The following is a 72,089-nucleotide window of genomic DNA, read 5'->3' as shown; positions in this document are numbered from 1 at the left end:
TATGCCACACTCCAGAACCAGGACGACCTGCATCTTGTTCGCCGCCTCGGAATGTCGTCTTACCCAACACAAGGCGCGACGTGTCGACACTGGGGACGATGACGAACCACCTCAAGAGAATCCCCTCAAGGACAGTCAAGGCACATCGGATATCTACATCTACATCTACTTAATACCCCGCAAGCCGCCGCAAGGGCGTGTGGCGGGGGGTGTTAGGACACCACCCGTAATTTAGAAAAGAAAAAGAAAAAAAAACCGCACGCAATAACCACAAAATCATATATCAAAAAAAAAACATGGCATACATTCATGCATGAACACTTACACGCCACACACATGCAGACACTCAATCTACATCTTACATACACATGCACCTGAAAGTATACCTAACAGCTTTGCAGTGTTTAACGTTGCTCCGACTTGTACATTCAATGTTTTCAATATTTCTAAAGTGACTTCGGTTCCTTACTATTATGATTTCTGATTGTTCGGGGAAAGAATGAGTATTTGTACCTATCTGTCCTGGAATTTATCTCCCTTAGTTTATCTTTGTGGTCTGATCTACCTAAGTAGTGTGGGGCCATTATAATTCTTTCAGTGTCATAGTTAAACTCGTTTGCTCTGAACCTTTCTAAAAGTATATCCAAGTAACACAATCTTTTTACCAAAAAATACCAAACATTAAGCCTGCCACCATTTTTGCCTGAACTCTTCACAACTAGTCAGTTCATTTACTTGCAGTTCTGTTCCTGAACGACTATGTTAACCTAATTTTAAAGCATTCCGTCCATATACATGCATAGTTAATACACATAGGTATATTTTTGTGTGTACATATATAATAGTATGTACATAATTAGGTGCGTTCAATTTTTTATAATAAATATACATATAATATATATATAAAGATTAATGTGATTTTTCGGGTGCCAGGTCTTCCTGGGAAACCATAACCGGCACAGGGAAAGGAACTGGCCCCCCTACCCTGATGTGTGAATTTCACACGCCGTATAGGGCTTAGTACTGGGTGATCTCTACCATCACCTACTAAGCCTACCTTCGGGTTTATTACTGTGTTTATGGTTTTATGATTATATAAATATTACGAGTGAATTTCATTTGTATGTGTACGTAACCATAAACACAGAAATCAACCAGAAGGTCGGTTTGGTAGGTGATGGTAGTTCATCCAGTACTAATCCCGACGGCGAGTGAAATTCATATTTCAGGGTAGGGGGCCCAGTGCCTTTCCCTGCGTTATTATGGTATCTCGGCAAGATTTGGTACCCGAAAAATCTCATAGCTTGGGTGGAGCTGCAGGCGCCCAGCGAGACTTTACATAATGTACACCAAGATAGCACTATCAAACAAAAACGCAGAGACACACAAAAAAGAAACTCACACGTATTGCAAATTTTCGGTGGTGATAAATGGTGGTGATACCTGATACCACCTTTCTGAAGGGAGAGAAGGAACTGAGGAGAAGGCTTTAACAATAGAGGACGAAGGCACTAAGGGAAGGGAAGGTGGGGATAGGTTTGGGAGTGGAAGAGTCGGGAAGGGAAGGTGGGATTGATATGACAGGTTTGGGGGATGAAAATATCTGGAGATTGGGGTAATTAGTGTCTGATATTAATACCTGGCTAATTCCAGAAATTATAGAGCCAGATATACGCCTGTTATATTGCTATGAGTTTGAGTGGAGGGTGTTAGGGATACCAGAAATTGAGAAACTATAGCATTTAGCAAACAAGAGTGTTGTGTTCGGAGCTGTGTTTTGGGATTGGAAGCATCCCAATCAGGGAAGAATTCTTGCGTGAGGCCCGATGGTTATTAGTTCTAATATTGAGGGGTGTGGTACACTGTCCAATGTAAAAGGCAGGGCAAAGTTGGCACTTCAGAAGGTAAACTACATTGCTGGAGGCGCACGAGGAGTAGGGAATGGGAGGGAGAGAATTAAAATCGGGTGAGAGAGAGATGGGATTCGGGTTTTAAAAATTGGACATGTTTGGCATCTAGATTTATTACAGGGCATGGGAGTGGCTTTGGTGTGAGGCGGGGATTTAAGGAGTGGTTTGATTGATTTGAGGAGCTCTGGTAAGTTGGCTGAAAGTTGGTTTGAAGCAACTAAGGGACATTTGAGGAAAATTTTAGTGGTGGAGTCGTGGTTCTTGAGGATAGGGCGGAGATTTTTTACGATTGATCTCAGAGAATCTAGGCCGGGGAAGTATGTGGTACAAATTGAAAGAGGGTGGGTTTCTGCAGTAGAGGAAGGTTTGGGAGTGTAAGCTCTATGTCTTCGGAATCTTTTGTTAAGGAGGGATTCAGGGTAGCCTCTTTGGAGGAGGGAATAGTGTAGGTTTGAGAGGAATTTATCAAGGGAGTCGGGATGAATGCAGATTCTGTTTCCTCTTATTGAAAGAGAATAAGGAATGGAGCGTTTGGTGTGATGTGGGTTTTACCAGCTATCCTTTCCTCTTGTGTGTCGTCCATTTCTCCTTTGGTGGGTGAAAGAGCGATATACTATATATCATGCTTTTTTGTTCGCTAGCGCCATTTCTTATTCACATCCGTGAGGCTTGAGACTTTCCTTCACTATATATAAAATCAAACTAAATCATTGAAAAACGGTCAATGCATATTTTTAAATTTAGCAGAATAAATTTTTAAAAATTTTAAAATACTATGTAAATAATGAAAGATACACAGACACTAGGATCTGTGCCTCAATAGGCTTCTTCTATGAAGTCCGTAAAATTTTAATCGGATATTTACTTTTTGGACTTCACTTACCAATAACATCACTTGTAATAAGTTTGAAAAATATAAACACAATTAGAATAACCTCACAACGATTCCAACCAACTTTTTGGACACCAGGGAATTCGTGCAGCTCAAAACCTTTTATATCACAAAAGTCAACGATATTAGGAAGTAAATCCAAAACTATGATATGCGACTCAAAAAAGTTATCTGATGAAAGTATCCCTGACATTATTTTTTCCCAAGGCACAAAATCTTGCGATAGACAGGTAGCAGGTGTGGGAAAGACCATCTGTGGGCCTGCTAGTTCCAACAGTAAATACTGCTTGAAGGGAAGAAAGGAACCAGGAAGGAAAATATCAGACCACAACCACCATGGATGAAAAAGCCATGGCTATTCAGAATAGCAGAATGATAACTCTCAAAGAAGTTACATTACAAGTCATACTTATTATTTCAGAATTTGGTCTATCCGCCTGCTTATTGCCTATATTCCAAGACACTGTTTCTCCAAGTGGAATGGACATTCTAGTCAAAAAATAATTACCAACTACAACAATTGTATCGATAATGTAAGCTGGCTATGATCTCCATTCGAACAGGGATTATTATAAAAGATTAAACACAATAAATGCTTCAATAAATTACGCTTAATAGACGAGATATCACAGCAGCAACAGATCAGGAAGTAAGACATGGCTTCAGCCGAACAAGCAGCCATAGAGGAGCATCTGGAATCCACGTAAACCTGTTTTAATGAATTTTTGAAATTTTCCTCCCACCAGAATGCATCACGTCATTCGATTTGACAACAGAAAAACCTCTTTTAACTGTATCAACATAAATCAATGCATTCCGATAATTGATCAAAGCAATTTTTAATAATAGAGGTTGTGGAAAAACCAATTTCCTCGATCCTTCGGTAAAATGGGCTTTGTAATTATGGAAGGGCTGGGAGGAAAACAAAGATATTCCCTAAATCCATTACCATGGGTAGCAATGCCGACGTGGCGGAGAGTTTATTCCGGTTATCCTAATTCGTACGTTCCGATAACCCTTAGGATCATCCCCCATGAGGAAGCGATGGCGACCAGCACAAGGTCACCCCACCCACAGGTCGAAGAACGGGAGAGTTACGGACCAAGGGCCAAGTCACCGGCACGTGTAACATGCGTAAAACATATAAACGGAGAGGTGACTACAAGGGTATTTGACCCCAGTGGGGCAGCCATTTAAAGTGATGGTGTCCCGCTGAAAACACGATTGAGGAGACAAGGTAAACCACCTCAAGAACATTCATTCACGGTTTTGGTGAGCACAGCACAGAGAAAAATGAGTCATGGAAACTATTGGATCCAATCCATTACAGTACAGTTACAGTAATTAAGTTAAAATAAACTTTTGTGTGAACACACACATAAATACACAAAAGTTTGTTAACTATAGTCACTGGAGCGGGAAAGAATGCCGTGGCACTCACGGACGGTGTCCATCATTGGGTCCAGCAAAAGAAGATTGACATCAAGAACACATCCATTGATAATAATAAACTAATTGATCTCTGCAGTTGTAAACATTTATTTATGTCTGTGCTGAAGACAGAGCTACTTGCTACTGTTAGCTCTATTTTTCGTGTACCGTCGTATTTTCGCTGCCAAATCCTCGTGCCATTGATCATAAAATAATGATTACGTAGTTTGATGGCTTGCTTTCAAGAATTTTATTTGTATTCACAAAGCACATATAAAACTTGAAAAGCTGATATTTAAGCATCAAGCGGGAAAATTTCAGTCGATAAAAATGCTATATTCTGAATATGTGATTTATTCGAAACTTGTTCATGAATCAGACGGCACAGGTAAGATCCAAGTAACAAAGAGAATATCGGGATGAGCAGTGATACGCATTATGGCGAAACAGGGTTTTGCCCGCATATCTCTGTTACTTTTGAAAATATAAGTCCAAGAAAATTGTGGGGAACATGGGAAAGGCTGGAGCTGAGAATAAAGGAGGGCGGTGAAATGATTAAGCCGGCCAGGCGATCAAGTAATACTGAGTCAGATAGACATTTATTTGCAGTAATTATTAAGTGTTTTACAGGAAAAATACTAGTGGCATTAGATGAAGATTAATCATAAAAATATAAAAGTAATGAGATTTTCGAGAAGTAGGAAACCTATTTTAAATACTTAAATATGACGGGCTGACTATATTAAATAATATTTTCTTTAGCCGTAAAGGGCTTACGTATTGAGGGAAGAATATTTGATACAGTCAGTCTAAAAAGAGGCCGCAGGAAGCTCAACTTGTCCTTTACATAAATATGAGAGAATAAACTATGGCAGGTGGAGCAGTTAATGTACTATGGGCAGTATTTTAGTGGACAAAGTAGTGGGGGCATTAGAATTGCGTGGTCGAAAGAGGCGTTTGTAAGGAGAAGAGAATTTATAACGGGCACACTGATAACAGATGCGAAGAAAATATTAATAAAGACTTTAATATGGAGCGTATTCCTTATTAGATGTGAGACTTGGTATTTGCGGCAAGAGAGTGGGCGTGGACGGATGCTTTCGAAATGTGGATATGGCCAGGGTATTAAATAGGGTGGGAGAAGAGAGGAAGTTACTGCGGTAAATCCGAAAAAGCAGAGAAAGTGGATGGAGAAAATATTGAACGGTAGGGAGACGTTGAAGCCCGAGATAGAAGGAAGAACCTTTGGTAAGTGGGATTGAGAGAGAGAGACATTGGACTTACTATACAACACGAAGACTGAAGAATGTTCGAATAAATGTAGAAGGAAAGAACGTAGGACAAAGGAAGACAAAAGAGGAAGTTTCACAATTCCACGTTACCACGTGAAAAGGAATTCAAGGACTCGGCCATCGGATGTTCTATACTGTGGAGCTAACCTGAGGAGCCTATGAGATATATATTCAGAGTAGACAAATGCCGACGTCCAGTTTTTTTCCACCCCCCTCCATTCCCTGGAAATCTTTCTTCTATCAAATTACGAACCTAATTGTGATTAATAGCAGCACGGTGGGACACGAAACGCAAATCGAGAGAAAATATAAGATGATTAATACTTTGCTACCCCTAAAATATGAAATTCCTCGGGATTTATTTCTCAGTACATTGAGAAACACACATCTATTAATTCCAAAACATATGATCCTAATTCGAGGGTATTTGAGGATTTATTTTTAAAAATAATATAAAATGTTAATTTGAATGAAGATATTTAAAAAATCAATATTTTTATAACTTTTTTCAACTTAAACAGTCCGAGCTTTCAAAAGAGTCCAAATGCGTGGTTCTACGTCAACTAGTGAAGGATTGATTAACGAAAACGCGTATGACGCACCAATTTTCGGCAAAATATAAATACCTGCATGAATCAAGTAACATTTTTTCTCAAAACAGTTTAATATATATCGCGTGTGAGGTAAAAGTAAGGTCTTGAGGCTGCCCGCATTGCAATTTTGAGCTAAATCGGACGGGTTTGTTATATTGAGGTGATATGACCCATATATTAAAGCATATACACGCATGGATAAAATGCATTCATGAATGGGTTTTCGTGGAATTAGAAATCAGAGGAAGAGTCGATAATGGTTATCTAAACCTTAGGGGAAAGTAGGGCGGCCAACCTGGGAGGGACATTGAACATGAAAGAGGGTAAAGGGAAGTAATTACAGGGCAAGTTTATCATAAAATACGCCAAAAATATTTGCCACTGTAGGATTATTCGGAAAACTCGTTTTCGTTACACACAAGTGATTTTACCACCAGGTACTCCGCATGGGTCCTCATGCCACTGCTCCTATGCACACGTAAGCCGTTCGTCACTCTGTCCTCTGTCGCGCTCCTTCCAGAAATCGACCAAACCGAGGCATTCTAACTGTACTCCTAGCCCATTGCTCTTATCGTGCTCGTTGCTGCTGCAGTGACCCGCGTTCTCCACCTCTTTCCAAACTGGTTTTCATTTTAGGGACGGTAAGATTTGTTTTCATTCTAATGGTGCTCATTCATAGCAGGGCCCTAAAGAGTTCCTAGGAACGGTATCGGAAAGGTATTTTTGGAATTTTTAGTACTGGCAATTTTGCCTTTATTTTTATGGATTCCAAATTCTTATACTTAAAAGAATTTAAATATATGCTGTCAATTTAAATTGAATTTTACGCTTAAATCCGTTCGAGGTTTGATTTTCTTATGCTCCTAAATTGTTTTGAATGTGAATTACCGTGAAACTTTTTCCTGTTTCAGCATTTCCAAAAAACGCCCCATTTTTATAAATTCTCTCCACCTAATAAAATGAAAGTGAAATGTAAGTTCACAAATACTTCGGAATTTCAAAGTCTACATAGGTGCTTCTTTTTCTCTGAAACACCCAAATAGTCTATCGGCAATCCACATCTAGCGGGGAATCCATAAAATTTGACAAATTCGGTCATTCAATTTATGAACAGATGATCGGAGTTGTCTACTTGCCTTTCTGGTGTTCGAGAGTTGAGTGATGGTAGGGGTAGCTAGTCAGCAGGTATACAATGCATTAGCTCAATCGATAGACTCTTAAAATGAGAGGTCATACATTATCCACTGGAATATCTTCCTTATGGCACGACAGAAAAAGTAAATAAGACATAGTAATTTCATGGTTGTACATACATAATAATACTGCATGGTTGTTAAACGATTGAAGAATCAGTAGGAGCATTTACACACGTAGTCCGTCATCTTCCATTGATTTAAACTTAGCAGACGTGAAAATGGAATGGGAAGGAAGGGCTTGATAATTGAATGAATGTTGGCGAGGAGTTGATCCAATCGAGTGAGTGGGGAGCAGACAGCATAGTATTACATGAAAATACCTTAGTTTCTTTCTATTTAGGCGGGAGTAGAATTTTCCATGGTGTAGATTGGCTCTTTCCATCTAATCTTTCCCAATTCTCCGTTCCTTTCTAATTACCATCGCTTCCATACTTCCCATCATACCCTGCTCCCGTTACCCTAGATACTAGAAAAGATTGTTCCGATATAAGTTTCAAGCTATTTAGCGGCTTTATAGGTGCAATGCTGAATCAAGTAATGAGTTTTAATGGGTTTTGAATTAATAACACCCCACAATATTACGTGACATAGATAATAGAAGAAATAATTATTCAACATTACCATGCTCTTTTTGTTAGAGGAATTCTTGCTTAAACATAGGAATACCACTATTTATGTTAAAAATTCTTCAAGGAAATCCACACACCAAGATATTGATGAAATTCAATCAAACCCAAAAACGCATGAGTCTCGATATTTTAATACCTTGGTAATGAGCACAAAATTTGAAAAATGCACTCTATGTCATTTATTTAAGGGTTTCGTGGCCAAATCCAACATCATAGCCAGAAATGAGATTTGGCGCAAACATTTTCAAAAGAGGTTAGTTATGTAAATTTAATTCACGATTGCATTGAGTAAATTTTATGCACTCTAAATTAGCATATGTATGTAACGCAAGAGTTAGTAAGTTGCGGGAAAGGCAATCTATTGCACAACTTACTCTCAAAAAGTAAGCCTATGAGGGAATACAGTAAGCACCATGGTGTGCTTTCTTTCTGGCCTTCATTGTTCACATTATATGACCTACAGAAAAAAATAAACGGCACATAATTTATTTTCATTTCTCAAAAAGGAGACTACTGTATAGTTAAACATCTGAGTCAATGAATTTCTACAGGCAATTCCGAAATTATCTTTGGGGCTCGGGGTCAGTTCATTGAAATATCTTCCGGGAAAAACTTGAGGGAAGGTGTTCCGGGGTGGCCCGAGTATGCCCTCGTCGAAAAAAAATTTTTTAAGCTATAAATTACCACACGCAGAATTTCACCTTCAAATTAAGTTATAAAAAGCCTCAAACAATAGGGCGTACACCGAAACTCCGCAGAAATTTTGTGAGCAGTCGACGGTGAAAGGGGGCGTGATGATTAATGGGGGAACATGGCCGGAAGAACGAGGGCCGAAAGGCGGTGACAAGGATGGAGCCGATGCATCGGATGCGACCGTCACGTCGGGGAGAGCATTTAACCATTCATCCAAGGGTGTGCGCGCGGTAGCCTAGGCTGCGACTCCAGCAAAGGCAACAAGCTCTCCGCCAGTAAAATGGTTTGCTGCGTGAATGCAGAGAGCACCCACTTTTCAAAATTCCCTCAGATCATCCCCGAGCACATTCGGTGAAACCTGCAGGCCTGGAAACTTTCAAGGAAAAAAACTAAAGTTATTTGAAGCGTAAACGCGTCAGTTCACTTGATATTATAATAAAAAAATTAAGGAAAAAAGGGAAACCACAAAGGGCGAATGAGGGCGTTATTTGAAATCCAGAGAAATCACTCCAAGGATGAACTTCAATTGGCCCTCTCACTTCCGCCGCGTGATTTGCGTGCCGTGCGAGCTAAGATCGGTTAGCTCTGAATATATAGTAAGACGGCGTACTCGAGAAATTTTAGCATAACTCGGTTAATAGTAACACATTTATGGCCCGTAAAAATATTTATTATTTATTTACACAATTACGTTGCAATTAGGCAAATTTCCTGGTGGCAACGGTCAGGTTAGGTCAAAGATAACTACTAACAAAGAAAATTACATACGAACACATAAAAACAGATAAGAGACAAAATATTTTTACATAATGACACTTCCACATCACATACAAACAAACTTCCACATCACATACAAAATGCCGTCCACATCACATGCAAACAATAAATTCATAACTACAATGAAGTTTATTACTCAGTGGCTGCTTTACATTTCAACTTAAAACTTCTAAAATTGGGTATATATCGGGTTGTTACCCTTCACGTTTGGTGTAATTATCCAGTGCATTAGCCACTGCACCATGCCGATCCACAAAACAAGTTCAAAACCACGGTTGAAACTCACAAAATCGTAGTACCTAGTAGTCTAGTACCATGATAAAATAGTATTATTATTATTAATTGAAACGGGTAACGGGGTGTATGCCATGCACAAAAGTAAAGTTAACTGCGCACAATCTACAGAAAGAAATTGCCATTTTTTAGCAAAGTCGCTCGATTTCCCTGAAAATATTAACGAAGATAACTTGAAATAATAAAACAATAACCTTCCACCACCAAGCTTATTGAAATGTGCCTCACGCGCACGTGATCTTTCATGGAATCATGTAACTTGTACTTCTGGAATCATACTTGTACACTCGCAAGTTGAGGGAGCTCTACATTTTGACTGCATCTATGCGCATGGATATTAGTTCACGGAACTTCCTGCACTGCAAGAGACGTCTGGCAATCGTGGACAAGGCATTGTCTCAAGAAAAATGACCTCAATTAAAGGTCGAAGCAGTCCCTTAACGTAAGAGAATTGCACTTCAAGTCCGAATTTCCATAATGAATAGGAGAGGCATGACCTTACTTCGCCATGTTGCGGACATGAAGGTCCTCAAGAATAAGGAACAAAATTGAAGAAAAGCACTTAATGAATTAATCAAGGCGAAATGTAAACTAGTAAAAAAACACAAGAATAAAAAATGAGAATTTGGCTAAAATATAACTATATGAAGTAAGCCCGAAGTTAATTTAATTAAGCAAGCTTGGAGCTTTCCAGCCGCGTACACTACGCGGAGATTAAATGCAAATCGTCGCTATAATAAGTATTCTGATTCTTCCAATGCTCAGTTTCCTTTCATAGAGGTTTCTTTGTTTGTAGGCAACCTCCGGGGTCATCAGATAAGCTTGAAATTGAGTGTGCAAAAGGTGCTACTCGGGCTTTTACAAGCCAGATTCACCAAACCCTAGATATAATCGCGATAATAGACTATGCCTATCTATACATATTTACAAATCGCCTTACCTAAAGATATTTTCCAGTTTTGGAATAAGCGACCAATGAGTAGTTTCCTTGTGATCTACTCCAAAGATCAAGTTACTTTACCGCCGAGTGAAAAGTTTATGATTGCTTGTTTTTGAATTACAGGCAGATAATAAAGAAAAGAAAGTAACAATATTTCACTAGATAAAGATTATTTAGAGGAAAATCGTTACCATATTTTCTTTATTAGGTTCGACTTCCAAAACAATACGCCTGAAACTACTTAATTTGTACAGGGAGATAGATTACTATATGAATACACCAACAGTCATACGATTTTCTTATAATGAACGGTTATATTGAGTGGTAAGGCTTAGATTGCAAACATGTAAACTGAAAAATATTCCAATGAAACAAGATTGCTCGGACCTCGGGAATTTAAATGTTAATTTGAAATCATAGGAACCAGGCCCGACGGATAACGTTTTCCAGGTATAGAAAGTAGACATACAACCAAAAGCCACTCCCCAGCTTCGATCAAGTTAGGGGACATTCCGGTATTCATTCAATTCATCCGTTCACATTAAGTAATCCGGACATTCCATTACGCAGTTGCGAAAAACTAAATCTTCGCTGAATGAATTTCTCAACGTGGACGCGCACCGCAGGAATCTTTCCGAAAAAGCAACGCGTTACAGTTTCCAGGGCAGACACTTAAATGGGCGCGAAGGAGGCGAAGGACAATGAGCTGCAATTATTACGGGGCCGACGCTATCGAGAGCCCGCATTGGAGACGCTTGGATTTCCGGGCCCAGCGGACTTCACCGCCCGTACCTAAGGCACTTCTATGCTTCCAACGACTAGTTCTTTTTAATGTTATAATAATTTAAACTCGCTGTCAAGAACTGCTCCTTCCTTATAGCTCGAAAGTGGCATCACGCTCAATGTGCAATGGATGGTTATCGGAAAATTTCAGAGATTTAATTCAAATGTTTCCTAAGCTGTAAATTTAATTTTAAATCAGACTTTCGTACGTATTACTCCATAAGACGCGGACACTGGTCAAACAACTGTCTTTTTATAGCCATCAAACCCATCGCGAAAAATGCAATGCAAGCCACATTGTATATCTCGATCGTACATTTACATAAATTACTTAATTTGCAAATACATAAAAAACTCGACATACTGTTTCACAATAAAATGCTAATATACCTTTCAAAGATAAGATTTTGTGGCTGGTAAGAAATAAATGAATATGTGGCAATTATGGGGGGGGGGGGGAAGAATTAGAGACTGTAGAAATGGAAATGACAATAATTGAAGCCTCGATGCTATAATTGACACTTAAGGAAATGTTTGAAAAAATCAAGGTCGGTGGGAAAGGGGAAGACGCAGACGTTAGGATGAGTTGGTTGTAAGGGGAAAAACGACATTTTAGAAAACAAGTTTCTTCACGAGGCAAAGAAAGCACACAAATGACAGGAGGAAACGAAAAAGAGGCCCGGGTATTAAAATTTCGTGCTTGTGATGGCACTTCCGTAATGTATCCACATAAACTAATTAGTGTGTTTGTTTAAAATATATTTACATTATCTAATGAATACCTATTACAATTATGAGCCAAAAATATACAATAATACAAAAGAAAATCTCTGCACTGATTTTTCCCAATCAAATGCGATAATTTTCACTAAAATAATAATAAAGGAAGGGTATGCAATATACCGTGCTTTTCGATCCATAATCCGTGGCATTTCATATTAATTCTAAAGCTTCCGTCACAACGGTGGATGAGAAATGATAATATACAAAGAGAATAAAATGATGAACATTTCTGAACAACTATTAGACCCCGTCCCGTCCTCTCTTCTTACATCAGCAGACTACGGGCACCAAACTTTGCGTAATTAACTCGATAATATTTGTATCCTTACGTATTCGCAACCCAATAAACACAATAAGGTCACCTAAACGGTTCAATCGAGATATACGAGGGTCATCCGGAAAGTAGTACCCGTTCGTGCCGCATGAAGTGCTGACGACGCGAGTAGCCGCTGGACGAGGTCAGATAGCTTCAGTGGCTTGTCTGCCTTCTCTGAGCCAAGTTGCGTGACGCTAGCATTGCCTGTGTTGTTTCTGTGATTGTTTACAATGTTTAAAAAAATTGAGAACGCCGCCAGTTGTGAAGTGAGGGCAGTGATTAAATTCCTCAATGCAAGAAACGTTCGCCCATGTGATATTCATCGCCAATTAAAGGAGGTGTATGGAGACAATGTAATGGACGAGTCGTCTGTTCGGCGGTGGTGTCGCAACTTCAACATGGGGAGGGGGAACACACACGACGATGAGCGTTCGGGGAGACCGTCTGTCATTACAGACCAACTGGTGAGCTCACTTGACGAATTCGTGAGGAACGATCGGCGCGTCACAATTGATGACATCTGTGAGCATTTTCCCAATGTTTCTCGAACAATTGTTCATGAAATTGTTAAACACCATCTGCATTATGCAAAAATTTGTGCAAGATGGGTCCCTCGCGTATCTCAATGAGCTGGCGGCGAAGGACTATGCAGCAGGAATACAGAAACTTGTCACACGTTATGACAAATGCCTTAATTTGCTTGGAGATTATGTTGAGAAGTAGTTTAAAGTATCCTCTTTCAAATAAAATTTTTTATGTTTGTTAATATTTACTTTTGTGTCTTTATTTCACGAACGGGTACTACTTTCCGGATGACCCTCGTACTACTTTTCAATGAAGTGTCCCTGCGCCTAGGAAGGAGTGAACTACTTCCTAAGTCGCGGCAAGCTTCGCTCCCACCCGCGTGACGAGCGGTAGCGCTCCGTGAAGAGGAAAACGAAAACAAATCTCCCTAATTAAGCTTTCATTTTTACGACACCGCTTTTTTCCAGATTTGCGGGAACCAAGGAACCGGAGCGTCCGTCTCCCACCACCCACTGACACCACTCAAACGCGATCCCTCGACCGATGGCCAAAGTTTATCCAAACTCTCATCAAAAACACTCGATTATCTTGGCACGGTTTCCCATACTTTTCTCGACTATGAAAATCCCAGCCGCTGGCTTAACGTTTCCTCTTTGCGCGCAAAGGGACGGAAGATTGGTCTCTACTCAAACAGTGTAGCTGCAAGCGCATGCAATTGGATTTTTGTAAAAGTCTCCTTCATAAAAATGGTAAATCTCAACAACCTAAATGGGAAAACAGCCGATTTCTCAGTACGCAACATTGAAGAAAGTGAAGGACTCTGCAACATCATTCCTCGAATGAACGAATGCCGACCGCCTTAATCCTCATTTCCAAATAACCAAGTAAATTAACAAAAAAAACCCTAGAAACGAAAAAAGAAAGAGTTTTTTAAATTGCTCGATGGCACGACATGTTATTATAAATGGAATGAGCTTATCTTTAGAGATATATCAAGAAAATTGTACCAAATTTAATTCTGGGAATTATTTGACCGTCGCTGAATGCCACAAGATGAGAGTGCGTGCGGGAACAACAGTCAAAGGAAAAACTTTAAAAAAGTGGACACTACCACTCATTTCTCGCATTTTCCACACGTAACTAGTCAAGGACATTTAAACACTTGCATTCATAAATAAATAAAGACATGATTCAATTTTGTTTTTCTTCACACTTTACTCAGAAATAAAGTTACTCGAGAATGTTTTTACGAGACATAAACGCGCTGCCATTTGTAACGTAATAAAATACACGTTGAATTTCAGCTGTCTACCTTAAGCACAAATGAGGCAGTTAAGTGACCTTTGGAAGTGAAATTAAAATTCGGTGGCAACTTTCGATTAAAAATACATTATATATATATATATATATATATATATATATATATATATATATATATATATATATATACATACACATACATATTCATATATATATACATACACATATATACATATATATATATATATATATACATATTCATATATATGCATACACATATATATACATATATACATACATATATATACATATATATATATACGCATATAAATAAACGAGTGTATATCGGATGCGTGTGTTTATGTATATGTGTGTAAACACACAATCTCCCTCTTTAAATATATAAGAAAATAAGCTTACGTAAATTAAAAAAATCGCTGCAGGAAAACCATAATATTAAAAGACTAAGCCAGATGGAGTATCTCAAAATAAGAGCATTTAAAAGTGGGGAAAACACAGGATAAATTACTTAACACACTCATTACTGAGTGACGTGTTTTAAAACCCCTTAGCCTTTTTCCGAGTTGGCGACCCCGGTAGTGGCGGCGTAGCGTCCTCGTCTGCCATTACAAGGGTCGCCACTTCGATTCCCACCTTGGTGAATTATCCTCCACCTACGGCTTAGCTGTTTGCAATTGTGACCATTGTTTTCAGTCCAAAGTAACGGCTAATGTGTGCTGTTTCCGGACAAATGCTTCATAATTAAATAAATGATTGCATTACACTTTCTTTTTATCGGCCATTCGATTTACGTTAATACACATGAGTTTTACGATTTTTTATTAATTTTTAATCACTTTTATAAACTCTCATCGGTAACTAACCATCCGTAGTCAGATAATAGATTTTCATGAGGAGATTGCGGTAAAGTATTTATTTAGAATCCTGATCACTTTCAAAACTGAAAAACTAAAATAATTCTTCTATGCATAAACTAATATTTCAGGATTATACAAGCTCCCAAATGGCATTAAATTACTCCTAGAAGGCACTTCTGTCCTAGAAGAAAAAACTCAACGTAGCGTTACACAACTGGCATTAAGACTACTCTCGGAGACCACAGCAATTATTCGGCCCTCTCCAGATAACGTCGCAGTGAAATATTTTTTGAAGTTCGTGTAGTTCCGAAATCGCTCTTCTACATTAATACAAACGAAATTAATCATTAAATTGAAACACAGCATCCGCTTAAATATTTAAAAATCTACGACTGATCATCGCCTGTATATCCTATGAGCATACCTAACGCATAAAAGACGAAATATATCCCGGGAAGATTTGTTAGGTAGTTCCTTCCAATTACCCTTAATTTTTAAAAATTATTTTTTGATTCTGTTTTCCCTAAACTTTTATTTCTGTGTTCCCGGTTAACAATTGCGAGAGACCGAAAAACCCGTCTGTCTTCCAGACGACCATGAATTCCCACCACTACCGAAAGGACAAACCGGGCAACGAGATCGGAAAATCCAGCACTACCACGGATGGAGGGAGGAGAGGGGTGGGGAGCGTGATGATTTCGATTGGTCTGCGCACCTCTCGAGCATGGGCGTGAGCGGAGCGAGGGGAACGGGGGGGCAGGGGGTGAGGTACGGGAGGGGATCCCCTAGAGAGCGCTCTGCACGCGCCCTCCTGAGACAGTGACGGGCACCGTGAGGGGAGGACGCGTCGGGGGGAATGGGTCGCCGGGGGGGGTTCCGCGGGGAGAAAAATGGCGTCGTCGTCCTCAGGGGGAGAAGGGGTGGGGAAGGTTTGTTTTTACTCGTATAAATACGCAATCAAATGCCTATGGCAGAGGGGAAATAAAGAGGAAATACTTTCCCGAGCCACCTTGGTCTCCGACATTACTAAGGAGAGTGGAGAACAGGCAGGAGATTTGCTCCAACAAAGAGAATATTTGAAGACGCCTTCGCGCCGGATGCATGTTTGAAAAGAGACCGTCGGACATCCTTTGAAAAGCGGATTGAAAAATTACCGGCGGACCACCTCTGGACTCCTCGAAAACCACGAGCGCATCTCATACGGCCAATCTCGGAACTTAAAGGACTTCAGCTCGACAAAAATATGCCGTAATCCCATCGAGAGGCGACCCGGACACTTCAAATTCCACATTGTGTGATTGGAGTAAACAACCATAGAGAGGACCTTGTGAAAGGGTACCGGAAAAACCCAGGAGGAGACTTCAACGGTCGGGGAGACTTCAATACACGGAGAACTTCATCGAGGGCATAGATAAGGAGGCACCGCGGGGACACACCGGGGGCGGCGTGCGGGCGGGCGGACGGGAGCCGGGGCATTGCACCTGCGGAAGAACCCACGAGATCCGGATCCACACCACGAGGTAAGGCAGACGTGCGTCCACACGCGTACGCATCGCGGCCGAGCCCAAAGGAGGCCGAAACCACCTCCCCGCCCCCAAAACCTGCATCATCCCGTGGCTGTGACACAACCACCACTTCTTTTTGTGGCTCCGAAGAGAGGGAGGCGACCTAAAGGGAATGCATAAGGAGGGAGAGAGGGGCAACCACTTAAAATTCTCCCTCTATAGTGGCCTTAACACCTGACGAGAACTTCCTAACCTTGCGCGGACCCGAGATGGGGAGGGAATCGGAAAGCTATTCGATTCACCTATGGTGACGGAAAGGTGGAGGGGGAGACGAGGGAATGGGGAGGGGCAGGAGTCCGAAAAAGGGGAGGATGGGGAATAGAGCTAAAAGAGCCTGCTCTTCCGATCTCCACCCTCAGTCTTTGGTACCCAGCGGTTTCTCTCTTTGCGTTGGGCACATATATAGCGGCCGTTTCTTGAGTTATTAGAGGCAGTACCTGAGACCCACCAAGGGACTGAGTTTTACATCCCGAGCGTGTGACACCTTACGAGACAACGCGCGGACTCCTTCGGAGTTTGGGACACATTCAGAGAAGGAGAGAGAGCATAACAAAGAATAACTCCCACTCAACTGCCGCACTTGGTTCGGATGAGTTCAACGTCAATCAGGTGGACTTATTAAGGTGAGGAATTGCCCACTGTAGAATAAGGGTTCGGAAATCAAGCGCGATAAACTAAGGAAGGGTTTACGCACGTTTCTACGCCTGCCAGCGTGAAAATTTTGTATTTTTTAAGAATTTGTTTTTATTGCAATTTTAAAAATTCATGCAATCTATTGAAAACAGTGCAAAACTAAATGCAATTCGAAATTGGAAACTTCGAAAAATATATTGTGAGATTTTGCATTATTTTGACGTTTTGTTTTGGATGCAAGTGTTACTCATGCGAAAGGGGAGAGGAACACAAACGAAAGTCATCGGAACCACTTATTGAAAGAGAGATCAGTAGGAGTGCAAACAAGTGATCAAAAGTGAACATTACTTTGATGAATGTGAGTGTTACGTACATTTGGATTTAAATATTTGGTTCCAAATTTTTCCACGGTGAAAATCAGGGAATCGACATATTTAAGTTCGACATCGATGAGCAATGTGCGCTTGCTATAATGGTGGGTCAAATGTGCTAATTAATACGTGATAATACCAAGTGGCCTTAATTTGTGATCGCTTTACTGTAACTACCAAGTGTAACAACAAATTGCACTTTAAAGACAGTGACTCGACAAAATGATGGACAGCGATGCGCTGATATAGGAATGGTTAGATAATTCAATATACATAACAGTTTCAGGTGTAAATATGTGGTAGTGATTGATGTCCATTGAAGAAATGCACTTCCTCCGTACTTCTCCACGACTGCACCCATACACAATCCTACCGGTTTCCCTTCCACAATTCCAGTTGTTTGCTTTATTCCCTGTTACAGATAATGCCTTTTTAAAAGAACTGGTGGAAGCGTGAGTTTATAACGCAGTTGAGAAGTACGAAAGCACTTAAGGCAATGGAGATATTTCAAGGCTGACGGTGCTCTTAACTAATGATAATGTGCAACTTAATGACATAAAAATAGTCTACGTTGGAATACTTCATACTTATAATCTTTAAACTTGAATTTAAAAATGTTTGCTTTTTAAAGAATTTAATAATAAGTCTTGCGGTAAATGATAATCGCTGTGCGCTCGTAAACAAACTCAAAATTCCTATAATTTGAGCGTGACATGGAAAATGTACGATTAGATTCCAGTTTATGTGGGAACTGTCCGTGGTGATTAGTGCAACTTCCTTATCTCCGACCACAATCCCAGTGGCTGCGTTTGTTTACAAGAGGTGCAAAACAGATGACCATTAATTAAGACGGTGCATGTCATAATTTAAATGAAGTGATTGGTGAAAAAATATTGTTTCCCCGCGTTCATGTAGAGAAATGATTCCCTGTTAACGCTTTGTTTCGAAGTCATGTCTAATTTTTGTTTCCCTATTTCAAATCTGGTGATTCCAAAGGCGTACTGTAAACTAGCCCAAACTACCAATTATTTCCGTGTTACCCTGAACGTATTTCAAGGTCTTAATTAATGGATTACGTTGAATCTACGACCAAAGAACTGAAACTCTCACCACATTCATGCAGTTTTTTACCTTAATTTAATATCAGTACGCACAAGATCTCAAGCTCTCCAAAGATATTTTTTATACTTGAGTATAATTTTTTTGAACAAGCAACACGAAAGAGCCCCCCTCTCTTTGGGCACTTCGACCAGTTCAACCGCGCCGACAAGTCTGCAAACCAGACGAGGAGCCTTGACACCCAACTGGCATTCTGGTCGCTGGGTCATCTTAGTCCCAAAGATGCAAGTGGGCGCGCGCGTCTATAAATAGCCCAAGACTCGCTCTCAAAGTAACTGTTCCCGATGAATAGTTCACTTGGATACAGAATGCACGCCGCCGGTGAAAGTGGTGCAAGGCACCAGGCTTATCTGTCCGCCGTGAGGGAATTCTTTAAGGGAAGGATTCTGAGGGAAAAATTAAATTGCCCAAGTTTCCATTCAATCAAAGCATACCCCGCAAATGAAAAGAAAAGTACCTAGTGCTAAACAGCTACAAGGACGATAAATTAACAGCTCTTAGATAGCACAATCAAATGCTCAAATCGAGGATAAGTTGCTCTTCGGCTTAATCTGCGACAGTTCGAGATTTCGAAAAAAAGGCAAATCTATGTTATTTTTTCTCTCACCTGCTTGCTCTAATTTCCTCTACGAAGAGGGTTTTTAACAACGAACTGAACTTGAAGGACAGAATATTCTCGAATGTTACTACAGTTGTAAAATTTTCCGACAATAGCTTATGGACATAGGGCCATTTACTATGCGTGGAATATGAACTTCAGGTGCCCATAGTGAAAGCATTTCACGTCAATTACACACCACGACAAGGTGCTCTTTTTCATTTTAATTTGTAAGTAACACAGATTTCGACAGAAGCATGAATTTTAGTTTGTTTAATTCAATATATACTTAATTAATAATTCAAGCGTAAGGTTACCAGCCACACGAACGATCAGGCCAAAATAATACCGAGTCTGATGTCCACGTTTAAGACCGAGAAAGATAAAATTAATTGGGTAAATTTTGTTTAACAATATTTTATTTATCTCCTTCTTTTCTCCCAGAAGCCATGGCACGTATGAACCTGAAGCTTCTCGAGATTTCCCCTCCCTAGTTGAAGTTGTTTCTAAACTGATCGTGGGAATATGATTCATTATGACACCAGATCTGAAGCCTTACGAGAGGGAGACTCGTATGGGAATAGTAATTCCAATATTAGCTCTTCATAACATTGCCCAACATTGTTCTTGCGCATATGAGAAACATAATGCTCACTATATAACTAAATCAACAAAATTATTGGTGCTAAGGATACTCAAAACAAGCTAAAAATGTCTGTTTATCTGAATTTTCGATATGTTATCCCCTACCTGCATGGATACTAGGTACACACTAGGCATTTCTCGAGTAACTTCTGATACTTGCATTTAAATGGACAAAAATCTTCCTCTCCGTACCGAATATGCGTTGGAAAATAATACTCAAAGAAGAAATAAAAAACACAACGATATATCACTACTTTCATTGCCTAAGAAGTACGTCTTATAACTACAGATATGCTATTGATCAAAATTTTGTCAAACAGAATATCAAAAACACGTAACTTTGCCTTCAATTTAATATTCCCAGTATTTTGGCGCAACACGTATTGCGCACTTTTCTCTTGATTAAGATATCATACGACACCCTTCGGCATCCGAGGGTGAAAGTCTTAAGAAAAACGATCAATGTCGTTACTCAGTTAACACTCGTCCCTATCATACGTAAGTTATTCATAATTGTAAACTATTTACAAAGGTAACAATTATATCAACTATTGAAGTAATTATTTCTGGATTCAAAGTTTAATACTTGACGCTTGTCTTCACTCTTTATTAGAGAAGAAACAGTTTCACGGGAATAAGAAACAGTGAGAACGTACGACGCAGAAAAAGGATTGCCCACAAATGAGTCAACTTCGCTGGTCACAGTCTGGTGCGGCAAATAATTCTAATGTTCAAGATCAATTATAACTCAAAACGCTAATAATACGTTGAATAAATGCCAAAGAAACTGCGGGAGATGCCGCAACAGTAACTTTTAACTGAGTCATCCCTTAATGTGCATTTCAATGCAACAATTTCAGAGTGTAAAAATCATTGACTGGGATTCGAATCGAAATTCGATTCGAATCCCAGTCAAGGCGAATGATTTTTACACTCTGAAATTGTTGCATTGAAATACGTTGAATCCCTATTCATACCACAGTTAGAGAATTTAATGAAGGGTAAGGAATTTGAACGACGAAAAATTAATATAACCAAGTCACGATGTAGGCCACGTTTAGTGGTCATGTTTTTTGGTCAGATATCTTTTCATAGCAATTATGTTAATGGTTCTTTTTAGCCGTTATCTACGCCAGATATAATTTTATGGTTTTTAAAACGAAAAATATTATTTTCTATGGTCACATTAAAGGTATCCCAAATTATGGATAAAAGAGAAATTAGAATAACATAAACACAGCGATAAAATGTAATAGAAATCGGGTGACATCAGCATGATAAAATCAAATATAAATATGTTTACAAGAAATAAGAAAACTAGGAGTTTCATTGTTTTTTATGAGCAACGAGTGCACCAAAGTGTACCAATGTTCTCGGGAAAATAAGTGGTCTGCTTCAGAAGGGACATTCCATATTTACTATATCAGCGAGAGTGCACCATTTGCCTTCCTCGGGCTGCGAGAAATACCAACGGTCGCCGTATCCACAATATCCATTATAATTTAAATAAATTAGTTACGCATACAAAAATAGTTCACTGTATTTTTCTAGGAAAAAATCAATTTAAGGCATACATAGCGTCAAATAAAGAGAAGAAAATGTAATGTGATGACCTTGAAGGTATGATTGTAGAAGAAAATCAAAATGCAACGTTTTTTGAGGAATTGTTGAAGGAAAAATCCAATTCGAGATCCATTTTAAAAATGTGCACCAAGAAAGTAAAAAACAAACCACGATTGAAAAATTCAGCACCATAACTTGCAAGGTACGAATAAAAGTCATTTTTATTTACAACGGCCCAGGAAATATTTTTATCCCAAAACATTTTGAGTCGGTTTATTTGAAAGTAAACAGAACGGGAATTCCTGCAAATTTTTAGACGTCCTGCTGACTCTGTAGTTACATACGAAAAGGAAAAATGATTTGTAAGCAATATTGAAATCTCGAACCCCATATTTCTTCGTTTTTCAACGGAATAACTAAGCAATTAATCCAGCAAGCTAACTTGTAAATGAAGCACTCATGCGTCCAAGAGAAAGGAAAACTGAGCATGAAAAATTTAAATGAAGCAAGACGGAAAAAATGCTGACACGCTGGGCCAACTGCTTTCTACCGTTTTTGACCTCATTGATACATACATTCCTCATTTTTCATTTTGTATGCGTATTTTCAATCTCAGTGGTTACAGGCAGAATTGTGTCACATGAAGTGTCAAATGACTGCATAAATTGATGTCAGTAAATTAAACAAAAAACACTGAATCCGGTATACCCAAATCGCCCTTTGCCATTGCTGCTGCCGGGAGGGGCAAATTTAATAATTTAATCGCAAATTGCACCGCTAAATAAATAACATATTTTATTTTGTCATCAATACTTTTTCGGAAAATGGCAAAAATGCCAGTAACAATAGCTGTAAAACTGTTATCTTAGTTACTAATAGTGAATTCAATCGTTATTTTCATTCTAACCCCTTCGTTTAAGGATTTTAGTAAAATGTCTTTTAAAGGCAGTACAATCTAACCAGAGGATGCAATGAAGACGGAGCCTAAATACGGATATAAAACGGCCTAAGTATCTCGTGGCAAAAAGAAGAACTTAGACTTTACAAAATAACACACAACACATTACATGTACATCTGGTCTTACGCGATATTCCTTCTCAGCCACACATTTTCTAAATTCTTTCATGCGATCCGAAATGCGACCAACTATTTTCCTCCCCAGTCCGTGCTTACCTTAACATTCTTCCTACAATCAAGGTCTTCGGCATACCAATACCTCCTAGTGTTTTCTCTATCCATTTTTCTGCCACCTCGGAGTTACTTTGAACACTCTTCCCCTATCCTCCAGAAATGCCTTTATTTCCTTGCCATCTCAACACATCCATCCCTCGCTAAACCAAGTTCTTTTAAGTCTCACATCTATGACAGTCCTCTTTCATAAACAACAAGGCTTTAACTATGGAGTCTTCACTAAAATTATCTGCACGCCTTTACCCTGGGTAACTATCTTCAATTCGCTCATTGTGCATGCTTATTTCACGAGCGTTATTCTAATCTTAAATAATCTAGCCCCTTGTTCTAAAATATTGCTCAAATATAGAAAGCGTCCCTGTAACTCTTAATTTCTGCCTTCTACTTCGATGCTTTAAACATCGTCTTCGATCTACGTGGATGCTTCGATGCCCTTTTATTTCTTGAGAAGTTCACTTTCGTTTTCTTTTGAAATCATAATGCCATAACTTTCATGCTGATACCGTAATTCCCTCAGCAATCGCTGAAATCTCTTTGCTGACCCGTTGGCTAACTAAAGCTAAAGGACTTGACCGGCTCCCCGCCTCCGTTCTCGACCCCACTCCTCCCACGCCTCCTTTGCGCCAATGCGTCTATCCTCCAGCCATTCCCACCCTTCACTGCCTCCTCTTGGGTTAACAAATAATTTCATATTAAATGCATTCATCTCAATGCCTATTTACACATACTTATTATATTCTCCCTTTTCTCCTGTCTAAAACCTCTCGAAATCCAAAATGAATAAATCGCTTAGATGCTAAATATTTACATACGCCAGAGTGTAGGATATACGTTACGTACGGTAAATATTTCCGGAATACTATTTAAACCAATGCCATTTCACCCTTGATGAGATTACACTTTACGACAAAGTAAAACCATAGCAATTTTGAAATATATAATACCAATTTAGGCTTAATTACCTTCTAAGTGTCAATTTAATGCTCTTGAAGAGCTTGAACTGAACTACTGAATAAGTACTAGTCACCATTCGTAACCCTTTGAGAATTTGACTGCTAACAGCTCTCAGAAAATCAAGTACACACAGGAAGTGCATCTTTATGACGCATGGCCCATGTTGATCGCTCAAGTGACCCTGTTCCTCTGGCTGGACTAACTCTAACCAATGAGGGGCAAACGTAATTTAACAATATGCGAGATTTTATACGGTGTGTGTGTGCGTACGCGTTGCATGGGAGCAATTAGTTATCGACATTTAAGTTGTTGACGCTTCAATTAGTGCCAGATAGAAGTGAGCCACACGCCTCAATCATGCGTCCCTTTATTTGACGTATAGGTCTCATGTGAATTATATGAGCTCATCTTTATGAGTCTTTGATCATGTTTTTTACCTTCGGAGCAACTAATTTCACATAGGCGCGCAAATCCTGCCCCGTTACCGCTTGCCAAAGTTACTTTCGTACGTGAACTAAGCACACATGTCCATCCGCATGGTTTTCAACGGTTCCAAAATTTACTCACCAACATCAAAAACATAAACCCGGAGACTTGTCGGTCGAGAGTCGGGATGGAATCAGACATCAATACCGACGAGTTCGTGGGCCGACAGCGCTCTCCATCCCTCCAAAACTCCACCCCTCCCAAGGCAATCTTTATCGGTTCGACGCAAGGCCAACCTTGGCCTTGATTCGGCTCTGTTCCCGCGTGGGGCCCAATGACAAAGCTCCGTCAATCGACGGACACCAAGCGACAACGACTAAAAGGTGCCCTATATGACACCATATAAAAGTCGCCCGCTGAGAAAACGCATCTGAGCGTCGGTGCGCGCAACGAACGTTACGACAGAGGTGGAGAGGGACGGAACAAACCTGGTGGACGGGTTCGTGCCGTGACTTTCGATGGTGTCGCGAAAAATCGCGGCCAAGTAGGTCGGTAAAAAAAATTTAAAAAAAAAACCGCCGCCGAAATGAAAACGAGCCAAATGCGCCGAAGATTCATCTTTGGGACGTCACTACGCCTGGCTTGGAAAACGTGCAAACGACGGATCCTCCGACAGGGGGCAATACGCCTGAATCGACGAGGGCGACCAGCCAGGGCGGGCCGCATATCCCTCCTCCGTAACCCACACCCCCACTTCAAGGGGAGACAGTTTTATTTTACGCCTCTTCTTAGAAAATCAGGTGTCGCCATTCGATTTCTCGAAACCGAAAAAAATCCGCCCCCCGATCAAGCATGCTTGCAGCGTTTGGTGATTGAACTCGTTAGCTATTCTCTCCATCACGGCATCCCATCACACGTGAGGAGGGCGGAGGGGGGAAAACCCAAAAGGAAAGACCACGCCCTGCACTGTAGCAAACGTTAAAATATTTTGGCGCCAAGCCTACCGGTGTGCGAAATTTCTTGAACGTCGACGTACTTGATTGTTTCTGGGATTCCTGAGAGAAGGCAATCCACGTTGCCATATTGACGAATGACGACGTTCTGAGCACATCAGTGAAATGACCGCTCGATGCAATTTTGTCTCTAATGGAAACTGTTCCATTGGATCGGCCGACAAGATCACTACGCTAGCTGAGACTCACGATATTCACGAAATATTTCAGTGAATTTCAAGGATTTAATCGCTACATCACGTTACCCATATCTTATCCGGGAAAATCTTCGATATTATGCTTAAAGGAGTGCCAGTATTAAATTTAACGTAGTCTACTTTAAGAAATGATTTCAAATTGCTACAAAGGCAAAGAAAAATATTCTTATTTTCCCAGAACACTAATTTATCGGTAAGGGTCACATGTTAGATACTATAAGAACTATATAAGAGCAATATAAAAATGCTTGTAATACGCTGCATAACGCCATATGGACTTCACGGTACCAGCCGTTACGGAAACTTTTCACTTGATGATGAAATTGAGAACATATTTACGTAATACCTCTTATACGTGTTATTTTGACGGTTGTGTATTATTCCAGTTAAGTGATCACAAATTGCGCGTGAACAAAGGTTTCCGTATATCGGCTCGCACATCTGTAAACTTCCCAGATTTGACACTGCCTCGTCCGCCAATGTTATGTGGGTTTCAAATCGGCGTCGCCATGAAGCAGGGTGTACTTCGCCGTTAAATCTACATCTATGCAAATATTCAGCTATCCACCATAAAGGTATGTGGCAGGGGGTGCAAACACAAGGTGGGATGGGAAAAATATACGGGAGAATAAGGGAGAGGAAGGAAACAGGGAAAAACCCTCCACAAAAAACTTCAAATAAAAGTGCATATTTAAATACGAGACATAAATACTCGTTCACGCTGGCGTAAAACTTTGTTCACACGAAGTGGCAATTATATTTTCACTTTCAAAGGCCTTCGTACTCACAAAATTTTGTTTTCCTTATATTGGCTCCTTATTTATAAACCCATGGAGAGACAACTTAGCATTAATTGCTCTGTGGTCACTGATTTCTTTTATAATTTCTAATGCTAAGACTTTTTCGGGTATGTCCGATGCTAACAAATGAAGAATATCATTGCCTTTAGCAGGTGAAGTGACGAGTAGATGCAAAGGAGTTCAACGTGAAAGAATTCAACAGCGACTCACAGGTATCTTTGTCTAAACCCCCTGTTTTAAAAATATAAGTGATCCAGTCGATAGATGACACAGAACTCTTCAACTAGAGGAGTTAGGCTAGGAAAAAATCACGGAGTAAAAGTTAAATCACATCTTAAATCTCTTGCATAAATTGGAAGGAAGTCTCTTTAGCAGTGATGTTGACAATGTATTGTTAACCACATAGTACTACGGTAGACAATATCATGTCAGTAAAATTTGAAAGATTAAGTGTAGCACAGATAGAATTAAGACGTCATTTTTTCACGAAATATAAGAGATCAGATTAGCGTTGTCCGACTGCCGTTGGAGTATAAATATTCGGGTCAAAATTAGGCTGGAGTGTATTAGGCTGCTTATGCCTAATCGTTTGTGGAAAAAATGACATCTTAAATCTATCTGTTCTAAACTTAATCTCTCTAAATTTACTGACATGATCTCAACTAACGTAGCACGATGGGTGTAAATAATACATTTTCAACATCAGTGCTAAAGAGACGTCCTTCCAATGAATGCAAGAGATTTAATCTGAAATTTAACCTTCGCTCTGAGTGAATCCCAGCCTAGCTGCTCTAATACATATTTTGGATCCGCTACAAAGTTTATCGTAAAGTTATACTAATCTAGATCATCTACGCTGCACGCGATCCATTTCCGCTATTAATCCAACTTCATGAGGATCCCATATACTAGCAACATATTCTAAATGAGACCTAGCCAGCGAAAGATAGCATTTCTCTTAGACCTTTACATTTTCACATTTGTCCAACACTTTTCTAATAAATCCTAATTTTTTGTTAGCTTGTCCACATATTCCCCGTATGAGTTTCACCCAGGAGAGTTTGTGAGTGAGGGTAATGCCTAAAACCGAGCCTACACATTTCATTTCGGCGTTCCCGAAGCAGTAGACGTTCGGGAGGGAATTGCTCCTTTTCCAAAAATTTATCACAGCGCATTTTTTTAAGTTTAATTCTAATTTCCAAGTGTTGCAACAGCGTTCTGTAGCATTACGGTCATCTGATAAACAAACTTTAAGAAGGAATAAAAGAAGTCCGATAACACATCTCTGGGGAACACCCGAAGTAGCTTCTACTACTTTTGAGCTTACTCCATCTATGACTACTTTTTGCACCCGAGCACTCGAAAAGTATTTAATTCAACCCAGGATATTTTTATCCATGCTATATGTTTCTACCTTTGTAAGTAGTTTACCATGAAGTATTTCGTCAAAGGCTTTCTTAAAATCTAGAAAAACTGCGTCAACTGGAGCATTGCTCTCTCTCTCGAAATAAGAATATCATGACAAAAGAGCGTAAGTTGTCCCTCGCAGGATCTGCCCTTTTGGAAACCGAGCTGATTTTTCATGCGAAACTTCTCTTGCCTCTCCTAAAAGAACACAACCCAACATCCAACACTAAAGTAAGCCCCTCTTCAATTCCGAATATATAGTTCCTTCATCTCGACGGTCATACCTATCCTATTCCTACCCCCTCCTTGTTTCCCTAACATTCTACCCAGTAACCCTTAATCGGGATTAGGTGGTAAATGAGGCTCCATAGTCTCAATCTTACCCCCTACTTCTCTCTCTCCCAACAATCGCCTCCCCTCCCTCGCAATACCTAGCACTTTCTCATTTGTTTTCCTTTCTGTCCCCTTAAGCTTCTCCATCCTTCCAAATGTTTGAAGAAAATTAAAACCACAGGGAGTATTTTGTTCATGTATTTTATTAAATACAGATCCCAAATTATGAAGATTAAATGTTTAAAATACAAGTACTCAGCAAATGATTAGCGTCAGATATGGCGAAAAGGCAATCGTTTTTAATTGGTTTCACTATTTAACACTGATTTATATATTTTAACATAAGTATTTCGCACATGAGGTATAACCACCTAAATATATTTAATAACTCGCAAATTTAAACAACCAATCCAGCGTTTTTATTTTGTTTCAGCGGGTCTTCCCGCGAGCTAACTCGTAAGTAAACATCGTAGTCGTAATATCTGCAAGAATTGGTAAAATGAAATCATTTCGCAGCATGATTAATACCTTTGGTGTCACGACGTAACTAACGACGTCAAATTCTCACTAAAGCTAATACCCCGATTGATCACATGATTGGAAGGCGTTCTTCTCTAAGAAATTCATGAATACACATATTAGCTTCCAATTCTCAAGTTCATTTCAAACGTCTTCGGCTCGTAAGTACTACATGGAGCGCCAATTAATGAAAAACCACGGTCACTTTTTTATTTTTGTAAAACCTGTAAAAGCCTTATTATCCCTTATGGGGGCGTATAAATGTTCAGTTTAAAAACATTTGTGAGACCTCAAACTCAAATATTGAAAAAAATATAATCGATGATCTGGAGACATTCGAAATGATAATCATGAAATTATTGCAGAATGTGAACCAGTGATATGGACTTAAATTGAATCGCCTCGGTCAGCCCTGGGCCGGAGGACGAGTTCGCAAAGGAAGGGTCGGAGGTAGGAAAGGGTGGGAGGAGGAGCCGCGACGGTTTTATGAGGGTCTTGTAGATCAGGGCTCACCTCGACCGAGATATCAGCAAACACCACTACCTGCAAATTCACCCGGCGGAACTCGTTCGACCATTAAGGAACCTCTTACCTGAAACGAGAAGATACGAAAAAAAATTAGCAAAGACCGTGATCCACTTTCGCAGGTGCAACTCATTCCAAGAAACAAGGAAGAAACAATTAATCCGACAATGATCTTTTTAAACTTTCAGAAAAATTTCCATTTATCAAAATCGTCTGTGAAAGCTGTATGAATTATGAAACAGGCGAACTCACGTGGTTCGATATACAACGGTGCGCGGGTGATAATTTCGATTTGTTTCCACGTTTCCAAAAAGTCTACCGTTGCGCAAAAGCATAAGAACCAGACACCATAAAGTCTGGGGAAAGATTTAAAAAATGATTCAATGAAGAATATAAGGGAAGATTACTGATCTGATTAGATCTTATTGTATTACGCAAAGTAAAGTACACATTTTAACGCATACGTACAAACATTTTTTCTCGATCCCCCTCCCCAAAAGAATTTCTAACGCAAGCCGTTAGCAATAGCGCTACAAACATTGACGAGGATTGCAGAGGCTATAATTATTGGCAGTCTACCGATTACGGAGCAAAACTATTACACGAAGTCGTGAGTCTCTTTCAAGAAGAATGCGGGCACCACTTCGGAGATTTGCTTCCATTACTTGATTCAGAACCATGAATACACTCGGTCTGTTTCAATTCAATTCGACATTTTTCAGTTTTACATAGTTTATACACTGAAGAAAAACATTAGTGAATATTTTGACCACTTAAATAAGGCATTTATTGGGATATATATATATATATATATATATATATATATATATATATATATATATATATATACATATATATATATATATATATATATATATATATATATATACATATATATATATATATATATATATATATATATATATATATATATATATATAAATTCACGATATCTAAAAATATGAAACATTGATTAAAGGAAGTCTGAAGTTCACGTCTAGGGACTTGCTCTTGATGGCCGGTGCATTCGTTGGCAGGTCGCCATTACTAACTGGATGGAATAGGGTGCTCTGACGAATAAAGCTAGGCATGTTTTATTCGTCAGGGCTCTCAACACATTCGCACCGTAATTGCTGATCCACTGCGTGACAACTGCACAGACATTTTCAAGGACAGAGTCAAGCCCTGCGGCGACGTTACGGTTGGTCAGTCGCGGGCAAACCCGACCGGTAGGAGCCGTGACGTCAGTTTTGATCACCCTTTGGGTATGTAACCGCGTCTCATTGGGCGGTTTGATCCGAAATATGGATGAGAATGGGTCGAAGCCAAGTCAACCTTAAAAGCCAAACTCGGCATTAAGACTGGAACTTCCTGTACACAAAACATACGCCAATCTATTTCGGAGCAATTTTCACAATAATGACGGTAAGTTCTGCTTTAACTATAGTTACATCAATTACATTTTAAAATACTAAGCAGCGTATTTTCAAGGAGGCAAAATTTTAATGTGATTTATTTTACTTTCACAGAATTGTTTCGCAGACAATTTTTTTACACTGCAACGTTGCTTTTTAGCTCGAATAAGTTTCCACCGTAATTGCTTCACGGCTATCTCTTCAGAAAATAACTTAATTGAATCGCATCCGGTAACGGTGGATTTTCAACTATCGCAAAGAATTAAGGTCATCTCTAAAAATCATCAATTGAAGACTCCTGCTATGCTTCCAAAACTTTGGACAATATCCAGTTCGTCAAGGAGGGCGAGTTCCATATCGGTTAACAAATTAACACCGAAGGCTCAGGCGATGGACGACGGTGTCGGCACCAAATAAATGCTTTCCAATCAAGTTCCTCGGACTATTCCTCCGTTTCAGTTTGCTAATTTCCATTCCATAATCGATGTAGGAGCCTATCAACTAGAAAAATGCAGGTTAAAGTCGAAATTCATGGGGTGCCGACCGACTCTCTAAACCAAAGTCACCGCAGGGATGGGCACGACGTGAGGGCAGGCAGTAGAAGGAGGGTCGAGGCTAGTGGGAGGCGCCACCGCATTCGAATATGCATCGCTTGCGAAGTTTAAGCTAGCTTGGTAGCTCACTTACCTCCGCTAAACATATTGTCAGTTGGGTTAGCGCCATTCAAATTACACCCTTTGTTTCGAGATACATCAATGAAAAAGTATATACTTATCTGTACTCCTTCCTCGCAAATTATGGCGAATAAATTATTCCATGATGATATGAACATTATATGTAATGGACGCTACATGTCTGCATTGATTATAAAGATTGAGAAGCCGTGAAAAATCACCATGAGAATTTTCAAGGAAAGACATTCTATTTTATACGAATTACCCGTGTAAACCTATTTATACACATTCAACCATTACGGATCAGTTGAGGCTGGTTGGCAAAATAACCTCGGCAAAGTCTTAATAACTCCCTTCACTCCGAGAAGGAGGAAATACCTTTGGGTGGAAACATCAATTCCTCGGACTCGGAGCCCCCCCCCCTCATGTCTTTGCTCGCCATCTGTTTGTCACATGCAGTTTCTTTTCCACGTGGGTGCAATCAAGGTTGAAGTCCAACGGATAACTATTCGCTGCAGTATCAACTTCCATTTCACAGGAAATAGATATATAACAGTAATTTTACAACCAAATAATAAAGGGGTTTATCGCAACACCATGATTAAACAAATGAACTATTAACTCAAGGAAGTTTAAGAAGAATCGCCGACCCCGGTGGTGGCGGGGTAACGTCCTCGTCTGCCATTCCAAGGGTCGCGGGTTCGATTCCCGCCTGGGTGAGTTTCCCTCCACCTAGGGCTTGGGTGTTTGTAAATGTGTCCATTGTTATCGTTGTTAATAGTTCGATGTAAAGGCCAAAATGTGCTGTTTTCGGACTAATACTGAATAAATAAATAAAATAAATAACATATTTCAATTTTCATCGAACGACAACTTATTCCGCGACGATTATTTTGAGTTAGATAGCATGCATTATTCATTAGCAGGAAGGATGTACATTTCATAAGTGTTTTCAATAACTACGATCATTAGTTTCAAATTTATTGAAATTTGTTCGACATGAGGATGTACATTGCATAAGAGTTATCAATAACTTCGATGATTTGCGTAATTCCCCTGCGTATACAATGAAAAAAAAATTATTAATACTTCTTCACTTACTTAAGGTTGGCTTAATAACAACCGAGAAATAAACCCGGGAGCAGGGCTTTCCCTAGGAAAAATTTATTTCAAGATAACCAGCCTGTTGAATCGTAAATAAGACTATGGTGGATATATTTATTAAACATCAATGGACCATAACTCGATTTAAGTACAAAACTACGCTGGAAAATTACTTAAATTATTCAGTTAATTCGTCATCAGATCATGCTGGAAGGGCTGTTCAGTACCGACTTCTGAAACGTTGAACGTCGGTGACAAATATTTTCCAAAGTCGGGATCAGGCACGATCTGGTCCGAGGATAGTTACTGGGCATTCGTCATTGATTACGAATTAAAAATAAAGTGTAAATAAGTGACTCCCTTGAGATAACCTTGAAAAAAGTAACTATTGGCAAATTGCACTTTGCTGAGGAATAGCCCCTCACCTCCGGGAACCGAGGACGTGGGGGTCCGCGAGGGTCGGCTGACGATGGGGAGGGGGGAAGAAGGGGTTGCCGACGGAAGACACCCCGTCCACGTGTAGGAAGCGCGTGCAAGCCGTCACTGGCAAATCTCCAAAACAGTAAGTTTTAAGCGACCCGTTCCCTTTCACTCTGGGAGCTTAATTTTTTTCAATTTTACCCCGATCGCTGAAAAACCGAATGAAGGATTAATTTAATTTACATAGAATCCTGCACTCCACCGCTAGAGTGTGTGGCAGGGGGTGATTTCACATCAGACTACCTTTGACCCAAAATTCTTTTCCTACCTAAGGCTGTCGGACAGCGTTATTTTGATCCCTTGTCGTTCGTGGAAAAATTACACCTTAAATCTATCTACTCTATACTTAATCTCTCGAATTTTATTATTATGAATTCACCTACCGTAAAACGATGGGGCTAATAACAAGTTTTCAACTTCATCGCTCAAGAGACCTGATTCCAACTTATGCCAGAGATTTAATCTGAGTTTTAAACTTCACTCCGCGAGATAATTCCAGCCTAGATCCTCTATTAATGTTGATACACTTCTCAGTTTGTAATGACAACGTTTTACAAATCTATTCCTTCTAAGCTGCGCGCGATGCAATGCGGCAATCAATCCAACTTCAAGAGGATCCCACACATCGTATATTGGAGGCATATTCTAAACGAGGCCTAACCAGCGAAAGGCAACATTTCTCTTTAACCTTTTCGCCACATTTCCTCTACACTCTTCAGATGAATCCTATTTTTTTGTTAGCTTACCCAGGATAACATGAGGAACGCCCAAAATCGACTTGCAATCGACTCTTTCCGAGCCGCGAGCGGTGATTTGGAAATGCTGATCTGATTTCCAACGCCTACGAGGACCCGATTAAGTTGCAGAGACACGGAAGGACTTTTCAGCCTCATTGACGTTATTTACCGCAGCGCGGAAAAATTCAAGTTCAATACTGACTTGTAGGAACGTCCTGCATTTTCGAGTGAGTCGATCATTTTTATGGGTAAAGGAAACCATAATAGGAATCAAGTCGTTCATAATAAATTTACAGACAAAGTGTGTCGGGTTGCTGAACGATGATGAATTCCAAAACACGACAAGCGGCTCCATCCGTCTGGGATACACGGCGCATTAAGCATATCATCGTCCGCGACACCTGATGTCACTTTTTCTTTTTATTAGCACTTTCAAGCGGCTGCATAATTTATTTCGCAATCATATGGAGTAAGGATTGGGGAAGACTTTTGGAGTCCTTCAGCATGAGTTCCGCAATTCTGTCCACGCGAAACTCTGAAGGGAATGGCCTTAATCTAAAGAAATGTAATTGCCTATCATTTGCGGCATATTGTTAATGGGATCAAATTTTGCGCGTCTTTGGATGAGTGAGTGTTTGTTCATAATTTTCTCACACCGAAATAGTATATAGCGGCCACAAGACAAAAATGTGGCAATGACCAATAGATTAATCCTTATAGACACAAAATTAAGCTACAAAATCTAGGAATTGGAGGAATCAAGAAGGACTATGTTAAGCATACTTTCACGAAGGAAAATAAATCCTGAAGCAAGCGTAAACGCCACAAAAGGTAACTAACATCATATGTTCCTGCTCTTGAGTAAGCACTTGCTGTACGAACTGTAAGTGCATCATTATGCATGCATCATCTGGGATTAACTGGAAGGATTCCAGCGAATAGGAGATGCTATAACGACCTTGCCTGCGAAAAGACATAAAAAAGGTTTTCGCCGTGAAACTTTCATACTTTCAATAAACAAGCTAAATGATTTATGCCCACATGTGCCCAGCAGTGAGTCAGAAATGTCAGCTATACATGTTTATTACACTACTGAACCATACTTATCAGTCAACATACCAGCAAATAACGGGGTGAAAGGAAGACGTAGGCTAAAGGGAAATGGATGTAGTGACCACCATAGGGTTCGTTTTTAACTAGACTTGGTTCTCACACTAACAGGAATCATAGAAGATACGTAGTGTGTGGCTTAACATAGAGGCTTGAGTAAGTACTATCTAAGAGATGGATGTACTATATATTTAGAGTTATTCCAAAAATCCATTTCAGTCACCAAGTGGACATGAGGTAAACATAGACAGTGCACACTCCGACCAATGTCTGTTGAATTTGACGAGCACGTCCTTCGGCCCTCTTCTCTGCTTTATCCTTTCGGAACATCCCATGTATCGGGCTTGGTTTACTGGTGGTAATTGCGTTAAATTTTCAACGTTTATACGTTACCAATGTTATTGACGTTACTCTTAATACACACGAATGAGCTGAGAAACGTCTACACGAACCAAATATGAACCGAAAACAATTCGTGATTTCATTATGTAGCAAGTTCTCTAATTAATGCTCAAACACATTGTAAAAGAGAAAATTGAAGCAGTAATAAAATGTTTACATAAAATATTGAAATGTAATGAAATTTTATGCAAATTCCATAAAGTTACGTCTGAGGCAACAAATTTTGTTTACATAAAAACCAAGAAACGAAGCCTGAACCCAAGGGCGACGAATTTGCCATCAAAGTCACTAAGTTTATAAGATCGATACGGCGCAGTATTGTTTTTTTTTTTAATTCTACGTCTTCTAAATATTTTACTACTCTCTTCTCTTTCACTTCAGCTAAGTCACATATTTCAGGGTAAGGGTATCCAACTCTATCCGAAGATATGTCGGAAGACAGCATGTCGCTAATTGCCCTTCTTTTGAATGGTCAGCACGTCTACTTCATGGAATGCCATACTCGTGGAAAATTGAAAAAAATTAATGTCGACATAAAAATAAGCGTTTATCTGAGTAAATAAAAATAATCAGAAATGCTACTCACGAATGCCCGACATGCGGTTTAGTCTTTGTTTTTTATATGTTTTACATGTTTGAGGACAAAAATCTACCAAATACTTTACCATCAGCCTTAAGAAGTAGACGAACAATAATAAGACGTGCGTTTCCATGTTTTGGACGTAACACATAATTATGAGAATGTATGCGGCCGAGCATCAGGGTGATTTGAAAGCATGGCATGAACTCATTTGATAACAACAACGATATCTTCTATTTCAGGTGGCGGGCAACTCGAAAAATGAGAACACAGCTTTTAGGGGTCACGGCCGTCCTGTTGGCAGTGCTGTCAACGGGCGCCTTACAGGAGACCGAGGGACCGAGATGGAACTTCCTGCAGTCCGTGATGGCGCTCTTCTCCGCCGGATCTTCGCAGTCTTCGTCCACTCCTCCCGATAAAACCCTCCTGCCGGAGTACGACTTCATCGTGGTCGGCGCCGGGACGGCGGGATGCGTGTTGGCCAACAGACTGACGGAGAATCCGAACTGGAAAGTGCTGCTCATCGAGGCGGGGAGAGATGAGAACTTCGTCATGGACGTCCCTCTCCTGGCCAACTACTTCCAATTTACGGATAGCAACTGGAAATACAGGACGGAGCCGCAGGAGGGGGCTTGCCTCGGCTTGAATAACGGCAGATGCAACTGGCCGAGAGGCAAGGTCATGGGCGGTTCCTCCGTTCTGAACTACATGATGTACACCCGCGGCAACAGAATGGATTACGACAGGTGGGCGGCCAAGGGCAACGAAGGATGGTCTTACAACGATGTGCTCCCGTACTTCTTGAAATTAGAAGACATAGCCGTGCCGAATCTTGACAAGTCCCCATACCACCACAAAGGCGGTCCGGTAACGATTTCTTACCCCCCATACCACACCCCACTGGCGACGGCATTCCTCAGAGCCGGCAAAGAAATTGGTTACAACGTCACGGACTACAACGGTGCGACGCAGACTGGCTTCTCGTACATACAAACATCGACGAGAAATGGGGAGAGATGGAGCTCCTCTCGGGCTTACATTCAACCGATTAGGACGAGGAAAAATTTGTCGGTGAAAAGAGAAGCGATGGTCACAAAAGTCCTGATAGATCCTAGAACTATGAAGGCTTATGGAATACAAATGAGGATAGGGGGACGAAACTATCTGGTAAGATCCAGGATGGAGGTCATAATCTCCGCTGGGACCATTAACACACCTCAACTGCTTATGCTTTCGGGCGTAGGACCCAAGGAGCACCTCAGCCAATTGGGAATACCGGTGATCGCAGACTTGCGAGTGGGAGAAAATCTTCAGGATCACATTGCGTCAGGAGCTTTGAACTTCATAGTGAACGAATCCGTGTCTTTGGGTACAAATAAGGTGATCAATGACCCCAATACTATTGTGGATTACGCTCAAGAGCGAAAGGGACCGCTGACGGTTCCGGGGGGAGTAGAAGCAATAGCGTTTGTGAACACGAGGCTACCTAGAAAGCCTGAGGACCGAGTCAACGACTTCCCGGATGTGGAACTGTTTTTTATCGGAGGTTTGCTTGCCAATCAACCCATAGTTCGACGGGCTTTCGGAATACGCGAAGATATCTACAAAGCCGCTTATGCTCCCACAGAAGGGATGGATGGTTGGACAGTTTTCCCTATGCTATTGAGGCCAAAGTCAAGAGGAAAGATACTTCTCAGGAGCAGAGATCCTTCCGAAAAACCCATAATAATGCCCAACTACTTCCAGGATCCCGAGGACTTGGAAGTCATTGTGGAAGGAATACTGACGACGATAGCTCTAAGCAAAACTAAGCCCTTTCAAGAATTCGGATCAAGACTAAACACCTTACCTATACCACCGTGTGCAAAGTTTCCAGTCTCTTCACGAGACTATTGGCGTTGTGCTACACGACATATAACCTTGACAATATACCATCATGTTGGGACGGCAAAAATGGGTCCCCAATCAGATCCAACGGCTGTGGTAGACCCAAGACTGCGAGTTTACGGCATAAAAGGTCTAAGGGTGATTGATGCATCCATCATGCCCCAAGTGCCAACAGCTCACACCAATGCACCAACATTTATGATTGCGGAAAAGGGTTCCGACATGATAAAGGAAGACTGGGCGAAGTACAGATCGTGAGAGCAAATGAGCACAGCTCCAACATTTCATCGACGCACAAAAACATTAAGAACGGTGTCGATCAAACCAATGTATAGGTTCCTCAAACTTTATGAATCTACGGAATACTCGTTAAAATGTTTATATTTTTTCCAGTGTTTTTGCAGTTCACTGATCCTAGGAGGAGACATGCTAGATGTATGCCATGATACTTATATTGTTGCAGTGATATGAAAAACTTAAAAAAGTAATGATAATTTAATGACATGTGCTATTTGTTTAATGTTTTCCTGCACAAACATTAACTAATAGCGTATGTTACTAAACCTTTGTACATAGAACAAAAAGTATTAGCAGGGGAATTCAAGTGAAAAAATATCCCGAAAATGTCTGCGATTTTAAAATAATGCATATGTGAAGTAGAATGTTTCTACTGCAAAATGGATATAAAATATCAAGGCTAATTCCTCATTCCAACAAAAGATGTATAATCTACATCAATTATTGTTACGCTGTGATTGTTAATTATTTATTTAATAAAATAAAAAATGAATGTTTACCATTACTAGAAATATATTGTAACCTTAATAGCGTAACCTATATGCCACGAAGCAATATTTACGGCACAAGGAAATGACAGTGAGACATTTGGAATTAGATAAGCTAATTTAAACTCAAACCCTTGATAGCACCTGTATGGCTATACTCTAACCATTGCATTTATATTTCAACAAATTATAAATTTAAACAGTCATTAATGAGGCAAGATAGATACATTAATCGTCAGTCATATATGAGTAAATAGATACTAATACCACCTAATGAATAATGAGCGCAAAATGTCTTTCATTATTGGTATTGGAGCGAAAGTGGTACTGTTTACACTGACAAATCTCAAATAAGATGGGCAATGCAAATTATTAATCTTCAGAAAAGCCATTATTGGTTTATTAGCAACTTTTACACGAGCTTTGGTGAAGAATGGAGGGAATTTTTTTCTCCTAAAAATTTTGGAATAATCAGGGTAAGGTAGTGTTGACTGAGAACAATTAGTTCTTCGATTCCAAGAAACTGTGGGAGATGCCGCGACAGTAACCTTTAACGGAGTCATTATGTCAAGCGCATTACAATGCAACAATTACAAAGTGTAAAAATCAAGTAACCGATTCACCTGACACGTGACCATATACATATAATACGGCCAAAATGCAGAGCTGCCCTGAAGACGATGCTCGGGTCGAGCTTCGAAATGTCGGTCAACATGGAACCCCTGACCCGGAGGAAAACCCGAGAAAACTTCATGAAGCTGATACGCCGGGAAAGCGCCAGATCATACTGTAAAAATCAGTCAGCTTGACCAGGATATGGACCCGGATCTCTAAATGTTCGGCCGAGTGGTTAAGCAACCGAGGCGTCCTCTCAACGCTTTGAAATCCTTGGGGCTATAAAGGAACAAGATGATATGACGAAATACCGTATATCTTATGTTTTCGAACTATAACGAGTCAATTGTGAAAATTAAGACAGCGATAAATGTTGATGCATTTGGTCTTCACCCATTTTATTTCCCAGGGCAATCGTCAAAACAATGAGACCATACCAAATGCCATGCTTCTCCCAAAGAATTGACATGAGGGCAGATCACAATTATACGGAAACTCCCGCAAGATCCTTCTCAGCAGCAGAAAATATTGAAAAGAAATAATTTAAAATGCGGCATTCTACCTATTTAAGTAGGGTTTTGGACGGTCCCTATTTCTTAAATATCTCTTTATGTAGATGATTACACCCTCTGCCATACACTGAAGGGTGGAACGCAGGACAACGCATATGTACACATATAACTTGTCTAACGGACTAATGATACGTACATCCACGCAGGAATCTTAAATTTTCGCAGATTGGAACGCCATCTCTGGGACAGGCCTATAACTTTTTGCCTTACCCTATATTATATTTTACAATTTGCGATTTAACATTACAAATCACGATTTAAATAAATCCTATGTGCAAGTAAAATTAATGACAACGTATGGTAGTTGAAACGTCGTGTTTGCAAAAATAACTGCGTCGACATTCATTCCCGTCTTTCGTCAATTTAAGTCTCGCTGTTCAACTGCATGGCACCCAAAATTATCGATGTAATAATAAAGCGTGAGCCGCATATATCAAGTTTGGGATATGGAATAGGACGTCATCTCGAAAGCATGAGGTCCGAAAATCATAACGCGCCGCCAGCGAAGAGAATCGCACGGGGAAAGGGGGAAAGTTTATTCTTTTGGCGCGACATTTTAGGTTCGTTTTCTCCCATAATCTATTTTTATAACCCTATGCTGCGCTCGGGAATCCACCTTCCCCACGGCAGAGGCGAAACCTATTAAAAGTTTTGATGTGGGTCAGGTTTAAGAGCTGCTGCGATGGCAAGCGAGGAAAGGGGAGAAAAAATCGAGAATAGCAACGGTTGCATCGATAACTTTCCATCGCCAACTCTTGCAACGCACCTACGAAACCACACCGAGATAAATTCCAAATATATCAACCCGTTGAGCAATCATTTAGTTTACGAGGTTGCATCAGAAATAAAGCTATTGGCTTCGGTATGCCCTTAGAGACCCAATCATTCCTTATCTGTTCACAGAAATCCTTTAATGACAATCGGCCTAATTCCAGGATATAATTGTTCAGTTTATGGCCTACAAAATGATCCACAAAACCAAAAACGGAAGATTAGCATAAGTCATTATTAATAAACGATCGCCGAGATATTGACTGCTCTCCACGAAACTTCGATATGAATGGCGGCGGCGTATCATTGGACTCGCTCTCCATTTTAGCACGAAGAGAGATTTTTCAAGAGAGATTACTTCAAGAATTTGGTTGCATTCCTATATTTTTTTAAATATTGACAAGCAGTCGTAAATTATTTTTACTAGTGCAACTAAATTACATAAACAATGTTATTCCAATAATGCCTCCTGTTTAGTTAGACTATAAAATTTAAAATAATATAAAAATATTCCGCTGCTTTAAAACATTTGACGTTAAAAATTTTGGAGGGGTCGAATGTACACACAATCCCAAAAGGAGTCCTTATTTATCAGAGAATGTAAAACCGATACCGAGTCAAAGATTACGGCGGGTCGACTCTTGCATCCTAGCTCCTCCATTTCGGGTTCTATCGGGCTTTGGATGAAATTTCTAACCAAGTACTATTCCGACGAAAGATAATGTTTGGAACCACACGTGATGTAATATTTTGCACTGAAATAGAAGGATCGGTGTTACATGCGAAATTGTGCGCTGGTATTCCAAGGAATGGTAAAAAAAACTCTGTAATTCCACAATTCATAATTTATTGGCACTAGACCATGGTTTCGCTACAGCACAGATCACCAAGTCATCCGATCGGCAACGTGAATTAATAAATTATGAATTTGGAGAGTTTTTTCACCATTCTTTGCAATATGGAGAAATTCAAAATAATTAAACCTGAGACAGTGTCCTACGGTATGATAGCATACAGGCAATTAAGAAAAAAAGACGATAAATACGAAGCGAGCATTGGAAGTAGCATAACTAAAAATCTACATTTCGCCCTCATTCCGAGGAGTCATGTTCTGATTTACTGATGCGTCTATAAGATAAAATTAGCCAATCGGCAGAACGGTCAATGCACAACGTTGCAGCATACTATATTTCAAACAGATTAAATGTTTCATTCTTTCGATTTGGTGTATCGAAACTTACAACGGTAAGCGTTCCAGGTCGTTTGCTTCTGATAGATATCTGCTTCGAGATTAGGAATTTTCCGACCAATTACGTTCAACATTCCATTAAGAGCAAGTAGTTACTTTCATTTAAAGGGGTTTTTTAATTTGAAGAGATTTTTAAGAGACATTTCAATCATTAGAGATTTGTCACCATCACATAAAGCCTAAGTCAAGCAGCCCTACATATGAAGCAAAGACATTAGTTAGATGAATTTCAAAGTCTCTAAAAAAAATTACGATTATAGACTATGGTAATGTAAAGTCGCATTATCACTTGAAGGACAACATTTTCTCAGGCGGGATCAGGGGAAAATAAACAATAAGAATGACGAATATGTTATCATGGAATCAGGTCCTCTAATTGATAGCCATTCTTCACTTTTGTCAGAGTTAAACGTCGGATTCAATATATAATTTTATAAATCGCTTTCAGATTGTAATTTTTTTGAGCCAACGGAATCGACAAAATGCAACTTCGACCACTAATACTAAATATTTTTTCATTTATTTTGCATTAGTCCGAAAGCACTTCGACCTTTACATCGGACTTTGAACATTAAAATAACAATTTGACAATTAGATACACCCATGCCCTGGGTGAAGAAAACACCTCCTAGGCGGGAATCGAACCCACGACCTCTGGGTTGGCAGACAAGGACGTTACCCCGCAGCCGCTAGGGCCGGCTACTTTATTACATTAATAAGAATCCAGGAAAAATAAACGATGCGCGATCGAGCGCACTCTTGCCACATCTATGGGTTCAAAAAATTTCCTGAATAAATGTACAAAAATACCAAAAGTCTGCAACTGCAGTGAACCTATGATACAGGAGAGTGAAGCCAATTTCTACTTTAAAACTCACAAACGATCGGAGCACATATGTTGACGAGAATCGCCTTGTTTTGCCAAAGAAGAATGTGCTTCATTCAAACTCGATTCTCTCGTTCGAAAAAATGCTTAGTTTCAGTCAATTTTTACATGATTAAGATGACAAGGGATAACTAGCATTTGAGAACAGACGCCATCCCGGACTATAATTAAAAATATCAGAACCATGCATAACAATATGAAATAATACTATACAGCATAAAGCAATTATTTAAACAACGAACTATAATTTTTATTATTACATTTGATAGTCTGCCGTTTAAGTTTGGTTTTGGATGGATAAAAACTAAACACCAGAATATTTCTTAGCCTCGCCGGTCAAGGCAGAACCTGATACCCAACACTGCTACAGTTAAATGTTCTTCAATTCCGCAAACTTCCCTCCTACCTTAATTGCGTCCATTAAGCCTATTCCCTATGCCTACCCCTATCCGGCCAGCCTAACGTTCTCCCTCAGGGCAACACCACCTAAATCCAAGTTGTGTGGCCCTCCTGAGTACCAAATCTTCATTGGCAACCGGTGGAGGGGAAGAGATTGGCTCCCCGGCCCTGATTTGTGAATGTCTTCGTACGAGACGAATTCCGCTCCCACCTTCGGGCTGATTACTGAGCTCGTGTGCAATTTTGAAGGTTAAATTGAGCACCCGTTTCAAATGAGTGGAGAATCACGACTTACGATATTATTAGATACTTTCGGATTAATTTTAATAATTGCCCAGCCGTCTACCAGGGATGGAGAATGAAGCACAATGGAAGGAATTGCCTCCACTCAAAAGAGTTGGGTCACACACACAACTGTCCACCAATCGACTCATATCGAATTGAATATCAAAACGAATCGACTTCCAAGTCGAGTCGTGCCCACAAGTTCCAACTTGTCAACAAAAATTTGTGGCCAAGTCTTCCGCGGCGTGTCAATTGGAAGGCTTGGCCCCGAGGCAGTGCTTGCCTTCGACATCACCAAAAATGGTACAGCAACAGGAAATATAATAGAATCTCAAAAAAACTTCCGAGTGTTAAGTCAAGTCAAATAAATTAATAATTTATGCAGTGGACGAAGGAAGCAATAATTAAAAAATAAGACGTTTTCCATCTGGATCGAAAGTGTTAGCCCAAAATGTTCGCGCTTAATTGAATGGCGATGAAGACCGTGAACTCCCCCATCCGAGTACCGAACCCAAACGGCGATCTTTACTGAACTCTACGTCAGAGGGAGTCCGATGCACGCATTCAAAAGTTGACTCTTCGGGACAGCTCTAGTGTAGTTGAAATCCTGTGAATAATCGGTGGCGGCGCACTCGAACCGGAAGCCGGAGGTAGTGGCGGATGCCTCCCGGGCGTCGCGTCGCACGCCGAACCCCGCGTCGCAACCCGAGGTAGGAGCGCCTTGGTGGGGAGTGGGGCCGGGTCCCCCCGAACGGTAGGTCCAACCCCGAGCGCCCGCCCTTTCCCTCCCCCGGGGAAGAGCGCGCTCTCTCTCTCCCTGGCCACTCGGTTTCCACGCTCTCGGCCACGGCGCCTTCGCCCGCGATCACAACCTCGCGGGTTGCCCCGACGACCACGTCGCCCCGGACTACGCGGAAGAGAAGCGGAAGAGGCGCCTCGTCGAGCAGGGAGGGAGTCGGATGGCCGAGGTGAGCGGAGACCCACAAAAGCCAAAGGAACGCACACCGGTAGGATGAAACCTTCGATCGAAACTGTGCCCCCTACCCTCTCTCTCTTTTTCATACAATTGAACGGAGCAAAGCGAGCTAGCTAATCTGCAAACACTCTCTTCATTTCGCTTGGTACCCACTCAAAACCTAAAGAGGGGAATAATTACACCGATTCAAGTAAGGATTGGTGAAAAAAAAACACAGAAGTCATCACGTAGGAATAATTCGCCTTTCTTCTGGAAAATCTGTCGATAATTATATTTATCGCTCAACAACGTTTAGGAAGGCAGCGTGGAAATGTTATTGCCGTCTCACATTAGTTCCCCATTTCCGCGTGACACAAGTCTCCTGTCGAAAAATTAAAGAGGACTAAATGGTGCAAACAAAGTGACCAGAATACATTGATTACTCTTACTGTAATCAATTTAAATACCTTCATTATTTTCATTCGGTCAAGGCGAATGATTTTTACACTCTGGAATTGTTGCATTGTAAATGGTATTGTTTAAATTTACGCGAGAATCCGATTTACTGGTCGTTAATTTTGTTCAACCTCGACAGATCAAAGGGAACGAGGGGAAAGGGGAGGCACTCGACATTTCCCACATTCAAATTGCACCCACACATCTAGAAAGCAAGCGTCTCCAATTTACCCCCGACACCGGGATTCCACAATCCCAATCCATTAATTCCGTGGACCGATTCTAAACAAAGAGGCGTCTATATTTACGCGCGGTAAGCTCTGCATTGATAACCCGAGTCTCTACATCGGCCGTCGTCTTTATATTCTACCTCCAGTGTAAAATCACGTAATGCTGTTTTGCTGAAGCATAGTGAAAAATTGACCTGCTGAGATATTGAATGCAAGCACTAATTCGATGAGGTCTCGCAAACTCCCTAATTCATCTTACAATATATTCTTCCCTGTCTCAAGACTACACGATACATACTGCTATAAAACATGCCTTGGGTCAACGTACTAGCCCACCGAGCATGATTAACATGCAGGCAAAATTATCAGGTTTTTAATCCAAGGGCTGAGATCTGGTAACTCCTCCTCAGTTCCAAAAGAAACACATTAAGAGCTTAATGAGAGCTCCCTTTTCTTACGTTTCCCTTTATTTTCCGTCATGCACGGACTCTATATTAAATCTTCATTGCCCCTTTATCCACGTTATCCTCTGTATCTTCTTTTTTGCTTTATTTTTATTTATTTTATTACCCTGCAAGCCACCGTTAGGGTGCGTGGCTGGGTGTGAATACACAACAGACTAATTTTTACCCAAATATGACCCCTACTGCGGTCGGTCAATGTTATTATGATCCCTTATCGTTCGAGGAAAAAAGTGAAATCTTAAATATATCTGTTCTACACTTAATCTCTCTAATTTTATTGACATGATCTTTCCTACCGTAGCGCGAAGGGGGTAATCATGCCTTTTCAACATCACTGCTTAAGAGACATCCTTCCAATTTATGCAAGAGCTTCAATCTCCAATTTTACCTTCGCTCCGTGAGTGATTCCCAGCCTAGCTGCTCTAATATTTAGGATGTCCCAATGAGTTTATCGTAACCACGTTATACAAATATAGATCCTCTACGCTACACGCGATCCCATACGGCATTCAATCAAACATCGTGAGAATCCCATATGAAGAATATGCCGAATGATGCCTAACCAGCAAAAAAAAACATTTCTCTTTGACCTTTTCATCACATTTACCAGTACTCTTCTTATAAATCCTAATTTTTTATCAGATTATCCACATATTCCCCGTATGTGTTTCACCCAGGAGAGGTCGTGAGTGACGGTAAAGCCTAGGCATTTAAAAGTTCGGTTTGGTAGGCGATGGTAAAAAGCATAAACACAGTCATCCACCCGAAGGTCGGTTTTCATGTGCGACGATAGGATCCAGCATACACTAATCCCCACAGTGAGTGAAATTCACATATCACACTCCATTTGAGTATATACTGCGATTTATTTTTAAATTTCGATAAATTTCTCGAACGAAAGCCGTAAAAACATTTCCTTAACGCGAAATTTATGTAACACGACATTTCTTTCATTTTCCGAGGCAGTTCGACTTATGCAAGTTCCACCTTCTGTGTGTGAGTGCATGCATATTTATGCATAAGTGCACATTTATGCATAACAAGTTGGCGCTCTAAACCACTCGCTACGCCCTTACGGCGGCTTGCGGGGCACCGAGTAGATGAAAGCGGTTTCGGTCTACGGTAACGAAAGACCGGAAGGAAGGTTTTTGAGCACATATCTTTTTTCATACAATGTTTCAGTCAACCGCTAAAAATTAATGGCGCGGAGAAACCCGTTAAGGATCATACTATCCGAACTGTGGATCCCCAAAATAAATATTTACATTACTCACTACCAGATAGCCTAGTCACAACGCAAATGAGGAGGAGTTAACACCGAATATTAACACAGAGAATCACTCACGGAGCGAAGGTTAAATAACAGATCAAATCTCATGGATAAATTAGAAGGATGTCTCTGTAGCAGTGATGTTGAAAATGTATTACTACCCCCATCGTATTACGGTGGGAGAGGCTGGTGTTGTGTGGGGTGGACTACTGGTGTGTAATCACCCCCTGCCACACACCTTAGCGGTGGCTTACAGGGTACCATAATAAAAAATAACAGATAACGCGTCTCGGCAATAACACTAAATACATGCGCTAGCCTTGACGGACACACACCTTTTCGAATGCATAAAAATTGAAGCAGCATAACCACGAATTTTAATGGACGGTTTCTGGGTCTGAATTATGGCGATACGTTTGGAAACTGCCATTAAATATTTTTCATAAAATTTTTATAAATATTTAAAGTAAATTGTGGTCAGAATCATTTAATGACCTCAATCAAGTGAAATCCCAGGTGTAATCCGGCTACTGTGTTTCACTAATTAATTAAGTTCATTAATTCCTTGAGCACGGAAAAGTACTGAAGTCTGACCTTGAGTACACTTCACGCATGAGCATGCTTTTTCGCTGAGCTCCGTGATACAGGGGTGCGGTGTATAAATCTGGACAAGCCCTTATTTTCTCGAATGAAATTTCCTCGCCGGGTTAGCGAAACCTTCCCCAGACTTATCCGAAGCATTATACTTAGCCACAATGAGATAAACAGTTGATCTGGGGTACCACCGGAAGAATTGTACTATTTTTCAAAATATATCGCCTATCGCGAACACTTACGAAAATAGCGGCTCTTCGATTGTACTCCGCACTTGTGCGTAACATCTCTGCCAGTTTGAGGTTGTAACTGTTTACTAGATGCCAATAGCTTACAAGTATGCTAATCGCGACCTCCAGTGGAACTACGATATGGCGGGAAATTCAAAGTGAAATTTGTCATGATTTAATAAACCCCCCCAATTATGAACTCTCACAGAGAAGTAGCTTTTCCCGAAAACATTTTTTTGATTCGTCCCTCAGGAGGTATATTACCTCGAATTATTCTACCTTATCAAACAAAAATTTTAATTAATACCGTCAAGTTGAGATCAGTGATAACTGCGTATCTTTTCAACAATCGCTCCGGAATTTTCGTTTCAATGAATCGCCTATATTTCATCAATTTCCAAAAACGTTAAGGAATAATACTTACTTTTGATCTATGGTTCTTCCTGATTAATTTTATGGGGTATATAAATACACATGCCACTAAAGATCCGCTTAATTAAAAATAAAATTGCGTAAATCCATCTAGGATTGGAAGAGATACTAGTACAAGGGTGGGCAACCATGAGACCAATCGCGGGAATGACCCACGAAGTGGGGTGAAGCTAGGTTTGCTCTATTACCAATTACCAACAATTAAGTACTAAATACTGTTTTCCGTGGTTTGGCGAATTTCGTTTCTCATTCGCTACTCACTCTGTTCCCACAATGAGCAACAGGTTTCCCATTATGTGCTAATCAAGACATCAACGTCTGTCCTTCCAACTTGATAATGCCCCGACAGTTTCTTTACCCTTCTAACACGAAAGAAAACTTGAATGTGTTTATTGTGAGGGAAGATTAGTATTGCCTACTAATTGACAAAAACTAAAAAGTATTTTTATAAGTCGAGGAAATCGAAAATATGGATGCCAATAACATCTGGGAATTAGTATATATACCTTAGAAGTATTCTTTAAAAACCTAAACCACGTGTACTTTCATTCTAATACGAAGAAATTTTCATTAACACACACAATGATGAGTTAACGATTACATGAAATAAAAATTTTTTTGATAAAAATATCGAATAACACCCCTGAGTTAATTCTTACCTAAGAACAAATTAAAAACCTTTCTAATTGATTAATAAATTTGAAAAAATAAATTAGATTCCATCTTTACAAACAATTAAGTTTTGATCAGATACGTGCAAACCCTTAAATCTTTCTTACATCACCCTAAAACAAAATCATGGTCTTATTATGTGCTTAACAACAAAATATGTATATCGATGTCACGATATTATACTTTCCAAAACGATTAAGCAGAAAACGATTCTTTCAATCATTTTCATCGAATTTTAATTATAAGGAGAGAGCGTGGAAAATATTACGCATTCCCTATAATTAACTGGTTGCGTAGCAGTGAATATATCAGCAAGGAAATGTATCATAAAAGTACATTATTAATAAAGGGTAATCAACGATGAGCAATTCACAATTCTTCGAAATGGAGGTCATTTTGTATAGACACACATTGAATAAGACATCTACGAGGGTCATCCGGAAAGTAGTACCCGTTCGTGAAATAAAGACACAAAAGTAAATATTAACAAACATAAAAAATTTTATTTGAAAGAGGATACTTTAAACTACTTCTCAACATAATCTCCAAGCAAATTAAGGCATTTGTCATAACGTGTGACAAGTTTCTGTATTCCTGCTGCATAGTCCTTCGCCGCCAGCTCATTGAGATACGCGAGGGACCCATCTTGCACAAATTTTTGCATAATGCAGATGGTGTTTAACAATTTCATGAACAATTGTTCGAGAAACATTGGGAAAATGCTCACAGATGTCATCAATTGTGACGCGCCGATCGTTCCTCACGAATTCGTCAACTGAGCTCACCAGTTGGTCTGTAATGACAGACGGTCTCCCCGAACGCTCATCGTCGTGTGTGTTCCCCCTCCCCATGTTGAAGTTGCGACACCACCGCCGAACAGACGACTCGTCCATTACATTGTCTCCATACACCTCCTTTAATTGGCGATGAATATCACATGGGCGAACGTTTCTTGCATTGAGGAATTTAATCACTGCCCTCACTTCACAACTGGCGGCGTTCTCAATTTTTTTAAACATTGTAAACAATCACAGAAACAACACAGGCAATGCTAGCGTCACGCAACTTGGCTCAGAGAAGGCAGACAAGCCACTGAAGCTATCTGACCTCGTCCAGCGGCTACTCGCGTCGTCAGCACTTCATGCGGCACGAACGGGTACTACTTTCCGGATGACCCTCGTATATGATTGGCTACCGCAAAGACCAGCTGGTTGCTTATGTAAAGCAATATTAAATGTTTGTGTTACTTGTTTTAATACAGCTTATAAATCTTAAATTGACGGTCTGTAAGCATATTCCTTTGCATTCCCATTATTTATGACATATTGGAACCAAACTTTGAGAAAATATTTCCCTTAACCGTGCGGATAGCTTACGTTTTAAAACTTTGAGGTTACAATTCTGACAGTACTAAATTCCTTCAAATAAAAAAATTACTTTTGAAACCAAAATTACCACCCGTCCTACGAGTGGGATTTCGAAGCACTGAAATAAAATTTCTATAGTTCCTCATTAATCCTCATCGGAGACCATAACTCCACTGTTATAATTTAAATAGCATCAGATTTTCCATGAGTTTGTTTGTATTAAAATAATGTAAATGTTTGTGATGAAATAATGTAACATAAACGCCCTAATCTATTAAGAATTAAAAACCCTAACGCTATTAATATAGGCCCTATAGACTGTAGCTATAGGTTGTATATAGCTTCTTCGAGCTATCTGCAATTCATCTCTAATATCTGTAATACATCTCATAGTACTCTAGCTATCTGTAATACATCTCTGTATGCAGATATAAATATTTGGCCTTGATTACCAAATTTTGAACAGCAGGTTTGCAATGAAGTATCCTATGCTATCCCAATGATTAAAATCGAGTTGTTGGGTTTCCCGCTGAGTAGCAGCGCTTGGCGTAGTAGACGTCACTCGACCATGTAAACGTCGGTCCTGACCAACGCCACGAAAAGCCGAGAACTCTTCATCTAGTGCAGACTTGTAGGAGCATTACGACCCTATGAAATAATCACTCACTGATTCTCAAATCTCAAAAATTGACAACTATCGAAGGAATAATCAATAGGCTGAACTAGGGATGTTTTATGTGATACACACTTATACAGAGATGTAGATGGCTTCCAGGCACCCCAAGGAGTAACAGGGGCTTTTTAAAAATGTTGTAATGACAAGCTATACTTTAAATGGCAATCTTACCTTTTAAAATACTATTTGCACATTGATTGTACATCAGCTCAATATTGAGCGACTCCCGAGTAGAACTAGGTATTGCATAATAGCTATTGTGTTAATATCCACCAGACAAGCGTTTTTTAAGGAGCTATTTTTTCTTGCATTTCATGAGAAATTATTCTTGAATTTCACTGCAAGCGAGTTTGATTGGAATAACTGGAAGTCGATTTACCATTTGAGACTTAGTATCAGGAAACTCAAGTGGAAAATAAAATACTTCGAAGAAAGCCGATAAGGCAACGGACGACCAGGGAAATCGTGGCTCTGCGATTTGACCCCCGACCTCTCAGGCCTTCCCTCCACGCCGAGATAACATTAGAAATCGACATGGGTCTGAAACAAACGAAATTCGGGAAACATGGCTACTTCCTAAATATAAATCTTATTTTGACAATGGGAATTGCTGCAAGCCCTCAATTCAGTCTCTGAACAAGAAAACAAAACTTTTTGGCGCGAAACATAAACTGAACTGTTGTGCAAGTTTTACTAAATGAATAAAATTCTTCCCACAACAGCCGCAGGTTACAGCTAAGGACCCGTATCAGGATACTTTACTCCTAGTAAGTTTTTTAATTGCGTATAATATACACATTCTGACCCCTACGTTCATAGAAATATTCTTCCCATTAAATTTCCAAAATTTGAAAGATTGTGACGTAAAGGTCTTTCGCGCAATTCTTCACACTTTGGCATTAGGACACAAAAATGACGCAAAGCACTGGACGTGTGGGATTGCAAAATAATGCGACCAATATAATAGCAGTCGCATGTGTGCTTACACTCGTGCTTAAGTTTACAGCTAGCTTAGCACAAATTACACCTTGTACTTCTCTTTATAATTTACCCCACAATAGTTATAGAGAACTAATAAATCCAAGGTTAATAAAATCACCACCGAGTGTTTTTTATTCAAATGAGAAGATTGGCTATGTGTAAAACGAATTATATTATCGGTCAACCAATTACGCAACCCAAACAATTATGAGCAACTAAATACAGAGAAGGTCACAAGACCTTTGAGATCCAATATCTTTACGATATTTCACAAAAGCTGGACATTAACCTTAATATATGAGATATAGAAGACCAAGATTCCTGTTAACGGTGGAGATCAACTTCAAATTTCTAAGAAAAATAATTTCCGCAATCTCAGTAATAAAACCAATCGAGCCGGTGGGCACATATACAGATATATTTAACATTCTGTAATTTAAGAAAGCGTGGACCAACACCAAGGAATCATTTCGACTGCGACTGCCACAAGTATTCGAACTCGAGCCTCTTGCAGCGAACGCGTCGACCGAGATTAACATCGATTCACGCCTCGACGACTACTGGGAAGCCGAAAAAAGGTAGTACATAACTTATATTTACCTAAATGCATATTAGGGCAGCGTTGGCTCATACACTTCTCAGGAATTATCGTTTGCAAGGGAAGTATGTGAGGCGAGATTTATATCCTCTTGGGAACAATCAATAATCTTCCTGAATTCAAGCGACGTATCAAACCCGCTGAGTCCTCATCTAATACGCCCACTTCACACACCGATCCCAATCACCCTCGTCCAAAGGGCTGCACTTGTCGCAACCCCTCCCTCCGGACTCATTCCCGGGGCCGAACATTCCATCCCAAGACACTTGAACATTCAAAAATGCCATTGACCAACTATCATGCGTAGCATCTGCCCCTTCTACATCGTCAAATTCATCACCACCTACCCTATCCAGCCGAATGAATAATCGCCTTTACTACATCAAATCCGCCGCCTTCACCAATTATTCAATTCCTTTACACACCTATTCTCACTCCCAACTTTCGCATTATTCTTTTCTTAACTCTCCCCGAATCTGCCAGTTGCATTCAGCTTAGAAATCGTGAGATAGCTCATGGATGACTGCACTAAGCTTATTTATTCGGTGGTCTTAAGATGATTCACCCTTGTTCCTTCCTCTCGCAAATCCCCAGTGGCGACCGAGGGGGGTCTGGGTAAATTCACTTCACTAAAGCACTCGACCGAATTTTGAGGGATACTGACTCGACTCATTGACAGTGAAACTCATTATTTTATACAAATAAATCAAATAGTAATATCGTTGAAACAATGAGGATCATAATTTTCTGCGCTCCGAGCCCACCTACTAAGTTATGCAAAGAAAACTGCATCTCCATTCTTTATCAGTAAACCACAACTAATATTTTCACCAAAAAACTTTCACCAAGATCTCTACAAACCATTGGTACAAATTTCTAAATTGTTACAAAGTCAAATTTTCTTCTTCAAAGTGCCATTATGCCGTCTACATTTAGTATGATCAAGTTTCCACTAATCACCATCGTATCAATGTACCTGATACTTCACACCGCCTTAGCCAAATTTATTCTCTCTTTGGAGCAAGGGAAAATCGTGAAACAAATGCAAATTAAACAGTTAACTATTAAAATTGTCGTGTTTATCTTAGCCTCAACGAAAGGTACACAATAATAATCTCAGGCAGGCAACACAAAATCGCTTCTAGCACAATGCGAACGAACTGAACGCATGGGAGGAGGAAAACAGCATTTAAGCAACTCCAATTCTTAGGGTAAAATATCAATCGGATTCCACAAACAGCACATTTTCTATAACCAAGAACTTTTATACCGCATACTACGCACCGCGCGACTGACGGCTTCGACCTCATTTGGAGCACCACGCAAAATATGCAATTCATACTTGCACTTGTCATACATTAAGGCAAAACGATCGTTATGTGTAATGACTCGTCCACGTGCTACGATTCTGAAACTTCAAATCACAATTTCAATACTGTCGAAGCAGCGCCTTTCTTGGAGAATTCCCAACCCCGAAGGCCTCGCTGTTGCTAACTCAACAATTCTTTCGTTATGATTCACGATGATTACATATATAACTGTAAATGGGGTCTGCCCTTTAACTTATTTTCACTCGCGTCTCTTTTTCATAAACTAATTTTTTATTTTACCCCTTGAATGCGTCAGATCGTATTTTCATTGTCGTGTGGTCAATATGTTGGTCTCCTTCTTATGGGATTCGGACATCATCGCAGTGAAGATATTTGATATCGCTTACTCGTTCACCATTCTCTCTAACATTAGGATTAATTTCAGATTCCAACAAAAGAACCGATAAATATTTTCTCTAATAATATTTAACCTTTCCTGAGGACAGGCAGGTTAAAACCTGGAGGGTATGACCTAGCTACCAGAAATTCATGGAGAGATGAATGTATAAAATATGATTTCAGGTAAATGATAAAAGCCAAAAAGTAAAGTGGACAAGTAAATTAATCATCCATAACGGGAGCACGGAATTTTGATAATGTAACTAATATTTTGTGTTTCTCTATGCAATACACGAACATGAAGAGCATTAGGCCTTTGAAAAGAGCAAGTTTTACGGCTGTCTTGCAGGCCACGGGATGAAATGATAAACTTATATTATTAAATTTCTACCCAATGTTTCGCATGAATTCACCGGACTTAAAATTAAATTTTGTGGAAACCGATACAAAACAAACACAGACAATTGAGTCAATTAGGAATATAGTATTAGGATTTAAGAAAAAAAAGACAATTGAGCCAATTAGGACTAATAGACGAGATTTAGGAAGACGCAACAATAAACTAATCCCATCCTCATATTTAGGTGTAAGTGTATTCGATGAAAGAAAGGTGCTAACAGTATCATTAAGCAGCAGTCTGCCGCCTTATAGTACGTATTTCATGGACCCGGTGGCTACACATCACTGTACTAGTAAGTTAACACGACACAAACTTTCCTTAAACTGCATACTACCTAAGTCACTAACTCATTCTTTAGCACTGCATAACTCCTACCTCCCTCAATTCCATTCAATAAGCCCAATCTTTTCCTTGTCCTACCTCGCATTCCCACCATTCTCCCCTCTTATTACCGCTTCCACGATTAACCATTGCCTCTCTGCGTCTCCTGTATCTACTTCATCTACATCCACTTAATACCCCGCAAGCCGCCGTAAGGGCGTGTGGCGGGGGGTGTTAGGACACCACCCGTAATTTAGAAAAGAAAAAGAAAAAAAAACCGCATGCAATAACCACAAAATCATATATCCACAAAAAAAAACATGGCATACATACATGCATGAACACTTACATTGCACACACATGCAAACACTCAAACTACATCTTACATACACATGCACCTGAAAGTATACCTAACAGCTTTGCAGTGTTTAACTTTGCTCCGACTTGTAAATTCAATGTTTTCAATATTTCTAAATTGACTTCGGTTTCTTACTATTATGATTTCTGATTGTTCGGGGAAAGAATGAGTATTTGTACCTATCGGTCCTGGAATCTATCTCCCTTAGTTTATCTTTGTGGTCTGATCTACCAAAGTAGTGTGGGGCCATTATAATTCCTTCAGTGTCATAGTTAAACTCGTTTGTTCTGAACCTTTCTAAAAGTCTAAGCCTCGCTTGTTCTCTCCGCACTTCAAGTGGTTCCCAGCCTAATTCCCCTAAGAGACCTGTCACACTTGTGTTCTTATCATAACAATTTTTAACGAATCTAGCGGATTTTCTCTGGATTTATCTAATTCTTTTTGCCAAATTTTCTCCCACGGATCCCAAATACTTGTGGCATATCGAAAAACGTCCCTTGCCGTGTCAGTGACCATGTCACTGCCGTGACCAGGATTCGAACCTGGGTTATTGCGGCCACAACGCAATGTCCTAACCACTATACGATCACGGCTAAGCCGGGACCTACTTGTCTTGCCATCTTTGAATTTCACGCGAACATGCATTGAGGAGCAATATGGGAACATTACTTATTTTACCTCTCACATCAGAGAAGAGAAACAATACGTATTTCTTCAATTTTTCAAAATGTTTAGGCTCATACCAAGTGCTGCACCCACTTCTACAGAAACTAAGACAAGATTGGTTATGACAGGTATTCAGGGAATGTAAATTCGCACTATCAGCGCAGGTGTGCCAGCTTTCTTTCCACTATCGCTATTGTTTTCTGAGATCCATAAGATCTCAGACAACATAAATTAACTTTCTTGGTTACATCTTAGCGACAGACGTCAACTTCATACACCCTATCTACTTCATCAAATGCTGAGCACAAATACTCCTCACTACTTGGTGGAATATTTCAAAACACAAGGCGTAGTTCATAAAACAAGCACACGAGGGAATAAAAAAACTTGTTCTGCCGCAGCATCGAATGGTCATCTAAAATATATCACTTACTGTTACTGCTGGCCGCGAGTGGAACAAACTCATTACACCCTAAAGGGAAGCTCCTTCAATTGCATCATTTAAAAGAACCTGAAATTGGACACTCCTAAAATCACAGCATAATTGCAGGTAAACACTTCAGGAGCCCACGGTCATATCATATTCACACAACTATAAGTCATAAATATCCACTTCACACATTAATCTTACAGTTAAAATCCCACCTTCTAATGATGGGTTAAAATTAATTTTTTTAAATTATAATTTAATTTTTTAATAAAATTTTTTCTTCTATATTTCTTACATTTGTATCAGTAGTGTCAATTATATTATCAATTATCAATAGTATTATCAATCTTTAGCAGAGATGTTGAAAAGATGTATTATTACCCCCATCGTACGACAGTAGGAGAGATCATGTTAATAAAATCAGAGAGATTAAGTGTAGCACAGATTTAAGATGTCATTTTTTTCCACAAACGAGTAGGATTCAGCATAACATTGTCTGACCGCGGTAGGGGCATATTCGGGTAAACATTAGTCTGGTGTGTATTCACCCCCTACTACGCACCCAAGCGGTGGCTTTCAGGGTACTAAAATAAAAAAAAGCCGAATTATTATAATTAATATCAAGTCGTCTACGTTGCAGCAGGAGGTTCTTGAGGGACTATACCGTATTTAAAGCCGATACCTCCAGACATCAACATTAAGCTTCACCAATATAGTCAAACATTGTTAAGGAGTTGTACACCAAATTGCATTCCTTTAAAATGACGTTCATTACAGTTCACAGAAGTTAATATATGAATTATTATTACGTAAATATGAGAATGGTGGCATGTACAAAATGGAGAGAAATTGCGGAAAAAGAAAGAGAAATATTATTTTTTTTTACCAAGCAATTAACTCGGAGGTATTGGATGTCTTAGGGTGATTTAACTCTCTCTCTCTCTCTCTCTTACCTACCTCCACTGTTACGGCTTTCAATTATGAGATCACCTGGAACATATCTAACAATTTTGTACCTGTCTGTATGCCGTTAATTGTAATTATGTCAGAATATCGTATTATTACATTCACGATCACAGGTATCATTTAGATAGAGCAGGGAAAATAAACTGAAATTTACCTCCATTAGTAGAATATTTCAGAAAAATGATGCGTATCTCTGGAATGTTAACAGTGAGGAAGTGCATGTGCACTGCGATAAGAAGAAAAATACTATGCTTAGAAACTTTGACTATATGAAAAATAGTTAATTGACGACTAGGAGGGGAGTACACCGTGCAGTCTTCCATAAATAATCTCTCCTCCCTCCCCCCCTCTAAAAGCAAAAAAACTGATATTATTATACCCCTGTAGACGCCCCATGCATAAGATAATCTTTCAATTTTTCTCTTCTATTTTTTCAGGTCCAATGCATATCAACACAAGGATGCGGATTTTAATGGCAACCACAACCGTGCTGCTCGCAGGATTACTGGTGAGCGTGTCAGAAGCAACAATAAACTGGAACAACTTAATCGGGCACGGGTTCAGACATTTCGAGAAGAAGAAGACGACGTATGCGCCGCCCGAGAAGCCTCTGCGACAGGAGTATGACTTCATCATCGTGGGCGCCGGGACGGCTGGGTGCGCCCTCGCCAACAGGCTCTCCGAGAACCCACAATGGAATATCCTGCTGATTGAAGCTGGGACGGAACCATCGGTCCTCACCGACGTCCCCATTTTGGCAGCATACTTTCAACTAACGGAGAGCGACTGGTCATACAAGACGGAGCCTCAGAGAGGCGCGTGTCTTGCCATGGAAGGGGGGCGTTGCAACTGGCCCAGGGGCAAAGTCATCGGCGGATCCTCCGTCCTCAACTACATGGTCTACACTAGAGGAAACAAGCTTGACTATGATTCGTGGGCGCAGGCGGGGAACCACGGTTGGTCCTTCCAAGACGTTCTTCCGTACTTTCGCAAGGCCGAGGACATGCAAATCCCTGGACTGGGTAATTCATATTACCACCACCGTGGGGGGCCTGTGACGGTCTCCCATCCACGTTACCACACTCCGCTAGCCACGGCGTTCGTGTCCGCGGGAATGGAGAAGGGGTACCTCGTCAATGACTACAACGGAGGCATCCAAACAGGATTCTCTTACATTCAGGGCTCCTTGAGAAATGGAGAGAGGTGCAGCTCGGCTCGAGCTTATCTCCAGCCCGCTAGAGGACGGGGGAACCTGCACGTCAAAAGGGACGCGACGGTGAGCAAAGTCCTAATCGATCCTAGGACGAAGAAGACGTACGGGGTCGAGTTTATCCACAAAGGACGGACCCATACGGTCCGCTCCACCAAGGAGGTCATACTTTCTGCCGGGACCATCAATACGCCGCAGGTACTCATGCTCTCCGGGATTGGCCCAGCGGAGCACCTCAGGCAGTTGAGGATCCCCGTGCTGCAGAACCTGAGGGTGGGCGATAACCTACAAGATCACATCGCGATGGGGGGACTGTCCTTCTTGGTCAATGACACTGTTTCCCTCGCGAGCGATCGGCTGATGAGGGACTTTTCTGCTTTGCTCGAATACCACACGAGGAAGAGCGGACCGTTCACTGTCCCGGGAGGTGTGGAAGCAATAGCCTTCTTTAACACGAAAAGGGCCCCGCAGTCCACCCGCTACGCGGATTACCCGGACATTGAGCTCTTTTTCCTGGGTGGGACGCTCTCGTCGCAGGACGTACTCCGAAGAGCGTTTGGCATCCGACAGGATGTTTTCAACGCCGTCTTCGGTCCGCTCACAGGCCGCGACGGCTGGATGGTATTCCCCATGCTACTCAGACCAAGGTCCAAGGGTAGAATCAGGTTGCGGAGTGCCAATCCACTTGATAAACCACTCATCGATCCGAACTACTTTTCGGATAACGAAGATCTAGAAGTTATCGTGGACGGTATATTGGCGACGATAGAACTGAGCAAAACAAGGGCAATGCAGCGCTACAAATCTGTTCTGAACACTCTACCGATACCGGCGTGTGCACGTCACGGATTCGGCACGAGGAATTATTGGCGATGCGCCACCAGGCACATAACGCTAACCATATATCACCACACAGGGACGGCAAAAATGGCGCCTTATTGGGACCAGACCGCGGTGGTCAACCACAGGCTGAAAGTGTATGGAGTGGGCGGTCTCCGAGTGGCAGACGCTTCTATTATGCCCAATGTGCCTTCTGGACATACGAATGCGCCTACGTTCATGATAGCAGAGAAGGCGGCGGATATGATTAAGCAGGACTGGAGTTGACACATTTTATATATTTCAATCGAACGTGTGCACTATAGGGGAATCCAGTGTAGTGGAATGCACTGGCTCTCCCATTGATCAAGACTGTGATACGTACTATATTTAAGGAGCAAAGTGAATTGTCGAGCATAAGAATTGCATACTATTTTTCAATGTACTGGGACCAAAGAGAGATTAAATATTTTTTTTGTACCTTCATTTAAAATACCGTAAATAATTATTCGAAATAAAAAACATTATAGCTTTTGACGTTATAGTCGCTTTTTAATGATAGCGAAATGATCAAATTCTTATATGCATTTCCATTCCAAATATTTCTGTTGCACAGCCTGCTGCACTGCACAATATATCGATTCGAAGGTTTACAATATGCAGTCATCAATTTTTTAAGTTGAGAATTTTCATATAATACTGTTAGATTAAGTTGATGGCCTATAGCTCAATGCTGTTAAATAGTTGTCTACGTTTCAAAATTAAAACGAAGTTTCTCCCACTTTTCTAAAAAAGGAGAGCAAATATTCAAGTATACTGTATATTGTGTCAATATTAAAGATTGATACATTCTTTGTGAGTAAACGTCTTTATTTTTTTATTTGAAAAAAAATATGCACTAACTTTAAAAATGTTCCAAAGAAAATTCTGTTATCCTTGGAGACAAATGCGACCTTCGTTTGACATTATCGCGTCATGATCATTTGAAAATCTTTCGAATGGCCAAACTTTAAGATCCGAATAAAAAACATTGTACACTCAACAATTAATAAAATAACTAAGGAAATAATAATAAGTCCAAAGAGCAATAACATGGTTTAGGAGCTGATTAATGAACGTAATTTGTAGCCAAAGTAACTCGACGTAAAAATAATTACCTACTAGATGATCAAATTAAAGTGATACCCTCGGATAGAATTTAAAAAATAACTTTGATCCAAAACTTAATTTGCAAGTCGTCCACGAGGGCGTAATATAGAAGAGCTATCAGCTAAATTCATTAAATCTACAACGTAGGATACAAAAATCGATTGAGTATGTATATGACCGTTGTAAAAATATGCATATGTATAACACAAAAGGTTTTGCATACGCAACCCATGGTAACACTTTCACTTAGCCAAAAATGTTTCCCTGAAGGTGGTTGCTAATACTCAAAAGGAGATGGTTACTTACTCAAATTCTGCCTCCAAATAATTTTCCCCTTCATTATTCCCCAAAACCATGAACAATGAAGTTTTAAGGGTCCTTGAGGTCCCCTATGCGGCGACCGCCACGGGCATTCGCAGTTGAGTAAAGGTGAAAGTCATATGCGGGCCGAGCACTGATTGGTGAACAGATCCGTTTCCGCTCCGCCTCGGCGAAAGAGTGTGATTTCTCCGGTGGAGAATATAGCAATATATTACCATGTAAATGAAATTCAAAGAGACGAAGCACCCAACTGGGGAATGGTGGCCCTCTCTTCCGTACACAACACTCGGCCCGGAAATAGGTCAAGGACGTTTGGGAGCACCGCGTAAAACCGCTTGGACTTTCTCTGGATGCATCCATTGAATTGGGTTTCTGAGTAAGCGCTCTACGTGCCTACTTCAGGCGTTCTAGCTCGAAGTTACATCAACCGTTTACCTTCAATCATCAATTGAGTTAACGCGGCGCTAATGCCCAGCCGTATCGTAATGTTGGTCCAAGGTACATGGCACATAAAAGATGTGACTCGAAAAGAGATTACTAGAAATTTCTTTTTCCATAGTCAATTCTCGATTGACAGGGAAAGAGATTTATTTGCACAGGTTATAATAATAACCAATCGTATCAAAATACATAAGTACATAAGAGCACCTATCATAAATACGGATTCCTAAAACTATGCCAGTAATTTGTATCAATTTATGGTCATTTAGCTGAATGATTATTATTTAGTTCGATAATATGTACATTTCATATAATTTGGTGCATAGCTGGAACAATCCAAACCACATATCCTACCGAAGCTTTAGAAGTCTTTTCGCAGATCATCACCCAAGATGTTAATCGATGATTCGCAATCGCAAAAAAACAGCACCAGCGACATTTCTATGACGATTCATCCAATGATTCTGAGCAACCCATTAAGACCCAACAGCAGTGTAAGCAATATAAAAGAATTTCACTAAATGCATAACTACACACACATATTTTTTTTTAGTGATTCATTATTTCCACCCAATTCATTCAATCAAACGCTTTCTCGAAATATACGAAACAGAAAAACACTTCCCGATTGCATTCTATGTCAATTTTTTGCAGAAAAAAGGAGTAGACTGGCGGGATAAAGTACCCTTCCGCAACCTGTACGTGTCATAGAGTACCCCAGTGAGAGTGGGGGGTGGAGAGCCCGGATGGGCAGTGTTGGGAAGAGGAGTATGGCAGGGTTTTCCATTATTACCTGCGCTGTCCAGCATGTGTGTGGAGGAAATCATTAAAGAGGCAAGCAAAGAACTGGAGATGAATGCAATGAAAGTCAGCGGGGAATTCATAAAATCAGGAATGCGATCAAGATCAAGCATTAGTCTGTCAGTCAGCCAAGGGACTGCAAATTTTTCTGAGAACACTGGAATTTCAAAGCGATAGGTAAAGGATGAGAATGAATGCAAATAAAACAAAGGTTGTGCGGTTTTCCAGAAAGAAAAATGCTAAGCTATACATTAAAATAGGAAGGTAAAACTAGAGAACGTGAAACCGTTGACGTATCTCAGAAGTGTTTTAGGCCAAAACGATCAAAGTAGTAGGGACATTAGGGGAAAACTTGCGTTATGCAAAGAAGCTTTCACAAGGGGAGAATTGATGACAGGGACTTTGAGAAGGCATGTTAAGAAAATGCTCGTTAAAACATTGATTTGGGACGTGGTTGTGTACGTCTCGGAAACAGGATGATAGGCGTATATTGGAGGCTTTTGAAATGTGGATGTGGAGAAGGTTGGAGAAGGTGAATTGGACCGAAAGGGAAACAAACGAGGAAGTGGTGGCGTGGTGGTTGGGGATTGTTGGGAGAAATTCGAAGTTGGCAGGAAAGATGTATGCAGAGCGTCTTGATAGGCAGTGTTATTTTGGGAACTATGAGTTAAAGGGGAGAGTGTTAGGCAAACGAGGACGGGGAAGGAAGAGAATAGGGATGTTGGACGAAATTAAGGGAGGAAGGAAGTATGCAGAATTGAAGAGGGATTTTATGTAGTACGTACCTGAGTTCAGGTGGTGTTTTTCGTCAGGAGATGCAAATGTTTGGGCTGTGCCCATTCAAAACCTACCTTAACCGGTAGAATACCAATAATAATAGTTATAATAATAAAGCTAACTGAATAACTGGTATACATCTTTATTGTTTTATTTATCTGTTCCACGTTTATGCCAAAAGTAACGTGCATATTGAATTGAAGTTTACTACAGGCATATAAGGGGTAACATCATCAATATAAAGGCGTATTAAAATTTTGATTCGTGGTCGTGTTCGAGCCAGAAATGTCTATTTTTCAAAGGCATTTAATGTGAAAAATATACTAATTTTGTACAACAATTTTCATTCAATTATTTCGTACAGAGGAGATTGAAAGAGATGAACATACGGATGGATAAAGACTCCATGGGTTAAAGAAGAGATGTCTAAAAAGATCGAAAAGAGAAAGCAAAGCGGGCTAAGGATTAGTCTAGAACTAACAAGTGATAGACGGATGATAGAAACCAATCGGACATGAGAAATTAGGTTGAAAGAGAAATGCTTAGGTGGGGAGAAAATTTAGCGACGGGGAGATATTGACATCCTATTTTTTTTAAATATAGGATAATTGTGCGGATGTAATAAAAGATAAGCGATACCAGCTTTATGCAAAATTAATTAAAGGAAATTAGACACATTAAGGGAAGGTGAGAAGAATTCGTGGAAAAACCACATGGTAAAGTCACTGAAGCATGTCGAGCAGGAAACGAATTAAACAATTTTGGACTTTTTTATCACGGGATATTTGACGAAGAACAATCAAACACTTTGCTCCACCTGATGAGCATAATTGGCTTTCAAAGAAGAAAGAAAAACAATTATGGTCCTTTTAAATTCAAGCAAACCGCCTAATAGTTAAGGTTTCTCAGTCACTCCGAATACACGAATAAATTCAGAAAACTTAAGAAACATGACTTTGTAACTTTCGGCTTTTCTATATCTCAAGGACAAGTAACAGAAGGGCCATTCAATCAGATTATTCGCTCAAATCCGCAACACGCCATTTAGTCGAATTTGAGTGAATTAATGGACCGGAGGTTCTTTAGCAAATTCCTTACGTCGAATTTTTAGCTAGTCCAATTTGGTTTCGGCGCAAAATTCTGCCCAGAGCCAGACGAACGCACTTCACAAACAGTGGTGGACCGCTAAGCTCGGAGGAGCACGAGGAACCTACGCTAGGCGACGATATAGCAATCCAGAGAACGTTCCTTCGGAAGAGGCGACGATGCCGCCATCTAGCGCTGATACAGAGTACTTCTTCAGGCTTAGAAAAGCCACCTTCCACATGTTTACAACACCCACGTGAGGTTCGGGTTCTCTCGCCTATTGCCACCGATTAGAAATCATTAATTTTGAACTTCGAACACGGATTGCACACAGAAATACTTTCCAATTGATGGTACCTAATCTTCACTTTACTGTAGCATGAATTACATGGCAGCCAATCTCGATCACTTAGAGAACTAAATTTGGCATTTGCTCCAAAACCAATAAATTCGCAGAAATGAAACGCAATACAGCGAGAAAAACGGTAATGCAGTTGTAATCATGATCAGGGAGTCGTTGTATAATTATTTTTTGCGCATTGACTTTGTCTACATATTATATTACATCCGAGGAACTGCCATTAAAGCAATTTAAGGCTGGGTCACGCGACCAAATATTCGAATTGCAAATTTCATCAAATAATGACCAAAATAATGAATTGCAATGAAATCATACTGAAGTAGTTCGAGAAGGTATTAGAGAAAGAATTTTCTCCCGAATAATATCAAACCTATCAGTTGAAGATACCAGACGGCAATAAAAATTTCCTAGAATCCCAAAGAGATTTCCCCGCCGTTCACTCATGGTTGACAAACAAATGCGTACACGTGATTTTCACACCGAAAAAAGATAATTACAAGGATGTTTTACTGTTAAATGGACGTTGCTGTCCCCCAGCACCTTAAGAGTGTGTTATATGCATTACTATGCAGTGGTGAGATAAGTCTGCACAGTAATCAAACTGGTTTTTAGCGTCTGCTCATTTTTTTAGCCACCCACAATGAAAAGGTGACCGATTACGGAACTGAAAGTGTAGAATATGCATGGGAGGGAGACAACAAAAAAAAAGATAACGGGACATAGGTGAGCACTGGGGAAAGAAAATTCAGCGATAGATGAGCGAATATGAGCACCACAGACAACTTTGCTAAAGAATAAAAGGCTATTTGGGCAAATGTTATAATGGCTTATCTTAAACGACACCACTTCCTTTGGTTCAGGAAAGCCGGATAACAACCATTTATGAAGTACCATTTACTTAATATATGAATCATGCAATTGGTCACAACTTAGCGTAATACGCCAGGCATGCTGCCAAATTAAAAATAACATTGACCGTTTTTTAAAAAAAGAAAAGAAATCGCGTCCAGTCTTCTTAACAATGCAGTGATTAGAGATTATTCACAAGAATCCACCCATTTCCCGAGTACACTATTAGGTTCCTTAGAAGAAAACCGCCGGCGCTCACCATACTTGCTTGTATATAGTAGATACAGCACCTCACAGTGAGAAGAGAGTTAAGTAAATAATAAAGATGTCGAGGTTAAACAAACGATAAGGCACCATCGATTACAAGTCGTAGGGAGCTATTACGATTCTTTGATATTCGCGAAAAACTATCAATTTCACTGGTCTGCGAATGACAGTGGAGAGATGAGGGTTGACCAATCGAGAATATGGATTAAGGTCTTAAAGAAAGGACCGGCCTGCTTCAAACAGATTTAACCTATTTCTTAAAGGCATTTCGGTCCATACTTACTTAAAAAGGATTATTTCCTGGACAAACATCCTGAAGATTTTACGTATTTTACCTTTGGGGGCTAGAATTAAATTTCAAGAAATGTGTTTCGATGAATTTTCGGAGGAAACGTATTTCACGTGAAAACACACTATTCAGGGAATCAACATAACAAACGTAGAATCGGTCAAATACTGGGTGTAACGGTAAATAAGGATATGCCCTGAGGAAAACGTATTCTTAAAATATGCGGAACAGCAAATAAAAAGTCAATGATTCATGCAAAGGAGACTTGGGAAATGTAATAAGAGGGTCAATGAGCTTTGTTGTTTCACGTTAATTAGGCCCCACCTTGAGTATGCTACGTACGTATGGGATCCTCACGAGGTAGACTTGGATTTGGAACTAGATCAAGTGCAACGTAGAGCAGATGGGTTCGTGAAAAGTTGTTATGAACAAGGTAGCAGAGCCACGACACTATTGGAAAAGTGAGAATGAGGGCCACTACTTGACGGTCGGCTGAAAAACAGATTAAATTTACTGCGTACATTAGAGGCAGGTTACTTATCGGAGGATGCTAAAGACATATTACAGGCCCCGACTTACTATGCTAGATCAGATCTTCAACGTAAAATCAGGGAGATTTATAGTAGAATATAAAATCCCATAAACACAGTAATCAACCCGAAGGTCGGTTTAGTAGGTGATGGTAGAGATCACCCAGTACTAAGCCCTATACGGTGTGCGAAATTCACACATAAGGGTAGGGGGGCCAGTTCCTTTCCCTGTGCCGGTTATGGTTTCCCAGGAAGACCTGGTACCCGAAAAATCACATTAGCTTGGGTGGAGCTGCAGGTGCCCAGTGCCTTTCCCGGGAATCGAACCCGGGACCCTCCGGTCAGCAGTCCAATGCTCTACCCACTGGACTACCGCGACACACAGTAGAAAATATACATTTAAAATGTCGTTTTTTCCTCCAACCATTAGAGGTCACAATAGAATCGACAGCAATCGCGTAGGAGATAATTAGAATTGGTGGTGTACATATTTTGTCCATTTCCTTCAGGTTCTTTCCTTCGTGCCATTTTTGTATTTAATAAACCCATATTTTTAACAGTTCCAAAGCATGATTTGAATGTGCGTGTTCTGTTATTGCCCATCTACATCTACACAATTCCCCGCCACACGCCCCTGCGGGGTATTGTGTAGATGTAGATGAACTGAACTATCATTTACCTTCGAGAAAGTAACGGTATAGGCATACAATTTCGTCGTAGGAATACCATTCCAAGAGGGTTAACTGCACTGCATCGTGCAAAGATGGAAAAGCAGATATATTCAGATGCTAAGTTACTAACCGGAGTTTAAGAAATCTAAATCGAAGGCTTACCAATTGCTAGGCTCTATGTCTTTCACTCTAAAATAACTCATTAATCCCCTCATGAGACGATATACTGCTTACCTGAAAATAGAAATAAAAGCAATATTATTATTCGGGCGCAGAAGAAAATACATAGTTTAAGCAGATGAAGAGAAAGTTTAGAAGTGAATTTGATTGTGAAGAAGTGAATTTGATTGTGAAGAAGTGATTGTGATTCAACAAAGGTTGAATATGTAATACACTCCTGGCGAATTGCAATCTTTGAAATCTCATGAAAAATTTGAATGTTTGATATGAAATTAATTCATACATCATACCACTATGCCAATTTATACATAATAACACTGAAAATATTCGATCCTCCTCGAAAAAGCCTCAAATCATTGTTAGTTTCAATAATATATACGCATTTGCCTAAATATTGAGGGAATGAGGACACCATTTTGGTATAAAACGCTTATTCATACTGCTTCTATATTAAACAAGTACACGTATAATATTTGTGGTTTGCGAATACTTGAATTCATCACGCACATGTCTTCCAGGTCAACGTTCATTCCTCGAGGCTTTAGATCCCAATCTTTCGGGCACTTGTGGCTCCTCTAACGATGAACAAAATCACAGGCGTATTCCCCAAGTACAGTTTCAGGAAATTTCGTAAATTCCAGCGATAATGAATAAATATTCAAATAAGAAATACAAGCAATACTGTGACGTATGCAAAAAATAGGGAAGCAACAAAGAGGAAATATTCTGTTCAATATCAAGTATTCTAATGTACCAGCTACTCAAGTGTTAGTAAGCGTGGGCTTTTTTAATAAATCACTGGAATCTTCTCAGGTATACAACAGGGATAGATCCTCCATTGACTCGCAATAAATATTTCCAGGCGAGGTTATTTCCTTCCACTCTCTCCTTTCACACTCTCCACGGCGCTAAAGTGTGACCCCAGACACAATCAAACCATTCACCGCCTACTTCCCCGGAACACATGAATTGCCATTCATGCAAAAAGATTTACATCCACAATTGAAAAATAGTGAAACCATCGCCATACAGGGGGCTGTAAGACATGCCCTCTCCTCCAATCCGCTCCCTCCCAAGTCCGTTATAACCTCACGTGACCGTCCTCACCAAAAATCCCATCTGCATCCTCATTTGCAACCCTTGCTCCTACATCTGTATTGGAGAATTTTCTTCACTTCACTCAACTTAAATCTCCAGATCCATATATGCATAATCACCACTTTTCAACCTGCTTCACCTCTTTTCTTAACGTACTTTCGAAAAAAATGGTTAATAATAAAAAACTTAGCAAGCTCCATCATTTTCTGGATGTATCCTATGGCATTAGAAAAGAGGCAAGTCAAGATTTATAGACACAGTAGGACTGTTTTCTTCAGTAATAGACCTTCAAACTAATGGATATGAAAATTAAACATGGGTTACACGTATTAGCTCCACAGTAAATCATATTTTTCTCCTATCCATCCTCTCAGAGTTTTAGAATTGAGGTCACTTTTAAATTAGTTCTTATAATTCGGCCTTGGCCTTCCTCTGTAGCTTTCGTCTTCCATTAGGGTCTTCAGAAAACGTATTATTTCTCAAAATGTCTCCAATTAAGTTCCCCTTTCTTCTCATCAGTGTCATCTAAGGGCCCCATCTCTTTTAATTCACCCTCCAAATGGTTTCACAATATAAATGTTCATTTGATACTCATTATTCTTCAAGGTAATTAACGCGTGAGCGACGGCTACATTTAGGAAACTTCAATTCCCACGAGGTAATGATTTTCTGATTAAACAAAATTACATAAATATATTCTACTTTTTCAGGCTTCACTCCGTATTCAAAAATTAGAACAAATCGAATGATCATACACAAAGCCTTACATAAAACAACGTCGGATAATCGATTCGTTAGACAAAAGGCAATTCAAATCCAAAATCGGGCTTTGCAAAATAATATTCGGTGGCTTGATTAATCATGATTAAACGGTGTTTAATTATTTTGTATTCTACCACTAACGATATGTCTTCCATGGACACATACTTAGTAATTCCACAATATTTTATTTAGATCCGGTCGCGTCTAAATGCAATAAAATAAATTGGAATCACCAAGTTATAGTTTTTCATAATAAAATAAATCGATTCAATAATTTCACGCCTCAAACAAAGAAACTTCACACCCCCTACATTTCGTAGTCTTGCCCAACAAGATACAACCAGAAGAATTCCTATTCCAACATTCTTATCCTTTTCTGTTCTATCTCGTTTGCCCTCGCCTCTACCACACTCTTCAGCATTCCAACGCCAATCAAAATACTCTGCATCGACCTTTCCGGCCTCCTTTGAATTTTTCCAAACAACCCTCCCTCCTCCTCCTATCTAACAGCGAGAGTAAGTAAGCAAACAGCGTAAGCCGTAGTTAAACCCAAAGTTGAGTCATAGGTCACACTTGCCACATTTATGGTTTCATTTAAATCTTACGTGAAATGTCAGCACTATTGTTAACAGGTATTCTGTCATTTTAATTACTTTTAAAAATTCCTCTTCGTGAAAATTAAACACAATTCCCCACATCTGAACCGAAACTGAACGTGGCAAGAGCGTGGGTCATTCTAAAACGGTGTCCGCCTGCACGTGCTATGCTCTTTCATCATCCTGCCGTGGAGGCTGCCGATATGGATGGGAACCGAATTGATGAGGGAGTAAGTAGCCACGCAACTGATACGCTGATAACTAGAGGGCCTGTTTACACTCCTGCCCATGTAATTTGCTCGAGTTGATTTCACTAAGGATTTTTTAATGGATTCTCCCGAGCATTTTTGATCGCTAGTCGTGGCGTCTTTTTCGTGACCAGACAAGACGAATGGATCGTAAGCCAAACCAATTAAAAATTTCGGAGCATAAATACGACGGAATGCTACATGTAATTTTAATTACATTATATGTGTGCTTTTTCGGGTACCATATCTTCCTGGGAAACCATAACCGGCACAGGGAAAGGAACCCCTAGCCTGCCGTGTGAATTTCACTCTCCGTCGGGCTAGGGGTTCCTTTCCAGTACTGGGTGAACTCTACCATCACCAACCAAACCGACCTTCGGGTTGATTTCGGGTGTTTCTTAAATGTCATATTATCTTACTATATTGAGCTTCTACTTTGCCTACCATTGATTCCCCTATCATTAAATTTACAGGGGGTTCAATCGATTATATGCACAGTAGAGGAGTTCTTATTTTTTTAGGACTTATTTTATTTCATCTCCCTCAATGCCCTTTCTATCTCATCGTCGAGTATGCCTGGACCTAAGCTATCTTCCTCTAGGTCTTGTTCTCTTTATATGTCTAACCTTGTTAGCCTGAGTTTTTTACCATACAGTTATTTTATATATTCCTTCCATCTCTCTTGGATCATTTCTGTGCCTACTATTATCTTACCCGACTTATCTCTAACTGTTAGTACAGATTTTCCCCTCTTACTTCCCGATAGTGATTTGATACCTTATACCTTGATAGTAATACCTTGCTGTATAGCGCACCAATTCCACCCTTCTTCAGTAAACTTTCCATATCCTCATACTGCGTCTTCCACCATGTTTTATTTTGCTTTGATTGTTACCCGTCTAAATTTGTTATTTCACTCTTTGTACTTCAATTTGCCTATCTCTGTATTTACATTCTTCCATTTTCTCCTCTCATCCATCTTGGTAATCATCTCATCCATGATCCATGGTTTCCTAGTCCTTTTCGCGTTAACGGTTCCAATAAAGCCTTTTGCGGCTTTCGATAACCCTTTCTTAATACATTCCCATTTTTCTTCGATAGTACTCAGCTCTTGACCATCCTCCATGATTTCCTCTACAGCCTGTTGGGACTCCTTCCTTTTTAATCCATTTAATACTTCTACATTCTATTTTCTTACACGCCGCCCCTGCCTTATCTGTTTGAAAGCGACGCTACATTTCATAAAAACTAAATTGTCGTCAGAGTCCGCATCCGCTCCCGGGAAGCTGTGCGAATTTATGACACATTTTCTAAACCTGTGCCTAACCAGAATATAATCTAACTGATACCTTTCGTAGTCTCCTGGCATTTTCCATGTATACCTGCACCTTTTGTGGTGTCTAAACCAAGGACATTGATTAATAAAGGGGTAATCTACTGGGCTTCATAAGGGAGAGAGGCATTCATGATGCCATAATAGTAATGAGGTTATTAATAGACAAACATTCATAGAATACAAGCAAGATATATTTGCCTGTTTTGTAGATTTCAAGGAGGCGTTCAGTAGAGCGAACTGAGTAGAATTAATGGATGTGTTACGGAAAATAGGAATAGTTTGGAGGAACATTCTTCCATTTTGTTCTCTCGTCTATCTTTGTAATCATCTCAACTGTGATACATGGTTTTCTAGTAATTTTTCCAAGCTGTGCGAATTGATCACACTGTTCCTAAACCTGTGCCTAACCAGAGTATAATATATACTGATACCTTTCTGAGTCACCCGGCATTTTCCATGTATACCTGCGCCTCTTGCGGTGTCTAAACCAAGTGTTGGTGATGACTAACCCCTGTCTCCTGCAGAACTCCATTGTTTTCTCCCCGCGGTCATTCCTCGTGTCTAAACCGTAGTCCCCAACTTCATCACCATCTCTTCCTTCACCTACCGTCGCATTCCCTTCCCCCATCACTATCAAATGTTTCCCTGCAGGAACACACACGATTATGTCCTCTAACTGATGTAGCTGTAACTGATGATCGTATATCGTATCGACTTCTTCCTCCTTATGATTACTGGGTGGCATGTACATTATGTGTACATGAACAGTGAGGAAAATATAATGTAGGGGATAATGATAGGAAATAAAAGAAGAGGAAGGCCAAGAAGGAAATTTACATATGATAATTAATGTACTATGAGAGTAACAACATACGAGGAACTGAAAAAACCGGAAATGGAGAGAGACCAATGGCTACAACTACAAGGCTCCCGCCTTTAGAAGTTGATGATGATATTATACCTCCAATATGCCGAACAAGGCTATTAAAAAATCCACACATTTTCAAGTAAATATAATCTTAAACTAAGTAGAAGTGATTGTCACTTCGTGGAAATAATTAAGATTAGCAATAAATAACTTTGTATGCATTACCTTATTTTACTTAACAAAAAAAATTTTCAACGTTAAAATGTTATCATCAAGTGTAACCCGTAACATGTTCTTAAATTTCCGTAAAATTTTACGAGTTACACATAACGATAACGTTGAAAATGGTAGTGCTAAGTAAAAGAAACATGCGCAAATGTTTGCAAAGTTGCTTGTTCCTGACTCACTTCTTTTAATCTCTAACTGGTGTTGAACTGGCAGTATATCATGGGAAATGAAGGTAAGAAAAAGTCATTCAATATGTATATTGTTAATATTAAGGCCACATCAAAGAAGATATCCATGAAAAAACTGCAGCACTCAGACTTAACACGTTTGTTAAGTAAAACGATCCTACCTCGTCTACGACTACCACCAATATTCAATTACTCAGCATCTGCACCATTTTCCTTTACCCTTCACCTGTCGGGGT

General features: G+C 40.0%; 2 protein-coding genes and 1 non-coding gene across 4 annotated transcripts; 2 read left to right on the top strand and 1 right to left on the bottom strand.

The window, feature by feature from the left end:
* Positions 1-16,173: 16,173 nt before the first annotated feature.
* Positions 16,174-38,235, top strand: LOC139693865 (glucose dehydrogenase [FAD, quinone]-like). Of its 2 annotated transcripts, none has more exons than XM_071592174.1 (2): positions 16,174-16,712; positions 35,797-38,235. In XM_071592174.1, the coding sequence occupies exon 2, from the start codon at positions 35,816-35,818 to the stop codon at positions 37,697-37,699; it is 1,884 nt and encodes a 627-aa protein (XP_071448275.1). In that variant the 5' UTR covers positions 16,174-16,712; positions 35,797-35,815; the 3' UTR covers positions 37,700-38,235. The 2 variants fall into 2 exon arrangements, with proteins under 2 accessions (XP_071448275.1, XP_071448276.1); XM_071592175.1 differs by lacking the exon at positions 16,174-16,712 and adding an exon at positions 17,126-17,380.
* A 17,002-nt stretch (positions 38,236-55,237) lies between these two features.
* Positions 55,238-55,309, bottom strand: TRNAH-GUG (transfer RNA histidin (anticodon GUG)). The gene has a single exon. It is a non-coding gene; the product is annotated as a tRNA-His (tRNA).
* A 1,929-nt stretch (positions 55,310-57,238) lies between these two features.
* On the top strand, positions 57,239-59,095 carry LOC139694144 (glucose dehydrogenase [FAD, quinone]-like). The gene has a single exon (XM_071592574.1). It carries the CDS (start codon positions 57,239-57,241, stop codon positions 59,093-59,095), a length of 1,857 nt encoding a protein of 618 aa, XP_071448675.1.
* Positions 59,096-72,089: the final 12,994 nt, after the last annotated feature.

This window comes from Hetaerina americana, unplaced genomic scaffold, assembly GCF_022747635.1.
Source record: "Hetaerina americana unplaced genomic scaffold, ioHetAmer1.1.p SCAF_5, whole genome shotgun sequence".
NCBI classification, from domain to species: domain Eukaryota; kingdom Metazoa; phylum Arthropoda; class Insecta; order Odonata; family Calopterygidae; genus Hetaerina; species Hetaerina americana.
The sequence above is the reverse complement of the archived record's forward strand: the minus strand, read 5'-3'. Positions and strand labels throughout refer to the sequence as shown.

Excerpts from the sequence above, each read along its gene's own strand:
- LOC139693865 (XM_071592174.1), top strand. The coding sequence starts at position 35,816 with ATGAGAACACAGCTTTTAGGGGTCACGGCCGTCCTGTTGGCAGTGCTG.
- LOC139694144 (XM_071592574.1), top strand. The coding sequence starts at position 57,239 with ATGCGGATTTTAATGGCAACCACAACCGTGCTGCTCGCAGGATTACTG.